This window comes from Acomys russatus, chromosome X (assembly GCF_903995435.1).
Source record: "Acomys russatus chromosome X, mAcoRus1.1, whole genome shotgun sequence".
Taxonomy (NCBI): Eukaryota; Metazoa; Chordata; class Mammalia; order Rodentia; family Muridae; genus Acomys; species Acomys russatus.
In genome coordinates, this window is record NC_067169.1 from 70085791 (window position 1) to 70157879 (window position 72089).

General features: G+C 37.2%; 2 pseudogenes; both read right to left on the bottom strand.

The window, feature by feature from the left end:
- Positions 1-17065: 17065 nt before the first annotated feature.
- On the bottom strand, positions 17066-17667 carry LOC127185687 (cytochrome b5-like; annotated as a pseudogene).
- Positions 17668-19993: 2326 nt separating this feature from the next.
- On the bottom strand, positions 19994-35670 carry LOC127185330 (protein tyrosine phosphatase type IVA 2-like; annotated as a pseudogene).
- Positions 35671-72089: the final 36419 nt, after the last annotated feature.

The window sequence follows — 72089 nt, forward strand, 5'->3', positions numbered from 1 at the left end:
ATTTATTTTCTGTGATGGAGCAAATTATTAAGTTTGGGAAAAAATTAATTCATTTTCCCTATCCCTTTCCTTTTGGAATAAGAACACTTATCATAGTATTTTGAAAGTATCCAACTTTGGGTTTTGATTTCTCAGAGGTGTTCACAGTAGGTTAATTTTAATGATTTATTTTTATTTTTAAAAATGTGTTCACTTTACATCACGATTGTAGCCCCCTCCCTCATCACCTTCCAGAGTCACCCTCCTTTCACTCCCTCAGCCTCCTCCACCTCCTCTAGTCCTCAGAGAGGGGAACCCTTCTCCTCAAACATCTGACCTCAGCCTATCAAGTCTCATCTAGATTGTCTCCTTTCTTTTCTGTGGCATGCCACAAGGGGAAGTGATCCAAGAATGGGTCCCATAGTCCATGATAGAAGTAGCTCCTACTCCCCATATTATGGGACCCACAAGAAAACTGTGCTGCCTATCTGCTACATTTGAGTAGAGGGTCTACATCCTCATCATGCATGGTCCTTGGTTGGTGCATCAGTCTCTGAAGCATACCCTTCCTCTGCCCAGAGTATTTGGCTCCATTAGTCTCCTTGTGGAGCTCCTGTCCCCTCCAAGTCCTTCTATTACCTAACTGTGCTCAACCCAGAAGTTTGGATATGAATCTCAGAATCTACTTCAAGACCTCTCTTGGTAGAGTCTGTGGTAGGCATCTTTCCTGTTCTTTCTCTTCATCAACTATTGGTGTTTATATTCTATTGGCCCTTCTGAATGAAAATTAAGCATTCTCCCTAGGATCCTCCTTGTTATTTACCTTCATCAGGTTTGTGTATTATAGTGAAGCTATCCTGTATTATATGGCTAATATCTACTCTAAATGAGTATACAGCAGGTGTATCTTTTTGGGTCTGAGTTACCTCTCTCGGGATGATCTGTTCTAGTTCCATCCATTTTCTTGCAAATTTCAAATTTTTCTTGTTTTTAATAGCTGATTAATATTCCATTGTGCAAATGTACCAGTTTTCTTATCCATTCTTCAGTTGAGGGACATCTACATTGTTTCCGGATTCTGGCTAATACTAATAAAGCTACTATGAACATAGTTGAGCAAATGTCTTTGTTGTATGGTAAAATATCTTTCAGGTATATGCTCAGGAGTGGTATGGCTATGTCTTGAGGTACAGCTCTTCCCAATATTCTGAGAAACCTCCAGATTGATTTCCACAGTGGTTTTATGTGTTTGCACTCCTGATAGTAATGGAAGAGTGTTCTCTTTTCCCCACACCCTCACCAGCATGTGCTGTCACTTGAGTTTTTTTTTAACTTAGCGATTCTGATAGGTGTAAAATGGAATCTCATAGTCATTTTGATTTTCAATTCCCTGAAGACAGGGATGTTGAGCATTTTTAAGTGTTTTCCAGCCATTTGATATTCTTCTGTTGAGAATTCTGTTTAGCTCTGTACCCCATTTTTAAATTGGGTTATTAGGTTTGGTGGTGTTTAATTTCTTGAGTTTTTTTTTTATATAATTTGGATATTAACCTTCTGTCAAATGTAAGGTTGGGGAAGATCTTTTTCCCAGTCTGTAGGTTGCCATTTTGTTCTCTTGACAATGACCTTCACCTTACAGAAGCTTTTCAGTTTCATGTTTCATGAGATCCCATTTATTAATGTTTGATCTTAGAGCCTGAGATGTTGGTGTCTTGTTCAGGAAGTTGTCTCCTATGCCAATGAGCTCATCAAGACTTTTCTACAATTTTTCTTCTAACAGATTTCATGTATCTTGTTTTATGTTGAAATCCTTAATCCATTTGGACTTTAGTTTTGTACAGAGTGATAAATAAGGGTGTGTTTACATTTTTCTACATGGAGACATGCAGTTAGACCAGCACCACTTTTGAAGACGCTATCTTTTCTTCCATTGAATGATCATTGGTTCTTTGTCATAATCACGTGACCATAGGTGTGTGGGTTTATTTCTGGGTCTTTGACTCAATTCCATTGATCAACCTGTCTGTTTCTATGCTACTACCATGCAGTTTTATTATTGTTGCTTTACAGTACAACTTGAGGTCAGGGAAGGAGACATTTACAGAAGATCTTTTATTGTATCGAATTTTCTTAGAAATTTGGGGGTTTTGTTTTTCATTTGAAGTTGAGGATTGTTCTTACAAGGTCTATAAAAAATTGTGTTGGCATTTTCATGGCAACTTCATTGAATTCGTAGATTGCTTTTGGTAGGATGTCTGTTTTTATTGTGTTAATCTTACTAATCCATGAGTATGGGAGATTTTTCCATCTTCTGATATCTTCTCAAATTTCTTTCTTCAGATACTTGATTTTTTTTTTTTTTCATATAAGTCTTTTACTTGTTTGGTAAGAGTTACACCAAGATGCTTTATGGTTTTTGTAGCTATTGTGAAGAATTTTTCCCCTGATTCGTTTCTCAGCCTGATTATATTTTGTATAAAGAAAGGATATTGTTTTTTTTTAATTAGTTGATTTTGTATCCAGCCACTTTGCTGAAGTTGTTTATCAGCCGTTCCTTGGTAGAATTTTTGGTGTCACTCATGTACTTTATCATATCATCTGCAAATAGTGATACTTTGACTTCTTCCTTTCCAATGTATAGCCTTTTGAACTGCTTTTGTTTTCTTTTTTCTTTTTCCTTTAGTTTTCTTATTGCTCTAGCTAGGACTTCATGTACTATACTGAAGAAATATAGACAGAGTGGACAGTTTTGTCATGTTCCTTATTTCAGTGTAATTGATTTAAGTTTCTGTCGATTTATTTTGATGTTGGCTATGGGCTTGCTTTATATTCCTTTACTATGTTCAAGTACATGCTTTGTATCCCTGATATCCCCAATAGTTTTAGTATGAATACGTGTTATATTTTGTCAAATGCTTTTTTGTTGCCTAAGAAGATGAGCATATGTATATTTTTCCTTAGAGTTTATTTATATAGTGGATTACATGCATAGATTTTTGTATATTGAACCATCCCTTCATGCCTGGTGTGAAGCTTACTTGGTCATGGTGAATGATATTTGATATGTTCTTGGAATTCTGTTTGCTAATATATTATTGGGTATTTTTGCATCAATGGTCATCAAGAAAATTAGTCAGGAATTCTGTTTCTTTGCTGGGTCTTTGTGTGGTTTAGGTATCAAGGTGGCCCCATAGAATGAGTTTGGTAATGTTCCTTCTATTTTTATCTTGTGGAATAGTTTAGTTTTAATATATTCTCTGACTTATATATCAAGAACTTCAACCCTATCTTCTACACTTGAGAATCCCTCTTCTTTCTCTTGAACTTTGTTGGTATTGCCTGTGTCTGCAGTTTCTGTTCTTGTACCTAGGTTTTCAAACTCCAAGATTGCTTAAGATTGTGTTTTCTTTGTTACTTATAATTCCCTTTGTAGGTCTTGAATAATTTTATTCATTTCTTTCTCCTGTTTGATAGTATTTTCCTGTAATTATTTATATAATTATTCAATTCCTTCATCTGTTTGAATGTATTTTTCTGTATTTCTCTGAGAGAATTTTTTTCCTCCTTCGAGGTCTCTATCATTTCCCGAACTTCAGATTTAAAATCATTTTCTTGCAAATCCTGGGTGTTAGTTTCTCCAGAGCTTGCTTTTTTTTTTTTTTTAGGTTTTTTAGGTTTCCAGTGGTTTTCTATGGTTCTGGGTTTGTTGTTTGTGTTCTTATGCTGGCCTCTAGTCATCTGATTGTCTCTGGTGTTGTCTGGCTTGGGGTTTCCTTCTATGGGTTTGCTGTCTGTGTTGTATGTGAGCCACGTAGGTCAGGATCAGGCAAAGAGAACTCCAAGCTGAAGGTTGTTTGCTAGGGCTCCCCAGATGCCTCCTCAGAATGGATGTTGGCGCCTGAGTTCAAATCATCTCTTCTGGGTTCCCTGTCTGTGTCCCAGTTTGTCAGGCAGAAAAGAGCATGCTATGAGAGTTCCAAGCCAAAGCTGCTTGGGTGTCCCTCAAGTCTCCTTGATATGGTGAACCATGTGGTTTGTAGCCAACATCAAACTTACCTCTGCTGGATTGTTCTCATGTTGCAGAAAGGCTAGACTATTAAGCAGGGAACAGAGAGATATCCAAGCCCAAAGCTGCTCTGGTGTCCCACAGGCCTTTTGGTATGGTGGCTAATGTGGTTTATTGCCTGCATTAACTCAGCTCTGCTGATTCACTCTTTGTGACCCAGATGGGCCAGGCGAAGAAGGAGCAGGGAGAGAGATCCAAGCCCAAAGCTGTTCAAGTGTCCCACAGTCCTCCTTGGAATGACTGTTAATGTGGGCTGTGGCCCACACCCAACTTATCTTTGCTTGTTTTCTCTCTGTGTCCCAGATGAGCTAGGCTGGTAAGTAGTCACAGTAGGTTTTGCGTTGAGTATTGAGAATGACTTTAGACTTGGGTTATTGAGCAATGTTGGAACATTTAAGACATTTTAATGACTGATGGAGATGAACCAAATTGACTTTTTCACTGTGAGATACACGTGAGATCTTAAGAGTCAGGAGGAGAATCACTCATTTTAATATTTTTTCTAACATAATTTTTCTTATTGGTTGTTTGGTATTTATTTATTTATTTATTTATTTATGTATACAGTGCTCTACTTCCATGTACACCAGCAGGCAAGAGGAGGGCATCAGATCACTTTATAGATGGCTATGAGCCACCATGTAGTTGCTGGGAATTGAACTAAGGGCCTTTGGAAAAGCAGTCCATGCTATTAACCTCTAAGCCATCTCTCCAGCCCCTGTTATTTGGAAATTTCACACAATTCACCCCTATCATGCTCACTTCTCATTCCTCTTACATCTGCCCTCCCAAGGTTGTACCCTCTCGTCCCACCCAAAATAAGGAAAAAAGTACATCAAGTATAATTTCTGTTGCCTGTATACTCATTGAAAGCATGGTCCAACTCTCAGTGGCCAGCTCCTTAAAAGTAACTGAGTCCTTGTCATTCCTCAACGTCCTCCCTCAATATAAGCAATCCAGTGTGAAGAGCTACACATCATCATATTTATAACAACTTGGAAGGACACTTTTCAGTGGCTTCCTGTCTTGATTGTTTCTTTTGTGTATGTGCATGGTTGAGGAAGATATTGATGCCTTTCCTACCCAACTATGAGTCTGGAGTCATTGAAATCACTGAAATCGAAGCTTCCCTTCCTATAACAACTAGTGATAGCACTGATCATAGAATTCCACCTGTCCTGTAATATATGCCAGATTGTATTGATATCTCTGGTCCATGCTGTTGCCAGAGGCCATCAAAAAGTCTGTGTTTCATGGTGCTGCTAGAGACAATGTGGATAACTCATTTTGCTGTTTACCTTTTCCCAAAATTCCATGTGCTTAAGGCTTGTTCCTCAGATTGGTTCTAGGAGGAATTAACAGAAACTTTGAGCTAAGGTCTAGTGAGACAGCAATTGGAGACACATCCTTGAAGGATACTTTGTGGCTCTGGTTTCCTTGTTTTTTCTATCATTTTTACATGTTGGTCTTAAGGACAATGATTTTGGCATGCACAACCACAATTAGAGGTTGATTCAACATAGCTCCAAAAGAAATAGGACTAAAACATAAAAATAAGAGCCAAAAGAAACTTTCCTCCTTATAAATTGGTTATCTCAAATAATAGAGGAGCAAAGAGGTGACAAATATGGGGCATATACAGAGAAGAACATGTTACTACATGATATTATGAATGTGACATGAATAAGATTTCAGCTAATGTTGTAATGTTATGAAAGTTGAATATACCATAACCAATGAGATAAAAAATGGGCTAGTATGCATGAAGGCCCATTGTCTAGGAAAAGGATTAAGTTGGCTTAAAGGACAATTAGTGAATATATAAAGACAAACAGTACATAGATAGCTAACGGTTAGAACATATAAGGAGTTATTTATTCTAAGTAAGTGTAATAAAAAGCCATTTATAATCAGATTAATATTTCAAATAATCACATTGTCAAAATAGTCAATAAATGCTTAATTTTAGGGGTAGTAGTTTTCTACCTGAAATAGCATCAGTGAAATAGCTACAAAATTTTTAGGAAGTGAGTTATCTGAGAACTACTTATTAGGTTAAACACATCAGGTTTTCACAACAAATTTGATATGGGAGGGAGGAATGAGAGGTTGAAAAAAATGTCTCTTCCTGTTTTGATTTATTTTATAGCATGGTACTACTATTCAACGAGATGAAACAAGTTCTGGATATTTTGGGTATAGATTCAGATTTTATTGGACAGTTCCTACTTGGAAACAAAAGACTAAATTAATAAGACCATATTTCATATCTTTCTCTTATGTCCACTCTGAACCTTATTGCTTATTTATTAACATCTCAATTAGAACAGTCTAATCTAAACTCTTTTTTTCCTCCAACCTTTTTTTTCTTTTGAGACACAGTTTCTCTGTGTAGCCTTGGCTGTCGTGGACTCACTTTGTAGACCAGGCTGGTCTCGAACTTAGAGAAATCTGTCTGCCTCAGCCTCCCTGAGTGGTGGGATTGCAGGAGTGTGCCATTTCACCTGGCTAATTCTGTTTTTGTTTCTAAATTTTATTTAATTTTTTAAGTGTGATAGACAAAAAGAGATGGTAGAGTGTGTGGGCACCATGTGTATGCTAAGACCAGAGCATTTGGTTGAGAGACTTACTATTCTCCCTCCGTCTTGATTTAGAGGAGGCTATATCTCATTTTTTTTTCTGCATATTCCAGAATAACTGGCCCAACACCTTACACCTTTTTCACCTGTTTCTGCTTCCTATCTTGTTATAAGACTGTTGAGATTACACACAGGAGCCACTACATCTGACTTTTCATATGGATTCTATGAATAAAACTGAGTTACCCGTATGGTATATCAAGTACCTTCACCTGCTCAGAAATCTTGCTGGCCCACCTTTACTATATAGGAAAAATATTATTTTAGGTAACTTTGTCTTATCATTTGAGGTTGTGTATCAAAATACAACACAGTATTTATAAATGATACCAAGTTTTAACTAAAATTTCTATAACATAAGCATCGTTATACCAAAGCAGAGGATGCAGCATCCAGTGGGGGCCTATTCTTAGGTTCAAAGAAATTTTGTCACTTTATATTGGCGAATGGAGCAGAATTCTACCACCTCTAATTAAAAACACTAATTTGACCTGGCTCTGTGGTGCTGAGGATAGCACATTGGACTTCTATACAAAACACTACTTTGATTCCTGAATTATCTTCCTTTATGGGACCAATCATCCCCTAAAAATGCAAATGTTCTAGTTCCCTTTTACTAGTACCGTCAACTTGGTAATAGAGTTGTAGAAATCTAACATCTTAAGGTACAAATATTTAGGTCATATTAAGTTTCATTCCTTTCTCTTTTCTCCTTACACAATTCAGACAATATTCTTGGATATTGTATACATATCAATACAGATTTATGCAGTTCTCTTTTAAATTAGATAAAAGATTACAATAAGAGATATTTAAGTTATCTTTTATATTTATGTGTGGAGTTCTTTTTACTGGTGCTTTCATTCAAGCATTTGACTTATTTTGTAGTTTCCTTTCATTTCAATCTAACAGAAATGCTTCAGTTGTTATTGTTGTATAGGCTTAATAGAGGATTTCCTAGTGCTTTTGTTGTTTGTTAATTTTTGGTTTTTTGAGCATAGTTCATTGGTTAGGTTATTATTTATTATTATTTATTATTTCCCAGACGTTTGAATACTATGTAGTTGTGTGATGTGTTTTTTTCTTTTGCTTTATCAGAATAGATAATGTCAGTTGACCTAGTTTCAAATTACTTCATTATATATTCTTCCTGTTCAAATATGTTATTTTGCCCTGCTTGGGAATTTTCATGTCTATTATTGTAGTAATAAACTCCAGAACTTCTACTTGGTTCCTTTGGTATATAATTTGTACTTCCACTGTTATTCTCTTTGATGAAAGACAGTTTTCAGACTTTAAGATTTTATAGACTCTATTTCCATTCCTTGAACATTTAGAATAAGTGAGTTAAGTCCTTTTGGCTTGATCCAAACTATGAATTTTCTTTCTCAGGATACTTTATTGATTTTACTTTCCCCATGTATATTCCATGCTATATTGCTTATGCACTTGTCTCTTATTTTTCATTGGAAACTAAACTTTTTTTTTAGCTTTTCAAGACAGGGTTTCTCTATGTAACACTGGCTGTCTAGAAGTTCACTTTCTACATCAGACTGGCCTCGAACTCAGAGAAATATGTGCTTCTGCCTCTTGAGTGCCAGAATTAAAGGCATCACCACTACCCAGCTGTAAATTGGAAATGTGACTATTACAGAAGAGTAGCACTTTCTTTAGGACTTTTATTATTCTGTTTTTTGACAGTGTCATACATGCATATATTCCTATCATAAGCCACCATATCTTATCTGCCTTATACCCTTGTCAACTTCATCTTACCCTTAAAGTTCTTTTCCCACAGGAATTTTATTGTTATATCTCAATATTTTTCTTGTTTTTTTTTTTTTAGTGGCTTTTAAAAATCTATTTTATGAACTGTATTCTTTAAAATTTAAATGATAACACACAATATAGATACTTTGAATTCGGTACAGGTTATATTTTATTGTTAACTTGACACATTTGGAGTTATCTGACAAGGAGGAATGTCCAAGAATTACCCCCACTTGTTTGGCATGTAGTTCTCTCTGTGAGAGAGTATCTTGACTTATTGATGTGGGAGGTAGGAACCAGCCCAATGTGGGCAGCACCATTTCTTCCTAGATGGGTCTGGGCTGTATAAGAATACTAGCTTAGAGAAGAGGCCAGTATGTAATATGCCATCATGTTCCTTGCCTCCAGGTTGACTGGAGTTTCTTCCCTGAGTTCCCCTCAGTAAGGGACTATAAATTGTAAGTATGAGGTGAACCAAATCATTTCCACTAAGTAAATTCTTGTCACAATATTTTATCACACAACAGAAAAATAACTAAAACATTCCTTGAAGTAATATATAATTTTTACTTAGGCTCACTAAAATAGTTTTGATTATTTTCCTTCATATTGTCTATAATACTCAAAATGATATACACTTTTATCCTAGTGGATGTAAGAATGTTTTTGTTTTGATTCCAAGTATGGGATATAAAACAGACTTGTGTGAGAGCATGGAATGTTTGTCCTCTGGAAAGAGCCTTGTGAGAGGACATGTGAAATTAGTCTGCTAGAAAGGGAATTACATGTTGTGGGGGCATGATCTTTGCCACTTTAAAAGCATCTTTGTACAGACTCTGAGAGAAGATAAATGGGAATATAAAAATTAGAGGTTTGACTTTTGGCTTTTGCATCACTTGATTCCATATCAAGATGCTCCAAGAGAGAAAGCTCCTAGGTTCTGGCTGATGTGGTTGCTGAATCTTTGGCTGATTTGTTATATAATTGGTCTGCTGCAATCCTGATGATGAAGAATGTAATCGCTCCAAAGAAATGCATCTAAAATGTCTTCTTCTAATGTGCCCCAATACCCTCTTTTCTCTCCTATCTAGGGTAGGTGGGCTGGAAAGGTGGTAGAGAAATTAAAGAACCCCAAATAGTAGGGTTTTAAAAGATCAAAGCCTACAATTTATAATCATTTTAAGTATACTGAATTGTACATTTTAACAGTGTGATACTCTCACTGAATGTGATAGTGTAGGGTTGCAGTTTCAACTATTTGAGAGGCTGAGGCAAGAGGATATTAAGCTTATAATACTGAAAAAATTGGTGATATTTAAGTTATGTGCTTTCTTTTATGTATACTTTGCCTTATTAATTCATAATTCAGGCCCTTAAAATTATTATTCTGCTTGTGCATATTTTCTTGTAGATTTAACGTAAAATTTTCTATATTATTACATTGCAGAAGCTCTATATAATCTGAGTATATTGCTTGAGTGTTGTGTTTAACCAGAGGATTTATTCCTTTACAGTTATTTTAGATCCATATATAAATAAGATTTTTAACTTTGTCTATTTATGTTTTACTCACTTCTGTTAACATGTTTGCTTGACCTATAAATATTAAATGTATGGGTATAATACATATAACAGTGCATTAATGAATATACATTGTGTTATCATATCACTTTCAACACAAAATTTCTTTGTGATAAGAGACTCAAAATACCAGCTACTTTGAAGCATATAAACTACTGTTCCTAACTACAGAATTAAATCCTCTCAACTTTTCATAAATTTACATCACAATGCAAGCTTCTACCCATCTCCTTTTCCTACCTACCTTCCCCAGCTTAATTTTACCATTATTACACATTCTACCTACCAGAGATGTGTAAGATTTAAGATTCACATATATACATGTTGCATTTGATTTTCTGAATTTGATTTATTTCATATAACAATATCCTCCAGATTCATTCAGGTTTTCACCAATAATCAGAGTTCAATATACTTTGGAGAGAGAACATCTAAAGAACACACTATTGTATAAGGATGGCAATTTTTGAATTTATTCATTAATTTATGAACACTCATGTCATTAATATTATAGAAATATTTGTAATAAAATAGGCCATATTTCATGTTTTAATATTATGATTTTTCTCAGGGGGTCTTGAGAATTTATCACATAGCATCATGCATATTAAAGAAATGCTTTAACAGTCCATTTTATCTTTTGCTCCATATACTATTCTTTTTAACTATATCAAAACAATAAAAGATATAATTTTAATTCAGACTTTTATTTTCAAATTCATTTCACTGTTTTATTTGTATTATTGCATTTTGGATAATTTCTCTTAAATCATAGCTACATTCATTTCAATTCTCTAAAAAGTTTGTTTTGAAATACTTTAGTTTTTTCCAGCAAGCATCTGTTCCCCTTTTGCTGAACTGTTGAAAAACCTTCTGTAACCTATGTTTGGTTTTGAAGCTTGAGCTGTAATCTTACTTAAGATACTCAGATTCTTTCTTACTGCATTTAAGACAAACTTCAATGTTGTGATTTTCTGCTGTTTTAATTTGTTATCTAATACATTATTTAAATTTATATTTTAATTTTTTAATATGTATAAGAGGATATTAACAGCTCATTTAATCTTCAAGATGTACACATCATCTATTTTAAATTTATATAAATGTATAATTAATATTACTTATTTATTTATTCTTTCTTTTTCTTTTTCTTTTCTTTCTTTCTTTTTTTTTTTTTTTTTTTTTTTTTTTTACAAAATCCACAATGGGTGACCTACATCACAAATTTTCGATTATCAATATACTTGCTTATTTACTGACTTAACTTTATATCTAAGTAGATTTTTAGTTTCAGAAAAAAAATACTTCTTTATATTCTTCCTTTGCCAAATACTGCCATTATTTTCATTTTGTTGCAGTGTACTTTGTGTTGCTATGGTAATAAGTAGCCATGTCCTTTGTAAGAAGACTATATTACCCTTAGCTCACATTATTAATGGTACAAAAGCATGGTATCAACATCTATACAGTAGTGGTGAGGCCTACATGACAAGCTAGCAGCATAGTTGTAAGAGCAAATGTAGAACAGACACTTTGGGAAGGATCTAGGGTCTCTTATTACAGTTGATTCTCATAACTTTTATAGTTGATACTTTCAAAATACAATGAGCATCTCCAGTATTTTTCTCAACTTTTTCAAATTGGAGACCAACAATCTAGTACATTAGCCTCTGTGGATCCAGTGAAAATCAAACTAGATTATTTCATTCCTCAGTCCCACAGTTCATGTTCTTCTCATAAGCCAAAATATAAATATTATATTCATATTTTATCAAGACTTTTTTGACTTGAACATTGTTCAATGACCAAATCTATAACCCCATCTGAGACAACCTCATTCGGGATATGATATAAAATTAAAAATTGGTTGTATACTTCTAATATATAATTGAGAAACAGCTATAGGATAGGCATATATTTTTAGTGAAAAATAAATAGAACAAAATAAGTGTTTCAAAGTAAGAATGAATGGTAGCAGTTCACACATTAAATCTTATACATCTAAATCTCGGTACCCATGCAAAGTGGTGCTAGGGATGATGGAAAATTCTTGATCAGCCCTTCCCCCATAGCTTTGTGAGTTTATCTACATTTCCTAGGTTCTAATTGTGGCTCCAAACTTCCATGACTTCATGAAACATCCTAGTAGTGAATCTTAACTACGACTTTGTGTATTTTTCAGGTCTTGTTCAAGCATGCCAACTTTCCATTTTAATCTCATAGAAGGCACTATAACTGTTATTTACACCTAAAGTACATGTAGAATCATTACCACACAGATGTCATTGGGGTCTATTTCTTATCATCTTTACAGTGCCATGATAAACAATGTCTGTGACCAAGGTTATCTAAGCAGTAGCCATTAGTAAAGAGAGGAGTATTTGTCTGGAGCTACTTCCATATTGTATAATGAGCTGTAAGGACTGCAGCTTTCATCAGTCACATTTGTGCTTTCCAGCAATACAGCTTCCCTTTAGTCACTTATTCTTTTGTAAATAAAACCTAAACCATACTATTTTTGAAGACAGTATCTCTCTATGTAGTACTTACTATACTAGAACTCATTGTATAGACCAAAAATATGTAAAACTCAGATATATTCACCTGATTCTCCTTCTTGAGTGCTAAAATTAAAGGCATGTTCCACCATACACGAGCTCAACCAAACTCTTTCAAGCATGCACAGTAAATTACTTTTTAAGACAAACTAGATTTGAGCGAGCTAGCTTCTTTGGTTTCTTGCTCTATATCTTATGTAGTGTTGACTGACATTTTTATACATATTCCCAAGAAAAGCAACATAACACAATTGGCACCCAATCCTTCAAACAACTAAAGATAAGTTGGGTATTAATAATGGGATTACCTACTCAGAGGGTAAATTTGCAACTTAGGCTGACCTGATGTTTGAACATCAATAAGGGAAAGCCAGATGTTTCTACCTATACTTCGATGGTATGGTATGCTTTCTTTCTGCTTTGACAGATGCATGCTTATTCGGATGAGTGATAAAACAGGTAACTATACTCAAGACATAAAAGGGTAGATATGTAAGAGTAAGATATCAAGAAGGCTGTTTTCCTTTTTGTGGCATGAGGAGGTATGGATTTGTAATGAGTGAAGTCTTCCTTGTTTTTGCAGGGCTGCAATGTAGAGTCCATGGAAGTAGCATCTATAACATGTGACCATTAATAGACTATGTTATATGTTGTGAGTGGTCTTTGTTGTAACCATAAGACAGGCAAAGGAGGTGAAGCTACTTTTCCAGAAAGAACTTGCCCAAGGAAATGTGGAGTTACAGTAAGAAATGACCTAGGGTTTATATTCTTTGATTTATTTTCAAATTTAGCTGGAATAGTGAAAAATAGGATGTAATAGAAATATCATATTTCTTTTCTTTACATCTGGTGGGGTACAATAGAAAAAGCACAAACTGGATTGGAGAAAAACAACTTATTTCTCATGCATAAAAACTTTGAAGAGTTACATTGTGAGGAAAATAAAAGAGCAATGTTGGAGATAATAATACATATAGAGGACATTATTTCATTTACCCTTCTGTAACATACTCATGTTCAATGTGTGATCTTGCCTTATCCTGGGGTGATACTACATCAATATGGTTTCTCTACAACTTAGCACCAGACCTACTTCAGTGGCAGTCATTTGCAGGACTTAGCTGAGATTTTGCTTAGCTGAGTTCATACTCTGGAATGCTGACATATACTGGTGAGTTCCGACAGACTCACAGCTAGTATATTGAAATTTGCCTTCTTATCAGCTACTTGTGGATGATCAGAGGTCTCCAGTCTAGGCAAACTCATGAGAATACATTGAGACTACCATGGCAATCAAAATCATTTCCCTCAATCATGCCATTTAAATAGGATTATTATCTCTTTGTATCCAGAAGTTTTGGGGAGAGTAGGGGGAAAAAATCTCCAGCTTAGAAATCTTATCAGTTCCACAGAACTGAAACTAGAATTAAAATCTTCATTGTGACTGTGTTTTTTCATTTCTAAATTAAATTGGTGCCTGAAATTTCATTGATTTTAGGTCATAGATCTGACTTTAAAAAGCATAATTTATGTTACCCTGAGTAGACATGTATTGAATCTTCAACCTTCTAAGCAACATTTTCTCAAAACACTGTGTTCTGGATTGTTATTTCTAAATAGACTTGTCAGTCATTTTTACTAGTTAGATTTTTATTTAACAGAAAATTAAGTAGTGTTTAATGTGAACTATAATAAGAAAACCAATACCAATAATAATTAGAATGTATTTTATTCCTTAATAGGCATGGAATTTTAAATAATTAGTATCTTTCTTTACCTGAACAAATAAAATTGCTAATGAGATACTAGAGTATAAAAATGTGTTAATTAAGCATTTAAATGATATTAAATGATCATTTTCCAGACCATAGTAGCTTTTAAAATTAGTAGTATTATTTTAAGTATGAAATTGTCTTCCTTGTAAATTATTTGAGTCATTAAAACAATGAAGTTTTATTAGAAGTATAAAGAACTTGAAATGGAAAACTATCTTCTCCAAAAGCTTAAAATAAACTGTGCTAATCTGCAAACCTAATTTCTTTTTTAGTTTCAAATTATAATGGGCAGTTCCTTTTTATCTTCCTAGCATTACTTTTCTTTTTCTTCTGGTCTCATACCTCATTCTTTTCTAGAGCTGTGATTATTCTTATGTAATAGAATGCATTTGATTGGTCTTAAGAGTGACTTATCTTTTACATCTAGTTCCAATACTTTATAATACCCTTATTTTTTGGCATAATTCTTTTAAGTAAGCATCCAGATAACCAAAATTCTTTAAGCATAAAGTGAAGAGTAACTTTAATTCAGCAATATGGTTACTCTGGTAAGTAATCAAATCCAAAGACACGTGTGTGTATGTGTGTGTGTGTGTGTGTGTGTGTGTGTGTGTGTGTGTGTGTGTTACCCAGCTGGAATACAGACATATCCTCAGTATATTTATTTAATTCCTCTGGCTTAAATATATGCTTTTAATCCCTCCACCTGGAATACAAACAAACCTTTAATACACACCTTTAATCCCAAACAACGATGTATAATTGAGAGGAAGACAAAGTGATGAATCAAAGAAACATTTCAGAGATAGGATATGCCTAACTCTCACAAGAACAGACAGGAAAAAGAAGCTACTTAAAACCAGAGCATAGAGAGAGCAAGAGGAGTTCATGGCAACAGCACAGTACAGTTCATAGAGTACAGTATAGGAATTTTGTGTGGAGTCAGTATGGTATAGTTTGGTGCAGTTCAGTTTAATTCAGTCAGGCAGTTTGGGACACTTCAGTTCATGGAGTTCAGAGGCATTATTTCCTAGCAGAACAATTTAAGGAAAAGCAGAGAGAAACAAGTTTGATTCAGTCAGCTTGGAAAGGGTAAATGTAGTTTAGTTTTGTTTTGTTTCCTCAGAGCAAGGGATGAGATGTGAGCCATATGCCAGCTTTATGAACATATGGCTTCTGATGAGCCAGAGCTTTTCTAACTCATTATCCCTATGCCTAGGCCTGGAAGCTTCTATCCTTCATAAATCTAATCTGCAAGCCCTGACGTTGAATGCTTCAGTTTCTAGCCTTCTCTGCTAGCCTAGGACTAGAATGATTTCAGCCTCCAAGACTTACTGTTGAATAAGCTCACCCCTACTAGGTATTTTTCAGAACTCTGGCTGGCTCAGTTATTCCAGATCAAAACTCCTCTCAAAACTGCCTTGTCCAAACTGCTTCTTTTTGCTTCTCACAGAATTGTTCTGCTTGGAAAAATTGCCTCTAACTTCACAAATTGAACTTCACAAACTCAACTGTACTATACTCCCGAACTCTACTGTACTGTCTCCATGAACTCCCCTGCTCTCTCTGTGCTGTTCTGTAAAAGCTTCTTTTTCCTTTCTGTCCTCATGAGAGTTGAGCATATTCAATCACTAATTCATCTGTCAAATCTTTCTCTGATTCATCATTTTGTCTGCTCCTCAATTAGACTTCACCTTCAAACAGGAACTCCTTTTTAAAACTAATCTTATTTTCATTGTTTGCAATTAAAGGTATGTACAAAGGGCATGACTGTGTTTCAGCCAGATCATAGTGTAATCTAGGGTGTGTCTGCATTCCAGCCAGATTATACAGTCCTAGAAGATCTTTAGATGTGATATCTTGCCAGAGCAGCCACACCACTGAATTAAAATTCCTCTACAAGCAAGAAGTTTGAGCCACAACAGCTGAGTTGAACCTGGCAGCAAGAGCTCAGAAAGAACCAGAAAGGGTAAGCTTCTTCAGCAGTAAGTCTCAGAGGCTGAAAACATACTGGGCCTAGGTTAGCAGCTGGAAACTGAAGACTTCAATATCTGGATTTACAGATTATATGTAGGGAGGTTAGAAGCTTCCAGGCATAGGCCTAGGATAGATAGAAAAGCTTTGGGTTCAGCCCAAGCCATGCATTTGTAAAATTTGTGTGCAGCTCTCATCTCATCTCCTCATCTGAGGAAATAAAAACATTTATAATCAAGAGACTATTTTGATCTTTTTGCAGGGGCAGGCAGTTCAGATTAGAATACCATACTGTAAATACCTGAAAATATTTCATTTCCTGTCCATGTGTCACTACATTGATAAAAGTTGTATTGTGTAGCAAAGCAATAGGTGAAAGAAAGGTGAACATTGTGATAGAAGCAGATATAAGAAATAAGCTAGGAATTTGACATCAGTTTTATCCTTGGGAAAAAAAGGTAGTCCTTGCTATCTTATGCTGAAAGCTGACAGGATGTGTTGTTTTTTTTGTCATACCAATATATGTCACAAAACTAGAAACTCACTAATGAGTACCCTTTGGGAACAGTTGTCTTGGTAAATTATACCAAGGACCATATTTATTTTAAACATATTGAATATATCAGTATAGTTAATTTTTATCTATCTATATATTTTTTTTACTTTAAAAGCCAGACATATTTTAAAGATCATGCTTAAAATAAGTAAATTGTGTAATGAGAAAACATCAAAAGGAAGTTGAATAAAAAGGCACATTTGAAAAGTGTAAGAGTACAAAGTGTTCCTTGTTTATTCTATTAGTGCAGGAGGAAAGGGAAACATATATTACAATTTCTTTCTGTCAGTGGAAGTGATTAACACTGGCTTCTTTCTCCCCTCTCTGGGGCAGTCTTTTTCTTCCTTGGATTCAAAGAAGCACATTAGTCTTTTGCCATGTAGAGTCGATACATTAGGCCTACAACCAAGGCTGAGATGGCTGGGATCACCCAGTTGGTCTACCAACAAGAATTATACTCAACAGTAGTGATAAGAGTGTCCAAAGGCTTGGCAATCTTTGATCTGTCATCTGAGAGGACCTCCCCAGTGATGTACGTTTTGGACAGTTCTCATGCATCAATAGAATGCCCAACATCTTCAACGTTCTCAGTAACATCGCCCCCAGCTTGCTCTCTTAGGTTTTCTTCCCCACAAGGATGCAATTCCAGAAACTGGGTCAGATCGTACACCTTGTGATGCAGGATCACCCGGGTGTTCTCGATGTCTTTGTGCTTCTGAATCTCTTACATGGTGTAGTACTTCACATCCTTATCTGCCTACATGGCCATCTTGGAACAGTGAGCCTCCCAGGCCCTGCAACACAGCCTTGCAGGGTAGTGCACTCTTCTCGTCTAAGATGCCTCCGTCTGGGACCCTATCTATTTATTTTTGACTACTACGTCATGACCATTTACTTTGTCTTTTTATTCCCATTTAGTTCCACATTATTTTTAACACAGAAGCCAGAAACTATTGTATCAGAATTGCTCAAAGCTTTGATGGACAGTCATCTCTACCAAAGTCTAAATGAATGACAGGAAATAAAACAGGGAAGTAATTAAACTTCAGAAGGTGTCACAATAAAGGTTTCTGTTGAAATTATGATTACTGGTCATATAAAAGTATTTAAATAGGCTATGCATAGATCTATGGGATTGAAATGTTTAACATGACTTAAACAACAAGAACATACTGTTTTCAAAACTGTAATTGAGTTATTGGAAACAACTTATTTATAATGATTATTATTATGTGTCTTAGGCTTTTTGCTGAGTATGCAGGTTACTTGAGATTTAACTATTCATATATCACCCTGTATTTGCAGCCTTTTTTTTTCATTACTGAGTCCTTGTAAGTTTTATGCATACCTCTACTATATATCCTTTAGCTTGTGCTTCTTTTTTGTATCATCATTTTTTACTTTAAAATTCTAAAAACAATGTCAAAAGCTTTATTTTCCATTTTTTGGGGGAAAAGGCAGGAAGGATTCTACATATTTCTGTTTCACCAAAATCAGAACAATTCCAGCAACAGTAAACACGCAACTCATAAAGGCGCCAATGTATGAAGCATCATCAGTGAGATGCCATCCTTTCTACTGGCCTAGCTGATGCTAACAGAATGGGAAGCTCATGGCTCTGCCGAACACATTTCCAGTGGGACAAGATGATTGCAGGCCTTCACTCAAGGCTTGAATAGCAGGAGGCTGTCAAGTATGGAATATTTAGAGCCAGAGTCCCAGGAGATGCCCCTCCACTTCTTTTGTCATCACAGTTTGGTCAACTGCCTTCTGCTAATAAGTAAACAGCTTTTCTATATCAACACACTGAGCAGAGAACACACAAACTGCTACTACATATTGTCATGAGCCTACAGCTCCCTTTGCTATTCACTGGGCTGCCTGCCATTACTCTTCCAACCCTGTTACAGCCCATGGACACACTTGCTACACATTGCTGGTTCTAACCTTGATTCTCCCCCCCCCCCCTTTTAATCTCAGAAGAATCTAGTAATAACAAGGTGGTTACACTGAACTGTACATATGAAGGGTAATTTGGAAACCACCACCAGAGCATTTCTCAAGACCAAAACACTGAATGTTCTGTTGCTCTGACTAGTTCTGAAATCAGTCCTAAAATTTTAAGATGCCGCTTTTCTATGACATCGTTAGATAGCAAATCCACAGCCCACCATTCTACAGCTGTAGAAGCATGCTAAGTCTCTTAGATACCTCTCTTCAATAGATTCTGTGATCCCCACTTGTTTCACTTTTGGGAAAAAAAGGATTCTCTCAGCTAAATTACAGGAGACAGACTCCCCTTTAGGATGTCACTTCCTCACCATTTACCAAACAGCTCCTGGCTACTTTTCACACCACAATCTTAGATCAGGACTGTGAGGAAGAAACTAACATGAATACCCATCATCAATAGACTGAAAGCCTAATATATATATATATAAAATATATGCACCACTGCCTTTTCTTTGTTTTCTCTTTTTTATTTTATTTATTTTTTTGTGGGGTTTATTGTTTGTTTGCTTTTTGTTTTTTTCCTAAAGGTGACCATGTGCGCTTAAGGCTGCCAGACACACGCACACCTACAGCAACAATTGTGCTTCTTTCTATTCAGTCTATGTGTGTCAGAAGGGAGGGAGGCAAGAAGAAAGAGAAGATGGGGAAACCTATTTCCACCAAATCCCACCAAAAGGAGGCCTATGTGGCAAGCATAATGGAAGTGTGTGCTCCCCAACAACTGGCTCCACACTGGTTAATATTCTGCTCGTTTTCCTCAGACATCTATTTTGAAAAAGCTTAAACAACACAGGAGACTTTAAAATAATTCATTCCTGGTAGAAATCAAAACTGCAAAACTAGGAGCAAAATCATCTTTAAACAAATTAACTCCATTTCCTTTATTTTTTTTTTCTTTTCATAAACATTTTATTCATGTTATAGAGGGATTTTCTTCCTCGTTTGCTTTCTTCTCAATCATTAGGAGTTGAGGAGTACTGAATCCATCACTACTTTGACGGCACAGGTAAGATTCAGATTCACATTTCCAGGGACCAAAGAGTTCCCTCTAATGTCATGATCCAGTCAGCCTTCCTCTACTTTTATTGAACAAAGCAGTGGCCATTGGTATCTCTGAAGTGTAATCGCATCTTAGGTCGATATTTCTCCAAGCAAAGGAGCTCTTTGGAATTAAACGCTCCCCTTCATTTTCTCTTATAAATTGAACAGTGTCTTCATACTTCATTCTGTATTCAATCAGTGCAAGTGCAACCAGCACAGGAGCCATTCCCAATCCTGCAACACAATGCACTGCAATGCAGCAATCTGGCTCTTTACGAAATTTGTTTTTTTTTTTTTTAATTTTTTTTTATTCTTTTTTCCATTCTTTAATTTTATTAATTTATTCATACTACATCTAAATTGTTAGCCCTTCCCCTGTTTCCTTCCATTCTTCCCTCCCTCCCTTTTCTCTCATTCTCCCCTCCCCTATGTCTGTGACTGAGGGAGACCTCCTCCCCCTATATATGCTCTCAGACTATCAAGTATCTTCTTGATAATTTGCTATCCTTCCTCTGAATGCCACCAGGTCTCCCCATCCAGGGGACACGGTCAGAAAAGGGGCACCAGAGTTCGTGTGAGAGTCAGACCTCACTCTCCACTCAATGGTGGAGAATATCCTGTTCATCTTGGTAGGGGTTCGAAGCTTACTGCCTATATTCTCCTTGGCAGGTGCCTTAGTTTGAGGAGGACCCCAGGATCCAGATCTGCCTGTCATAAAGTGCTTCTTGTAGGTTTCCAGGACCCTGTGGGTCCTACTATTTCCCCTTTCTTTCATGCTACTCTTGCCTAAAGTTTCAATCGGATGTCCTCTCCTCTGACCCACTTTCTTGGTAAGTAAAGATTTTCATGGTACGTATCCCTTGGACTAGTGTTTTGATATAAGTGAGTATATAGCGTTTGTCTCTTTTTGCTTCTGGGTGAACTCACTCATTATGATAATTTCTAGATCAATCCATTTGTCCACAAATTTTGGGAATTCCTCATTTTTAATAGCTGACTAGTATTCCATTGTGTAAATGTACCACAGTTTCTTAGTCCATTCTTCTACTGAGGGACACTTAGCCAGTTTCCATGTTCTGGCTATTATGAATAAAGCTGCTATGAACATGGTTGAGCATATGTCCCTGTTGTGTGGTAGGGCATTTTCTGGGTATATTCCAAGGAATGGGATAGCTGGGTCTTGAGGAAGCCCTATTCCCATTTTTTGGAGAAAGCACAAGATAGCTTTCCAAAGTGGCTGTATTAGTTTGCATTCCCACCAGCAATGAAGGAGTGTTCCTCTCTCTCCACATCCTCACCAACATGTGGAGTCATTTGAGTTTTTGATCTTAGCCATTCTGATGGGTGTAAGATGGAATCTCAGTGTCGTTTTGAATTGCATTTCTCTGATGACTAACGAGGACGAGCATTTCTTTAAGTGTTTCTCGGCCATTTGATATTCCTCTGTTGAGAATTCTCTATTAAGTTCTAAGCCCCATTTTACAATTGGGTTGTTTGGTTTGGTGGTGTTTAATTTCTTGAGTTCTTTATATATTTTGGATATTAAACCTTTGTCAGATAAAGGGTTGGTGAAGATCATTTCCCATTCTGTAAGCTGTCGCTTTGTTCTCTTGACAGTGTCTCCGGCCTTACAGAAGCTTCTCAGCCTCATGAGTTCCCAATTATTAATTGTTGACATTAAGGCCTTGGCTGTTGGTATACTGTTCAGGAAGTTGTTTCCTGTACCTATGTGTTCCAGACTCTTCCCCACTTTTTCCTCTAAGTGGATTAATGTCTCTGGTTTTATGTTGAGCTCTTTAATCCATTTGGACTTGAGTTTTGTGCATGGTGACAAATAAGGGTCTAATTGCATTTTTCTACATGTAGACATCCAGTTAGACCAGCACCATTTGTTGAAGATGCTATCCTTTTTCCATTGAATAGATTTGGCTTCTTTGTCAAAAATCAAGTGAGCAAATGTGTGTGGATTCATCTCTGGGTCTTCAGTTTGATTCCATTGATTCACCAGTCTATTGCTTTGCCAATACCATGCTGTTTTAATTACTGTTGCTCTGTAGTACAGCTTGAGATAAGGTATGGTGATTCCTCCAGAGGATCTTTTGTTGTATAGAATTGTTTTTGCTATTCTGGGTTTTTTATTTCTCCATATGAATTTGAGAATTGATCTTTCAATATCTTCAAAGTATTTTGTAGGTATTTTGATAGGGATTGCGTTGAATCTGTAAATTGCTTTCGGTAAGATGGCCATTTTTACTATGTTGATTCTCCCGATCCATGAACAAGGTAAATCCCTCCATCTTCTCATGTCATCTTCAATCTCTTTCTTCAGAGGTTTGAAGTTTTTTTCGAATAAGTCCTTCACTTGCTTGGTTAGAGTTACTCCTAGATATTTTATATTGTTTGTGGCTATCGTGAAGGGAGTAGTTTTCCTAATTCCTTTCTCTGCCTGTTTGTCATTTGTATACAGGAAAGCTACTGACTTTTTTGAGTTTATTTTGTATCCTGCCAATTTGCTGAAGGTGTTTATCAGGTGTAGGAGTTCTCTGGTGGAATTTTGCCATTCACTTATATACCCTATCATATCATCTGCAAATAAAAATGATTTGACTTCTTCCTTTCCCATTTGGATCCCCTTGATCTCCTTTTGCTGTCTTATAGCTCTGGCTAGAACTTCAAGAACTATATTGAAGAGATATGGGGAAAGTGGGCAGCCTTGTCTGGTTCCCGATTTTGGAGGGATTTCCTTAAGTATTTCTCTATTTAATTTAATGTTGGCTGTTGGTTTGCTGTATATAGTCTTTATTATGTTTAGATAAGTGCCTTGTATTCCCGATTTCCCCAGAACTTTGAACATAAATGGGTGTTGGATTTTGTCAAATGCTTTTTCTGTATCTAAAGAGATGATCACGTGGTTTTTCTCTTTCAGTTTGTTTATATGGTGGATTACATTGATGGATTTCTGTATGTTAAACCATCCCTGCATGCCTGGAATGAAGCCTACCTGGTCATGGTGAATGATGTCATTGATATGCTGTTGTATTCGTTTTGTGAGAATTTTGTTGAGTATTTTTGCATCAATGTTCATAAGAGAAATTGGTCTGAAATTCTCTTTTTTTGTTCAGTCTTTGTGGGGTTTAGGTATCAATGTGACTGTGGTCTCTTAGAAGGAATTTGGTAATATTCCGTCCATTTCTATCTTTCGGAATAGCTTGAATAGTATCGGTATTAGCTCCTCTTTGAAGGTCTGGTAGAAAACTGCCCTGAAACCATCTGGCCCTGGGCTTTTTTTGGTTGGGAGACTATCAATGGTTGTTTTTATTTCTATAGGCAAAATAGGGCTATTTAATTTGTTTATCTGGACTTGGTTCAATTTTGGCAAATGGAATCAGTCGAGAAATTTGTCCATTTCCCTTAAATTTTCGAATTTTGTGGCATAAACGCCTTTAAAGTAGGTTCTTACGATTCTTTGTATTTCTTCGGTGTCTGTTGTTATGTCTCCCTTTTCATTTCTGATTTTGTTAATTTGGATAGTGTTTCTCTGTCTTTTAGTTAGATTGGCTAATGGTTTGTCTATCTTGTTAATTTTCTCAAAGAACCAGCTCTTGGTGTTGTTGATTCTTTGGATTGTTCTCTTTGTTTCTAATTTATTGATTTCAGCCCTGAGGTTGATTATTTCTAGGTGTCTACTCTTCTTGGGTGTTTCTGCTTCTTTTTTTTCTAGAGCTTCCAGATGTGTTGTTAGGTTGTTTATGTGGGATGTTTCCTTTTTTGTTTTGAAGGCGCTTAGTGCTATGAATTTTTCTCTTAGCTCTGCTTTCAACGTGTTCCACAAATTTGGGTATGTTGTTCCATCATTTTCATTGAATTTCAGGAAGTCCTTTATTTCTTTCTTTATTTATTCTTTGACCGATGTGTCATTAAGTAGAAAGTTGTTTAGTTTCCACGGGTTAGAATGCTTTTTGTTATTTCTGTTGCTGTTGAAGTCCAGCCTTAGACCATGGTGATCTGATAAGATACAAGGTATTATTTCAATCTTCTTGTATCTGTTGAGGTTTGCTTCATGACCAACTATGTGATCAATTTTAGAGAATGTTCCATGGGGTGCTGAGAAAAAGGTATACTCGTTAGCGTTTGGGTGGAAAGTTCTGTAGATATCTGATAGATTCATTTGATTCATGACATTGGTTAATGAGGTTATTTCCCAGCTTAGTTTTTGAATCAAAGACCTATCCTTGAGTGAAAGTGGGGTATTGAAATCTCCCACTATTAATGTGTGGGTATTGATGAGTGTGGCAAACTTTGTTAATAGGTCTTTTACAAATGTGGGAGCCCTTGTATTCGGAGCATATATGTTCAAAATCGTGATGTCTTCTTGGTTGACTTTACCTTTGATGAGTACGAAGTGTCCATCCTCATCTCTTTTCATTAATTTTGGTTGAAAGTCTATTTTATTATGTATTAGAATGGCTACCCCAGCTTGTTTCTTGTGACCATATGCTTGGAATATTTTTCCGCAACCTTTTACCCTGAGGCAATACCTGTCCTTGTGGTTGAGGTGTGTTTCTTGAATGCAGAAGAATGTTGGGTCATGTTTATGCATCCACTCCATTAGTCTGTGTCTTTTTATTGGAGAATTGAGACCATTGACATTGAGAGATATTAATGACCAGCGATTGGTAAGTCCCTTCATTTTTGGTATTTGTAACAGTCAAGATATTGTGAGTTTGTGATTTTGCAATGGTATAGTTACCTATTTCCTATGTAGTTATGGTTGTAGTTTGACCAGTTGGCATGGAGTTTTCCTTCTAGTAACTTCTGTAAACCTGGATTTGTGGCTAGGTACTGTTTGAATTTGTTTTTGTAATGTAATATCTTGTCTTCTCCGTCAATGGTTATTGATAATTTTGCTGTATATAGTAGTCTTGCCTGGTATCTGTGTTCTCTTAGGGTTTGCAGCACCTCTGTCCAGGCCCTTCTGGCTTTCATGGTCTCTGCTCAGAAGTCAGGGGTAATTCTGATAGGTTTGCCTTCATATGGTACTCGGCCTTTTTCTCTTGCTGCTTTCAATATTTTTTCCTTGTTCTGTATATTTTGTGTTCTTATTATTATGTGCTGGGAAGATTTTCTTTTCATGTCTATTTTATTTTGTGTTCTGTAGGCCTCTTGTATGTTCGTATGCATCTCTTTCTTCAAATTGGGAAAAATTTCCTCCATTATTTGATTAAAGATGTGTTCTGGGCTGTGGACTTGGCTATTTGCTCTTTTCTGTATCCCTATTATTTTCAAGTTTTGTCTGTTCATGTTGTCTTTTAGTTCTTGAATGATCTGTGTTAGGAACATTTCAGATTTAGCATTTCCCTGAATGGTTGTTTCCAGTTCTGCGATTGTATCTTCAAGTCCCGATATTCGTTCTTCCATTTCTTGCAATCTGTTAGATAAGGCCACATCTGAGATGCTTGCTTTCTTCTTTGCAGCCTCTTGATCATGTTTTTCTTCTGTGTGTTCCTGCATCACAGCTTCCATTTTTATCTTCATGTCTTGGACTGTTTTAATGATTTCCATCATCGGTTATTTATGTTTTTCTGAAATTCTTCAAGTGCCTCTTTATATGACTCTTTTAACTCTTCAGCACTCTTGTTTGCCTCCTCCTGCATTTGTTTACAGAATTTATTTGTTTCTTCCATTATCATCTTCTTTACTAAGGACTTGAGGTCATTTTCTTGCCTATCCATTGCTGTTAAGTTCTCTAGGTTGTTTTTATTGTTAATGTTGGAATCCGGAGATGTCAAACTGTTTTGGTTTTAGATAGCATTCTTTCACTGTCCTCTTGTCATTTTGATGGCTCTGATGTTGGAGGGTATTTTGTAGTGACCTTCACTGGTTGAGAGTGGTTAATTGATGACTGATTGTAGGTCACGTGCTCTTGCCTGTAGGGATTCAGGCGTATTTTTGTGGAACAGGTAGGTTATCCAGTTTCACTCCTGGTGATTTTCCTCTGCCCCCTGGGCTCCAGGCTGAGCCAGCCAAAGTAGATATCTGTTTGGACTTTACTGCCGTAATTCAGATCAGCAGTCTTGGGACCTGGAATAAGGTCCACAGAGAAACGTTCTGGCTGAGTAGGTTGATCCTAGCTGCCTGTCCTTCCTGTGGCTTTGTAGGTAAGACCCCTGGTAGATCAGATCTTCTGGGGCTGTAGCTGTCTTTTAGCTCTGCCTCTATATCCTGTAGCAGTGCCCAACCTCTCTCAGTACTATATGACTGGAGGGACCAAGGTCACTCTTGGTCAGCAACTAGGCACTGCAAGCAAGACCCTCTTTTTGTCTCCCGATAAAGTGAGAGTGCCTGTCTTGCTCAGGCCAGGATCTCCAGCTGGGCTCTCTCCTTCGGGGAGCAGGGAGTGCAGGGCCAGGGCCTTGCGGCTGGGTGGGGAGTAAGACTAGCTTTGCAGAGCTCTGGCGGCCATCTTCCCGCCGGGCTGTGATGGTCCCTTCACACTCTAGGACAGCAATTAGACAGTGCAAATATGGCCTCTCCACGTCTCATCTCCCAATAATGTGAGAGTGCCTGCCTTGCTTGGGCCAGGATCTCCAGCTGGGCTCTCTCATTCGGGGAGCGGGGAGCACAGGGCCACCTCAGCTGGGCTCTCTCTTTCGGAGAGCAGGGAGTGCAGGGCCAGGGCCTTGCGGCTGGGCAGTTAGTAAGACTAGCTTTGCAGAGCTCTTGTGGCCGCCCGCGGGACCAGATCTTCCTGCCGAGCTATGATGGTCCCTTCACACTCTTGGACAGCAATTAGACATTGCAAACACAGCCCCTCTACGTCTCGTTTCCCGATAGCCTGCCTTGCTCGGGCCAGGATCTCCAGCTGGGATCTCTTGTTCGGGGAGCAGGGAGCGCAGGGCCCCCTTAGCTGGGCTCTCTCGTTCAGGGAGCAAGGAGCGCAGGGCCAGGGCCTTGCGGTTGGGCAGTTAGTAAGACTAGCTTTACAGAGCTCTGGTGGCCGCCCGTGGGACCAGATCTTCCCGCCGGGCTATGATGGTCCCTTCACACTCTTGGACAGCAATTAGACACTGCAAACATGGCCCCTCCAAGTCTCATCTCCCAATAGTGTGAGAGTGCCTGCCTTTCTTGGGCCAGGATCTCCAGCTGGGCTCTTTCGTTCGGGGAGCAGGGAGCACAGGGCCACCTCAGCTGGGCTCTCTCATTCAGGGAGCAGGGAGCGCAGGACCAGGGCCTTGCGGCTGGTCGGGTAGTAAGACTAGCTTTGCAGAGCTCTGGCGGCCACCCGCGGGACCAGATCTTCCCGCCGGGCTGTGATGGTCCCTTCACACTCTAGGACAGCAATTAGACACTGCAAACATGGCCCCTCCAAGTCTTGTCTCCCGATAATGTGAGAGTGCCTGCCTTGCTCAGGCCAGGATCTCCAGCTGGGCTCTCTTGTTCGGGGAGCAGGGAGCGCAGGGCCAGGGCCTTGCGGCTGGTCGGGTAGTAAGATAAGCTTTGCAGAGCTCTGGCGGCCACCCGCGGGACCAGATCTTCCCGCAGGGCTGTGATGGTCCCTTCACACTCTAGGACAGCAATTAGACACTGCAAACACGACCCTTCCACGTCTCGTCTCCCGATAATGTGAGAGTGCCTGCCTTGTTTGGGCCAGGATCTCTAGCTGGGCTCTCTTGTTTGGGGAGCGGGGAGTGGGGAGTGTAGGACCAGTGCCTCGCAGCTGGGTAGGAACAATAGGGTTGCAGAGCTCTGGTGGAAGCCCGCAGAACCAGGTCTTCCCGCAGGGCTAATAAGTTCAGCTATAGCTCTAGACAAGACCCACATCTCCCGATGGATCTGTGGAAGCAGTTCAAGCTGATTTCTCACTGCCACTGTTTGCAGGCTCAGTTAACCGCGATTGGTGTTAGGTTTGGCCCCGGATGGCCAGCGAGCTGCAGTCCCACTTTAGCTGTCTCTGCTGGGTCCCGCTGCCTTTGTTTCCACTCGGCCTAGGCGGGAGACCTCTGCAGTTTGGGGTGGTGTGGAAGGAGGAATCCTAGGGCAGATTCACCCTCTTCCCTGAAACTCCTTCTGCTGGGGACTCTGGAAAATCCCCTACCCAAATCGTGAGTCTGTGCTTTATATACAGGCTGCAGTTTGCATGTGGATTCCGTTCCAGAGTTTGGGGAGTGCGTTTAGCACCTCCGGGATGTTGCTTGTCCAAGGGCGGTAGGCCCCCTGTTTGGTCTGCGGCCTTTGGGGCCCCACTCATCTACAATTCTGAAAGTTCAGCAATCTGTTGCTCCACTTATGTCTCTGGTCTCCTCGGGGTAGATCAGGTACATGGCTTAATGGTCGGCGCCATCTTGGAATTTCCCGAAATTTGTTTTTTAAAAGAGATTTAGCCAATCATCTATTATCTGATTAGGGAGAAGAGCTCCATCATCAAATGGCAAATCTAGAACGTGGATTCCTTCTCTTTCAACCAGTGCTTTAAAATTCAAACCCAGAGGATCCAAGATGGCGGCGAGCAGTGTGGACCGTGTTTGGAGGCTCCAGTGAACAATTCAGGGATTTGCACAGATTTCTGAGCCAGGAACACCGAGGTCCGAACATCACGGCAGCGGGAGTGCTCCACGGTTCGGAGGGAACAGGGTGCGGAGGATCTGCATGCCCCTGCACAGGGGAGGAGCATGGATTTTCTCTAATCAGAGTGGCAGTGGCAGAGGCAGCAGCACCAGCGGCACCAGCAGCGGTGGCTGAGGTTTGCAGCTCATAGCCTTCCGGTGGAGGCGATTGGTGTGGTGGCTGGTGAGAGTTGCTGTGGGAGAGGGGACTCGGGGCAGGATTTGGGTCACGTGGAGCCTTCGGACCCAGACTAGACTCGGCGGACAGTTCGGCCCCAGAGTCCCAGGTACTGGCCCAGCCCAGCAAGCAATTCTGCCCGAGGCATTAACTCAGTTTCGGCCACAGCTGCCCTGCTGTGGCGCAGGCTTAGTGGAGCGCGCAGCTCCACACTAGGCAGCACCTCAGCTCAGCGGCAGCTCCCCTGCAGTGACACAGTCTGGGCGGAGCACTTGGTTCCAACACAGGCTCTAACTCAGATCAGCCGCAGTTCTCCTGCTGTGGCGGAGGCTTGGCTGAGCACTCAGTTCCATCCTAGGCACCACCTCAGCTCAGCGGCAGCTCCCCTGCAGTGACACAGTCTGGGTGGAGCACTTGGTTCCACCATTGGCGCTAATTCAGAGCAGTTGCAGTTCTCCTGCTGTGGTGCAGGCTTGGTGGCGTGCTCAGTTCCATCCTAGGCACCACCTCAGCTCAGCGGCAGCTCCCCTGCGGTGACACAGTCTTGGCAGAGCACTTGGTTCCAACACTGGCGCTAACTCAGAGCAGCCGCAGCTTTCCTGCTGTTGCGTAGGCTGGACAGAGCACTCGGTTCCACCAGCTCTCAGACTCTGGTTGGACACAGTGTGCAGTTTGAATCCAGAATTCCTGGCTGAGATTGGTGGTCACTTCGGGCCCTGAGTCAATAACTGACCACAGCATGCACTTTGGGCCAAAAGGCCCTATTGGAGCTTGTTGCGTAGTCCCAGCCCAAAAATTCTGGCTGGACCCAGAATCCCTAGCTGAGCTTGGGCCCAGAATCCCTAGCTGAGCTTGGCAGACAGTTCAGGCCCTGAGAATCTAGCTGAGTTCAGCCCGTGGTTCGGGCCCAGTGTTCCTGGCTGGACTTGGCAGGGAACACAGAAGGCTGTGGATACCTTGGCCTGACCCAGCGCTCATTCAGAGACCCAGAACAATTGCAGGATCCACAGCAGAGGGGGACTGAGGATCACTGGCTGTGAGAGACCAGAACAACAGGGCTAACCTCCTAACATCCACACCAGTGAAGCTTTGAGCTCCCACCTTAGGGAAATCGTGAGAAAACAAGTGAATCTATCGTCAGACACCCTCCATCCAACTCTGGAAGCTACCCAACAAAAACAAAGACGGCAAGATGTCTAAAGGACAATGAAAAAGCATACGCAAAAAACTCCAAAACAACATGACGTCTCCAGTTTCCAGCTATCCCAAAGAAAACAACCCAGAGAACTCAAATACAACGGAAATACAAGAAAATGACCTCAAATCCTTAGTAATGAGGATGATAATGGAGGAAACAAATAAAATTCGTAATCAAATTCAGGAAGACGCAGACAAACAGGTGAGAGACATAAAAAAAGCACATAGAGTGGAACTGGAAAAATTGCAGGAAAATGCAAACAACCAGATGAAAGAAATAAATAAAACGGTTCAAGCTCTGAAGACCTATAAAGAGGCAATGGAAGAAACTCAGGAATATACAAAAAATCAGATGAAAGAAATCAAAAAATCAGTTCAAGATCTGAAAATGAAAATGGATTCAATGATAAACACACAGACAGAAGAAAAACGAGAACGTGAGACCTCAGAGAAGAAGGCGAGCAACACAGAGGTGAGCTTTTCTAAAAGAATCCAAGAGATGGAAGAACGAATCTCAGGGCTAGAAGATACAATCACAGATATTGAATCAACCATTAAAGAAAATGCAAAATCTGGAAAACTCCTGACACAAAACATCCAAGAAATTAAGGACACCATGAAAAGAAGAAATCTGAGAATAATAGGCATTGAAGAAAGAGAAGACATCAGACTCCAGGGCCCAGAAACTATTCTCAACAAAATCATAGAAGAAAATTTCCCCAATCTAAAGAAAGAAATGCCTATAAACATACAAGAGGCCTACAGAACACCAAAATGAATTGACCAGAAAAGAAAAACTGCCCGCCACATAATAATCAAAACACAAAATATGCAGAACAAAGAAAAAATATTAAAAGCTGCAAGGGAAAAGGGCCAAATACCATTTAATGGTAAACCTATCAGAATTACACCCGACTTCTCAGCAGAGACCATAAAAGCCAGAAAGGACTGGACAGAGATCCTGAAAACCCTAAGAGACCACAGATGCAAGGCCAGACTACTTTACCCAGCAAAATTATCAATAACCATTGATGGAGAAAACAAAATATTCCATGACAAAAACAAATTCAAACAGTACCTATCCACAAATCCAGCATAACAGAAGGTACTAGAAGGAAAACTCCATCCCAAAGGGTCAAGCTACAACCAAAACTACCCAGGAAATAGATAACTATCGCATGGCAAAAACACAACTACACAAACGCTCGACTGGAAACAACATCAAAATTAAGACTCTTAACAGTCACTGGTCATTAATATCTCTCAAGATTAATGGCCTCAATTCTCCAATAAAAGGACACAGACTAACTGACTGGGAATATAAACAAGATCCAACATTCTTCTGCATTAAAGAAACACTTCTCACCCATAATGAAAGGCATTACCTCAGGGTAAAAGGTTGGAAAAAAATATTCCAAGCAAATGGTCACAAGAAGCAAGCAGGCGTAGCCATTTTAATATCGAACAAAATAGACTTTCAACCAAAATTAATCCAAAGGGATGAGGAAGGACACTTCATACTCATCAAAGGCAAAATCAACCAAGATGACATCGCAATTCTGAACATCTATGCTCCGAATACAAGGCCACCCACATTTGTAAAAGATCTCCTAAAAAAGCTTAAACCACACATCGATCCCCACACAATAATAGTGGGAGACTTCAACACACCAATCTCACTGAAGGATAAGTCATTGAAACAAAAACTAAGCCGAGAAATAACATCATTAACCAATGCCATGGGTCAAATGGATCTAACAGATATCTATAGAACCTTTCACCCAAACAAGAAAGAATATACCTTCTTCTCTGCACCCCATGGAACCTTCTCCAAAATTGATCACATCGTAGGTCACAAAGCAAGCCTCAATAGATACAAGAGGATTGAAATAATACCTTGTATCCTATCAGATCACCATGCTCTTAGGCTGCAATTCAACAACAACAGAAATAACAAAAAGCTTACACGTACGTGGAAACTAAACAACTCTCTGCTAAATGACACCTGGGTCAGGGAAGAAATAAAGAAAGAAATCAAGGAATTTCTGAAATTCAATGAAAATGAAGAAACAACATACCCAAATTTGTGGGATACATTGAAAGCAGTGCTAAGAGGAAAATTCATAGCACTAAGTGCCTTTAAAAAGAAATTGGAAACATCGCACATAAGCATCTTAACAACACAACTGGAAGCCCTAGAAAAAAAAGAAGCAGAAACACCCAAGAGGAGTAGACGCCTGGAAGTAATCAAACTCAGGGCTGAAATTAACAAATTAGAAACTAAGAAAACAGTCCAAAGAATCAACAAAACCAAAAGCTGGTTCTTTGAGAAAATCAACAAGATAGACAGACCGTTAGCCAAACTAACTAAAAGGCAGAGAGACAGTATTGAAATCAACAAAATCAGAAATGAAAAGGGAGACATAACAACAGACACTGAAGAAATTCAAAGAATCATAAAATCCTACTTTGAAGGCATATAGGCCACAAAATTTGAAAATCTAAGGGAAATGGACCATTTTCTTGATCAATTTCACTTGCCAAAGTTGAATGAAGACCAGATAAACAAGCTAAATAGTCCCATTTCCCCTACAGAAATAGAAGCAATCATCGATGGTCTCCCAACCAAAAAAAGCCCAGGACCAGATGGTTTCAGTGCAGAATTCTACCAGTCCTTCAAGGGCGAGCTAATACCGATACTCTTCAAGCTACTCCAAAAGATAGAAATGGATGGAAAATTACCAAATTCATTCTATGAGGCCATAGTCTCATTGATACCTAAACCTCACAAAGACTCAACAAAGAAAGAATTTCAGACCAATTTCTCTTATGAACATAGATGCAAAAATACTAAATAAAATACTTGCAAAACGAATACAGGAACACATCAAAGATATCATTCATAATGACCAAGTAGGCTTCCTTCCAGGCATGCAGGGATGGTTTAATATACGGAAATCCATCAATGTAATCCACCATAGAAACAAACTGAAAATAAAAAACCACATGATCATCTCCTTGGATGCAGAGAAAGCATTTGATAAAATTCAACACCCGTTCATGTTTAAAGTTTTAGCGAGATAGGGGATACAAGGCACTTTCCTCAACATAATAAAGGCTATATACAGCAAGCCAATAGCCAAAATCAAAGTAAATGGTGAGATACTCAAGGAAATTCCTCTAAAATCGGGAACAAGGCAAGGCTGCCCACTCTCTCCATATCTCTTCAATATAGTACTCGAAGTACTAGCCAGAGCAATAAGACAACAAAAGGAGATCAAGGCTATCCAAATGGGAAAGGAGGAAGTCAAATTATCCCTATTTGCAGATGATATGATAGTGTACATAAGTGACCCTCAAAATTTCACCAGAGAACTGCTAAAGCTGATAAACACCTTCAGCAAATTGGCTGGATACAAAATTAACTCAAAACAGTCTGTAGCCTTCCTATACACAAATGACAAGCTTGCAGAGGAAGAAATTAGGAAAACCACACCCTTCACATTAGCCACAAGCAATATAAAATATCTAGGAGTTACCCTAACTAAGCAAGTGAAGGACTTGTATGAAAAAAATTTCAAAACTCTGAAGAAAGAGATTGAAGATGACCTGAGAAGATGGCATGATCTTCCTTGCTCATGGATCAGGAGAATTAACATAGTAAAAATGGCCATCCTACCAAAAGCAATCTACGGATTCAATGCAATCCCTATCAAAATACCTACACAATTTTTTAAAGACATTGAAAGTTCAATTCTGAACTTCATATGGAAAAACAAAAAACCCAGAATAGCTAAAACAATCTTGTACAATAAAAGGTGCTCCGGAGGAATCTCCATACCTGATCTCAAACTGTACTATAAAGCAATAGTACTTAAAACAGCATGGTACTGGCACAGCAACAGGCTGGTTGATCAGTGGAATCGAATCGAAGACCCAGAGATGAATCCACACACATATGGTCACTTGATTTTTGACAAAGAAGCCAAGTCCATTCAATGGAAAAAGGATAGCATCTTCAACAAATGGTGCTGGTCTAACTGGAGGTCTATGTGTAAAAAAATGCAACTGGACCCATATTTGTCACCTTGCACAAAACTCAAATCCAAGTGGATTAAAGACCTCAACATAAAACCAGAGACACTAAGCCACTTAGAGGAAAAAGTGGGAAAGAGCCTGGCACATATTGGCACAGGAGACAACTTCCTGAACAGAACACCAACGGCCCAGGCCTTAATGTCAACCATTGATAAATGGGACCTCATGAGGCTGAGAAGCTTCTGTAAGGCAGGAGACACTGTCAAGAGAACAAAGCGACAGCCTACAGACTGGGAAAAAATCTTCACCAACCCTACATCTGACAAAGGTCTATTATCCAAAATATATAAAGAACTCAAGAAATTAAACACCACCAAACCGAATAACCCAATTGAAAAATGGGGCTTGGAACTAAACAGAGAATTCTCAACAGAGGAATATCAAATGGCTGAGAAACACTTAAAGAAATGCTCAACCTCCTTAGTCATCAGGGAAATGCAAATCAAAACTACTCTGAGATTCCATCTTACACCCATCAGAATGGCTAAGATCAAAAACTCAACCGACACCACATGCTGGCAAGGATGTGGGGAGAGAGGAACACTCCTTCATTGCTTGTGGGACTGCAAACTAGTACAGCCACTTTGGAAATCTATCTGGTGCTATCTCAGAAAAATGGGAATAGGGCTTCCTCAAGACCCAGCTATTCCACTCCTTGGAATATACCCAGAAGATGCTCCAGCACACAACAAGAAAATTTGCTCAACATGGTTGTTGAATAGCAGTCTTATTCATAATAGCCAGAACATGGAAACAGCCTAAGTGTCCCTCAGTAGAAGAGTGGATAACGAAACTGTGGTACATATACACTATGGAATACTACTCAGCTATTAAAAACAAGGAATTCCCGAAATTTGTGGATAAATGGATTGAGCTAGAAATGATCATAATGAGTGAGTTAACCTAGAAGCAGAAAGAATCAAATGGTATATACTCACTTATATCTGCATACTAGCCCAAGGGGCATGTCCCACGAAAGCCTTCACTTACCAGGAAACTGGGACAGAGGGGAGGGCATCCTATTGGGACTCTAAATGAGAGAGGCATGGGAGAATAGCAAAATAAAAGGATACAGACGGTCCTAGAAATCTACAAGTAGAACAATATCATAGGCAGATTTGGGCCCAGGGGTCCCGCTCAAACTAAGGCACCAGCCAAGGACAATACAGGAGGTAAACTTTAAACCCCTTCCCAGATCTAGCCTATGGTCAGAATATTCTCCACAGTTGAGTGGAGAGTGTGATATGACTTTCTCACATACTATGGTGCCTCACATTTGACCATGTCCCCTGGAGGAGGAGACCTGGTGGCACTCAGAGGAAGGACAGCAGGTAGCCAAGAAGAGACTTGATACCCAATGAGAATATATAGGGGGAGGTAATCCCCCTCAGGAACAGTCATAGGGGAGGGGAATAATGGGAAAATCGGGGGGGGGGAGGAATGGGAGGATACAAGGGATGGGATAAACATTGAGATGTAACAAGAATAATTAATTAAAAAAAAAAAAAAACTCGAACCCAAGAGTTGTCACTCCGTACTTCTTAAGCTCCTCTGTGACCTTGAGAGTGGCATTGGTGGGGTTGTGAGTTATCAGAAAACGCATGTTCTCATAAGAGGTGTCCACAGAGGCTGGACGGTTCATTATGGCAAATAGAAAGTGTGAGCGTGCCTATGTGTATGTGGTGGGGAAATGGGGGAAGATGGAAATCAATAAATCTTGCAATGTTTCGCAGGAGAAAACAACTACTAAAATGCCTATTATTGATCACTATTTTCTCTATCCAACTTGTTTGTTCCTGATGAAGCTTCTCTCTCCAACACAGGCAGAGTATTAAGAATCCACTTGAATCCAAATTCAACTTGGGCTTCAATGTCTGCAGATGGATACCTTCAGCTTCCAAAAAATTCCATCTACATACAAACTTAAGCAACCTTTTAAGTACATTTAGGCACTAGTGAGACAAGTTAAAAGTGTTGGTTATTTTTCCACTTTTGTTTACTTGATGCTTAATTTTCCCGGAGTCATTAAAAGAAATATGCTTGCAATTAAAAAAAAAAAAAAAGCCTTCTTCTTCTCAGGCCAGTTTTGGTGTCCAGAGTCTTCAAGGCAGTGTTAATTATGGCACATAGAACCTATAAGCTCACTTGTCAGCGAAAACGCTGTGCTGAGCCTGGTAGAAGTCTGCCCTCACGCTCAGAATCGCCATAAATGTGCATTGTATATTCCAACGAAAAACGCTGGCAAGCTGAGGACTGGGCATTGAAGGCCGGCGGAGGCGGGAGTGAGGGGGCGCCTCTCTCCTCAGGAGCGGCGGCGGTTATGACTCACTCCCCCCCCCCCTCCCCAGGCAGCCTCCGCGCGAAGCACCCCACCGCCGCATGTCCTGGAGTCTGTCTTGGCTGCTGCTGCTGCTGCCGGCGCTGCAGCTGCCACTGAGTCTCCGCTGCCTGCTGGCGTCCCCTCTCGCCAGGACGGGCCTCTGCTGCCGCTACAGCCACTCCCGGACTGACAATGGTTACAGCCTGCCTGATGGCGCAGCAGCCTTGGCTTATGCTTCTTAATTCATTCCTGTAAATTAATAACATGTACAGTTGAGTTTTATCACAACTCTAATGAAATCTTATGTGTTCAAGTGTAGATTAATTCAAAGTGAGGATTGGAATTTTTTTTTCATGGCTTTGTACAGGAACCTAAAGACATTTTGAGAAGTTACAGTGTCTTACAGTCAAGTATAAGCACTTATTTACTTAAATCTTCTTTGTTTTGGTCAAATTATGTTCCATTTATATCACTAATACGTAGTGAAAACGTTATTTATTATCAATCGTATGAAGATAATTCAAGACATTTGCAATCTTTCATAAATTAGAAGTAACTAGTCCACTTGTACCTTCATTATTCATATACTTTTTAAAACAAATCTACCTTTAAAATATTTCTTTTATTTTTAATTGTGTGCATGTGTGCTTGTCTGTGTGTGGTATGAACACATGTAACTGCCTTTCTGAGTGTTGGAACCGGAAGTATGATCCTCTAGGGCTGAAGTTGCAGCTGGTTGTGAGCCATCAACTGTCACTTCTGGGAAATTTACTCGGGTCTCTTGGAAGAACACTGTACTAACTGCAGACACAGCTCTCCAGCCCCTAAATCTTACATTCTGCTTTATTTACATCTGGGCAGGATGATTTTTGGCAGCAAAAGCATTTTATGCATTTTAGAATGTAAATAGATCATACAAAATTGACCAAACAATTCTCCAATAAGTATATTTCAACTATGAAACTCACACCCATTTGTAATTTTTGGCAAAATTAGTCCATAGTATGTAAATTACATACATAATTTTATGTTTTCATATAAATTATGATGAAGCTTCACTTTAAGTTATACGTTTATAGAGTCTTTGATTCATTCCAATCATCTCTAAAGAAACTATATTTTCAGGTATCATCAAAGACAAATTGGTCAATTTTATATAAATATAGATTGGTCTCAGAATTTTCAAAAATATCATACCTTTGTATTATACACCAAGATTGCTGAAAGTTATTTATCATGAAAATTGAATTCATTTTACTCTCATTTAATTTCTGGAGCATTGCAAATGCACCAAAGTTTTACTGTTGTTGGTTGGTTTTTGTTGTTGTTGTTTTGTTTTGTTTTGTTTTTTGTTTTGTTATGTTTTGTTTTGTTTTTTCTAAATTGAGATTGTCTAGGTGTTTTGAACATTGAAGTTAAAATATGCAAACTTGGTGTAGTATCTCAGCTGAAATTCTGGAGGTAATAAGACTTCAGAAATTACCATTTTGAAATTGCAGAAAGTCATTTGGATTCTTTTTCGAAGGATATCCTTCATTCCTGTCAAGAAACTCAGTTTTACTTTCAGACACTATGCACATTAAGGTTCATTGATGTGGTGGTTTCAGTGAGAAATGTCCTCAATAGGGCCTGGTATTTGAACACTTGACACTTAGTTGGTGTTGCTCTTTGGGAGAAATTATAGCAGCTGCAGACTTGCTGGAACAAATGCATCATTAAGGCAGAGATTTGGCTCACCTCCTTTTCAAATCATTCTCTGATTTATATTTATGGTTGAAGGTATAATTTCTCACCTTCTTGCTTTGGCCAACTGCCATATCTCAAAGTAACATCTCTAGTAGTTACTAGTTACATGACATATCCATTTACTCCATTATTCCTTCTGGGATGTATATTTTTTTATCTAAAATAATGAATAGTCAAAACTAATGAAAGTTAATGAGAAAAGACAAGGTCTAGTATAATCTTCATGATGTCTTCACCAACAGAGACTTACCTTCTGACTCTCAGAAGTTTGTGGTTAGCGAGCCTCAATGTTTCTGAAGCAATTGCTGCAGGGTTTGAAAACACTCCAATGATCACAAGCTTCCCAAAGATTTAGGAGACTGGCAACTGCCCTAAAGACTTTTAATTGGTTCCTGTGTTGCCAAATTTTATGAGAGGCAAAGGGTTATTGCCAAGATCTATATGGGCTGTCAGGGTCCAGAAAAAAAGGCTAAAAGTATATTCAGCCAATATTGGGGAGATGCCCTGAGCAAAATGCTTCAGTAGAGTTAAGAAAATGATATGTTGAGAATTTATATGAGGAAAAGTAGTTAGGAAATATTTAGAAATTCTGTTGGATTTGGAATTTCTCAGTAGTAGATTCTCTTCTAAAATCCAATTTCTTTAGCTATGTAAAGTTGGCTAGATTTCTCTTTCCAAGAATGAATCACCATCTGTTGAGAGAGCCTTAATCCTATTTGACAGCAGTAAATTACACCCAAGATAAAATTGCCACTACTTCACCATCATGGCTATCTTGTCTGTCCATTCACTGCGGTGACTCATAGACTTTAAAGCCAGTGTTGCTACTTATTGGCAATTTGTGTAACACTTTAGAGAGTTAGTACACAAAAAGGAGGATCCCAAGTCATTTCTAATTTGATTTCCACTAAGTCTTGTGTCTAAAATGGGTTGTGACTTCTACAATAGAGCCTTACATTCAACTTCTGGGAGTTTAACTACTTTCTTTTCTAAAATTTAAATAATTTATTCAGATTACATCTTGATTATTATCCCTTCACTTGTGTCTTCCTGTTCCTCCCCCTCCCTTGTTCTTTCACCCTATTCCCCTTGCCTAGGCCCCTGATCTGACAGTATCTATATTTATAAATTGAATCACCTTTACCATTTTTTAGAGAAATAGTTAATATTATGATTTCTTAATGGATTTTTATACAGTTGTATCCTATTTTTCTTGCCCCACATTCTTCTGTGTTTACCTCCTAACACCTTCCACAAAGAACCCCACCTTTTCCTATTTCTCTATTTAAATCACTTGTACCCTGCTATTCCCCTCTCCACTGCTTCTGAACTTACCTTTCTTGATCACATTTTACTTTTCTGGTTTCTGAAGTTAGTATAAGACTACTCAGAAGATTTGCAGATAGGAGCCTCCAATAAAAGAGCACATGTAATGTTTATCTTTCTGAGTCTGGATTACCTCACCCAATGTTTTCTTTCTTAGTTAAAGCCATTTATTTGCAAAAATAATGTTTTCAGTTTGTTTTCTTTACAGCAGAATAGTATTCTATTTTGTATATGTACCACATTTTCATTATCCATTCAGTGAATACAGGACATTTTGCCTTCCATTTCCTAGATATTGTGAATAGAGTATCTGTGAACATTGCTGAGCAAGTATCTGAGGAAGAAATGGTGAGTCCTTTGGGCCTAAACAAAGGACTATTATAGCAAGGCCATATGATAAATTTATTTTTAGCTTTTTTGATAATTTTTCCACACAGTTTTCCATGTTGTATGCACCAGTTTACACACTTACCAATAATGGATAAAGATTCCTCCCCACTGTTTTTATCCCCTCCAGTAGATACAAAAATTTGTTTTGTTTTTCTTTGTTACTCTGATCTGTTCAAAAGAAAATCTCAAATTGTTTTGAATTGCATTCCTAATTGGTAAAGACATTGAAAAATATTGAGATATTTAATGTCCATTTTTCTCGTTTTGTGAAGTCTGTTCAGATCCTAGGCCTATGTTTTAAGTAGCACATTTTTTGACTTTTTTTTAGTTATTTATATATCATAGATTACCAACCCCCTCTTAGGTATATAGTTGGTAAAGATTCACTTCCATTCTTTAGAAATCCTCTTGACATGATTTATTGTTTCTTGAGGGTGTGTCAAAAGCCTTTTAGTTTCATGAAGTCCCACTCGTCAGCTGTTGACCTTAATTCTTGGGAAAAAGGAGTCCATTTGGGAATTTTTTTCTACATCTATATCACGTAAGATATTGCCTATTTTTTTTAATAGAAGTTTTATTGTTCAGGTTTCACACTTAGGTCTTTGATTCATTTGGATTCATTACTTAAAAATATTATTTTTAATTTTTTGATAATTTCATACAATGTTTATCTTCTGGGTCCTGGATTACCCCCATCACAATGATTATTTAAAGTGTCATCCATTTATCTGAAAATTTTATAATTTTACTTTTCTTCCCAGCTGAATAATATTCTATGATGTAAATACACCAAGTTTTCAATCACACCTAGGCTGCTTCCATTTTCAGGCTATCAGGAGTTTAAAAAAAATTAAAAAAGGATAAATCAGCATGTGCTGTTTAATTCTCTAGTTGGTTGTGTGACCATGGGAGAGCAGAGCTTAAAAAGTCATATTCAATAGCTCACTTTATTCAGAACATCAGGAAGTTTATATTCTGGAGCCTAAGAAAAGTCACCAAAGTAAAGTATAAAATCATAAGGACTAGCCACATGTGGCAAAAATCATGCTGTTCCATAGTGACAAATGAATGACAACAGCTGAAGTAAACTCATTTTTATCCACTACATCTGAGAGGAACACAAAAACAAATTCCAAGAACAATTCTTTGTTTTGAGGAAACCAAGGTCATAAGACTTGTTTTCTTGAGTTTTATCATGAGCACTCAGCATTCTCTTCATATGGCTTGGACTGTGTTCCCATACCTCCTTAGTAAGATATTGAGTACTTTAGTTATGTGCCCAAGGATTGTATAGTTGGATCATGTGACAGACTTATTTTTATCTTTTTTTTTATTAACTATTTACTTTATATCTGGGTAGGAAATATCCATCCTTCCCCTCTTTCTAGTCCCTCTCTCTTCCCTTCCCTCTCCTTATCCAACCCCCTTTTCTTCTCAAAGAAGGGGAGACATTTAATGAGTATCACCATGCATTGGCATATTGAGTAAAACTGGGCCCATCTTCTTCTTTTAAGGCTAGACAAGGCAATGCAGGTAGAGAAAATAGATCCAAAGACAGGAAACAGAGTCAGAGGCATCCCTTGCTTCTGCTATAATATGTCCTATATGAAGAACAAGTTGTGCATCAGTTATACATATGTGAGAGGCCTAGAACTGTCCCATGGATGCCCTTTGGCTAGTTGCTCAATCTCTGTGAGCCCCCATGTGTCCAGGATAATTAATTTTGTAGGGTTTCCTGTTGTGTCTTTGACCTCTCTTGCTCCTTCAGTCCTTCCACTCCCTCTTCCACAAGATTTCCCAAGGTCCACCTACTCTTTGGCCATGAGTTTCTCCATTTGTTTTCGTCAGCTGCTGTTTGAAGCTGCTCAGATTACAGTTGTGAATATTATGTCTGCAATAATAGCAGATTACTATTAGTAGTGTCAGTGGTAGGCTATCTCGCTCTCTCTCATGGCATGTGACTCTAGTTGGGTCAGTCCTGGATTTGCTGGCTCAAAGCTTTTGTGTGTGGGTTGGTGTCCCCCTCCCTCTACTGGAAGTCCCTTCAGTTTAAAGGACGTGTCCACTTCAGATTCCATATCCCCCAATACTAGTAATCTCATCTCGTGTCAACACCACAGAATCCTGTGCCCCACAGATGACTCCCACAGATTTTAGTTCTCTCTCCCAGCCCTCCCCTTTTCGCCACACCTGATCCCCAATTCCTCTTGCCACCTTTTCTCTTACCCAGTTCCCTCCATCTAGCTACCTCAAATGCGTGGTTTATTTTCCTTTCTGAGTGAGATTTAAGTATCTTCCTTTGGGCCCTCCTTTTTACTCATTTTTTGGGGGTTGGTGGATTATAGGATGGCTATTCTATATTTTATGGCTAATGTCTACTTATGTCATTATGTCCTTTTTTAAAAGATCTGGGCAGTATTCCATTGTGTAAATGCACCACATTTCATTTATCCATTCTTGAGTTGAAGAACATCTAGATTGTTTCAAGTTTCTGGATATTCTGAATAAAGCTGCTATAGATAAAGTTGAGCAACTATTCATTTCGAATGGTGGAGCATCTTTAGGGTTTATGTCAAGAAGAGATATAACTGGGTATTGAGGTAAATTTACTTGTAATTCTCTGAAAAACCTCTATATTGACTCCCACAGTGGCTCCCCAAGTTTACACCCCTACCAGCAATGGAGTAGTGCTTCCTTTGCCCTTCATCTTTCCCAGCCTGAGCTGTTACTTTAACTTTTGATCTTAGCCACACTAATGTGTGTAAGATGTAATCTTAGGATCATTTTGATTTGCATTTCTATGATAACTAATAATGTTGGACATTTTTATAAGTGCTTCTTGGCCATTAGAGAATCCTCTGTTGAAAATTATCTATTTAGTTCAGTATCTCATTGTTTTATTATTTTAAAATTTAATGTTTTTATTTATTCTAATTTATTAACATTACTTCCTGGTTGTTATCCTCTCACTAGTATTTCCTGTTCTCCCTCTCCCTCTCTCTTCTATCCTATTCCCCTCCTCTAGGCCTATGGTGATGGCGGGGATCTTCTCCCCACTGTCTGAACACAGTCTATCAGGTTTCATCAGGATAGCCTGAGTCCCCTTCCTGTATGCCTACAAGTCCACCCCATCAAGGGGAAATGATCAAATTACAGGCACCAGAGTTCAGGTCAGAGGCATTATCCACCCCCAGATCCTCCAGCCTTGATTATCTCCTGGTAGAGTCCTTGACATATCTGGGTCCTTCCATCCCTCCAAGTCTTCCATACAACTCTCAGCACTGTACCCTGAGTATTCATAGCAGCATTATTCATAATAGCCAGAATCTGGAAACAACCTAGATGTCCCTGAATCAATGAATGTACAGAGAAACTGTGTTGCATTTACACAATGGAATACTACTTAGCTATTAAAAACAAGAAAAATTTAAATGTACAGGCAAATGGATGGTACTAGAAAAGATCATCTTGAGCTAAGTAACCCCGTCCTGGAAAGACACGCTTATAAGTGGTTATTAGCACAACATAGGTGTCCTCTGAGAGACTACATTCAGTATAGTACAGCTTAAAATCAGGGTTCATCATATCACTATAAGTTCCTCTATTGTACATGATTGTTTTAGCTATCTTGAGTATTTTTTATTTTTCTATGTGTAGTTGAAAATTGCCCATTGAAGGTCTGCAAAGAATTTTATACGAATTTTGATGAGGAGTGCAATGAATCTATAGATTGATTTTGGTAAAAAGGCCATTTTTACTATGTTAATCCTATTAAAGTGATATCTTCAATTTCTTTTTTCAGAAACTTGTAGTTCTTGTCACACAGATCTTTTACTTGCTTGGTTAGAGTTAAAATTATTTTATTTTCGTATTTTATACTTTTATACTATTTTGTTTTATTTTTGACTATTGTGAGGTTGTCATTTTCCTAATTTTTTTTCAGCCCATTTCATTTGTATAAAGCAGGGTTACTGATTCTTTTTAGTTTATCCTTACACTTTGTTGAAGGTGTTTATCAGCTATAGGGTGTCTCTTGTTTCTGAAGTTGTTGAAATCTAGCTTTAATCTGTGGTTATCTGAAAATATAGAGGGAGTTATTTCAATTATGTTGTATCCATTTAGAGTAGCTTTTTTATGTGCTTTTTATGATTATATGGTCAATTTTGAAGAAGGCTCAATGAGGTGCCGAGAAGAAGGTAAATTCTTTTATGTTTGTGTGAAATATTCTGTATATATCTGTTATACCCATTTGTTTCATAATATCAGTTGATTTCATTATTTCTCTGTTTAGCTTTTGCCTGGATGATGTCCATTGGTGAGAGTGGGTTACTGAAATCTCCTATAATTAATGTGTGTGAATCAATGTATGGTTTAAGTTTTAGTTTGTTTTTTTTTTTTTTTTTTTTTTTTAACAAATATTGGTGTCCTTTCATTTGGGGCATATGTATTCAGAATTGATACATCCTCTTGGTGAATTTTTCCTTTGATAATATGAAGTATCCTTCCCCATCTCTTTTGATTAATTTTTGAAGAAATTCTATTTTATTAGATATTAGAATGGCTAATCTAGCTTCCTTCTTGTATCGATTTACCTGTAATTTTTTCTAACCTATTATTCTGAAGTAATGTTTCTCTTCTTTGCTGAGTGTGTTTCTTGTATGCAGCAGAATGATGAATCCTATTTTCATATCCATTCTGTTAGCCTGTGTCTTTTTATTGGGAAATTGAGTTCATTGACATTAAGAGATATTTATGACCAATTATTATTAATTCCTATTATTTTGTCATTGAGTATGGAGTTGTTCAGTTTCCATAGCTTGTAAGCTTTCTGGTTTATTTTCTGCTGTTGTTGAGTTTCAGCATTAATTTATGGCAGTCTCTTAAGATACAAGGAGTTACTTCAATCTTCTTGGATCTGTTGAAATTGCTTCTTGACAGAATATACAGTCAATTTTGGAGAAGGTTTCGTGAGGTGCTGAGAAGAAGATTGTTGTTGTTGTGATTATTATTATTATTATTATTATTATTATTATTATTATTATTATTATTATTATTATTTTGGTGAGGTGTTGTGTAGATATCCTTTAAGTCCATTTGATTTATTAAGTATGTTAGTTTCATTAGTTCTCTGTTTTCTTTCTGTCTTGATGATCTTTACATTGGTAAGAGTGGGGTGTTGAAGCCTTTCACTATTAATGTATACTTTACACTCTCAAAATGTTTCTTTTACAAATTTGGGTGCTCTTGTGTTGGAAGATAGATGACCAGAATTGAGATGTCATCTTGGAGCATTTTTCTTTGATGAATAAGAAGTGACTTTCCCCATTTCTTTTGATTAATGTTGGTTGAAAGTCTATTATATTAGATACCAGAATGGCTACTCTAGCTTGCTTCTTGTTCACTTGGAAAATACTTTTCCATAGCTTTACTATGAGGTCACTTCTACCTTTTTTGATAAAGTGTGTTTCTTTTTTTTCTTTTTTTATATTAATCTATTCATATTACATCTCGATTGTTAGCCCTTCCCCTGTTTCCTCCCATTCTTCCTTCCCTCCCATTTCTCCCCTTCTCCCCTCCCCTATGTCTAGTGTAAGTAAGATCTCTGCCCAGTCCATAATGATTTTTATAGTTTCCAATGAGAAGTCCTATGTAATTCTGATAGTTTTGCCTTCATATGTCACTTGGCTTTTTTCACTTGCAGCTTTAAATATTCCTTGTTTGTTCTGTACATTTAGTGTTGTGATTATTATGTGTCAATAGAATTTTCTTTTCTGGTTCAGTCTATTTGGTGTTCTGTAAGCTTCTTGTATGTTTATAGTCATCTCTTCCTTTACATTGGGGAAGGCTTTTTTTTCTATACCTTTTAAAAAATATTTTCTGAGCCTCGGTAATGGGAGTCTTCTTCTATTCTTATTATTCTTGAGTTTGGATTTTTCATAGTGTCCCATATTCATTGGATGTTTTTTGTCAGGAACTATTTAGATTTAACATTTTCTTTGACTGGTGTATCAATTTCTTCAACCATTTCTACAGCTGATATTCTCTATTCCGTCTCTTGTATTCTATCTATGTTGCTTGTGTTTGTAGTTCCTGTTCTCTTCTTTAGGTTTTCTATTTCTGGCATTGCCTCAGGTTTTGTTTTCTTTATAACTTCTATTTCAATTTTTAGGTCCTATATACTTTTATTCATTTTCTGTTCCTGTTAAATTACATTTTTCTATATTTTGTTGAGATATTTATTTTACGCTTTTATGGCCTCTATCATTTTCTTAACCTATGATTTAAGATTATTTTCTTGTGTTTCATGTGTGATAGTATCTTTAGGGCTTGTTGTGGTAGGATATCTTGTTTCTGGTGGTCTCATATTGCCCTGGGTTTTGTTGCTTGTCTTCTTACACTGACCATTAGGTATCTGGTTGTCTCTATTAATAGCAGGTCACTGGCCTTGTCTCAGGTAGGTCAGGCAGATAAGGAGTCTGCAGCTGAGAGGGCTCTAAGTTGAATGTTGCTCAGACCAGGTGCAAGCCTCCATGGATTGGAGGACAATGGGTGTTCGGTCCCCTGTACAGTCACCTCTGAGGGCTCTGCTATCTCTCTGATGGATGTGATTGAGGTGAGTCAGGAAGATGAGTCAGCAGTGAAGAGGGCTGTAAGCTTATTATTGCTTGCACCCAACATAGGCTTTCTTAGGATGAAGGATGCAGAGACACCTTTCATCTTTTGATAATCAGTTTGTTTTGTGATAGACCAGCTGAATTATGTTTGAATTTCATTATTGGAAGGCCACTCTTGGGTTCAAGGTGGGGCTCAAATGATCCTAAGTCAGCTTGTGCATGGGGTGGCTGACAGGTGGGTAGTTAGTTGGAGAAAACTGTCTCTAGATGCCAATAACTATGCTTCTATTCTGATTTCATAAATTCTTACAGCTCAATTGAGCATTGGATTAGCTGATAATCAGGCATGCAACTAGAATGTTAAAATAATAAATTTCTGGGAAGTAAAATGAGGCAAATTATCCATTCACATTTATTATTAATATACTTTTTAAATAGTAATTTAAAAAAATAATAAGCAAATATCAGTTTATAATATAGTTTATTTTAAAATGTAATATTCATTAACAAACTTTGAAGAATGTATTTGAAACCAATCATTGAGAAGAAAGACTAAATATAAATTGCAGAAAACTTATATAAATACTATTAGTTATAAAAAAAGATACAATACCAAAAGCACCAATTGTCCAGAAGCTAAGTAGTACAATGAGCTATATAAACTGACAAACAATTCTGTTAGTGGGAAATGAGTATATGATAATATCTAGTAATAATGTCAAGTTTGAAGTTGCCAAATTACCAAAACAGCATTAGAAAAGCACGTCCCCAAAAATTATCCTGAAAATCTGAACCTTAGTCTTAAAAAATATATTTTATAAATCAATATCAACTACCAGCTGAAAAAAATCCTTCACAATCTTCTTTACTAAATACTGCAATTAGATGAAGTCCCTTCATTTTAATGATATGGCAGACAACAGACAAAATTACTAAGATTTTCTTAACTTTTATCAGAGAGGCTGTCTTTTCTAGTGTCCAGTGGCTAATATAAGCACACATTAATGATCAAAATATTGATAATATGTGATTGTTAAGTAATCATCTCTCAAGAGTACACCTATACAATTTTTCATTATAAGTTTTAGAAAATATCAACCAAGAGGGGGAAGAAATAATTTAAGAGCCTACAAAATGTAAAGAACTGTAAAATAGTCTTTTATATATGACATTACTAACATAGTGAAGAAGTCACAGTTGCTCTCATTAACTGTAAAAGCTCTATACAAGGAATAAATTCTGCCAAATTTGCAGCATAGATTGGATAAAGGATCTCTAGTTCCAACCACCTATTGAGGACTATTTTCAGTGAATAGTTGATATGTCTGAAAAATAGATTTTTGAGGGAGTAGCCATTTTTCAGCTTCACATGATCCACACATGGCTCCAAACCCATGTACATATGAAAACCAGTAATGGAATTTAGTGGACTAAGAAGAAATCATGAAATTGGAAGGAGAATATGAGGGAAAATTAGGATAAATTGAGAGAGAAAACTGTTTGTTAAACGTGACCATGTTTCACTATATACACGTATAAAATTCTTAAGAAAAATATCCTTAATCCCTAACTGAAATGTCTCCAATCCTTAAACATATGCAATGAAAACTTCGTTTTTATCAATGGAATATAACTTGGAAGACAAAAAATATCCTAAATGATGGGCCTCATGCTAAACAGTAGATAGCCAACACAAAATGAACATAATGTCATCTTTGGAGTTTCTTTGTCTCATAATTTAATTCAGTTTTTTTCTTCACAGATCATTTGCATATATATTATGACTTCTACTTTTACGTTTTTATGATCTTTCTCTTTGAGTAAACATGTGTTTCTCTGCATCTCTATGCATTTCTTATGCATTTTCTGTGGTTCTTTTTCTCATTTGATTATTTTGTCCTAACTAATTTGTTTATTGTATCATTATTACTTAGATGAGGTTTTTGTATGCAAACACTGTGACTATTTTTATTAAGTTTATCCAGTTTACATCAGTGAACATTGTGTATACACAAATCCTTCCCCTCTAGTCACAATGGATACAAGCAACACAGGTTTTACCTACCTGATTTTGTTTTAAAAATACTTAAAGCCAGCCAGGCGTGGTGGTGCTGGCCTTTAATCTCAGCACTTGGGAGGCAGAGGTAAGCGGATCATTGTGAGTACAAGGCCAGCTTGGTCTACAAAATGAGTCCAGAACAGCCAAGGTTACACAGAGAAACTCTGTCTCAAAAAACCCAAAATCAAAAATAAAAAAAAAAATACCTAAAGCCAATCTGTAAAGCCATGAACTTCTACCTAAATACAACAACTTTGAACTATAGTTGGGCAAAAGTCTATTTTCACACACTTTCTGTTCTTTTTTTTTTTTTTAACATTTTTTTACATATACATTTATATTATTACACATATATATGATAAACTTCCTATATCAAGAAGAATTATTAGCTGATCAGATCATGGTCATGTCAATTGATGGTCTACTTTTATCACAAGAATATACATCTTAGGTGCAGCAGACAGATATGATTCTATAGAAAGATAAGGTAGGATAGTTAGATAAGGTCTTCAAAAACCTCAGAGACATGCAGAATATGGCATTTACAATGTGTTTATTATTTTAAAAATTCACTGACAATTAGATGACTTTTTAAAAATGAGAGACTGACAGGGTTTGGAGACAGAGGAACAGGGAAGGGTGATGAACTGGGAAGTATAGGAGGAGGTGAAATAATGATCAGAATGTATTGTATGAAAAAAAACATTTTCAGTAAAAGAAAAAAGAGAATTTAAAAAATTGTCTTCCACTATATACCTTGCATTTAAGAATGCATTATGTAGTGGGTTGAATAAGAATGGCCCCCATAGGCTCATATATTTTCATGCTTATTTATCACAAAGTTCCACTACATGAGAAGAACTAGCCTTGTTGAAGTAGGTGTTGCTTTGTTGGAAGAAGTGTTTCAGGGGATTAGAATTTCAGGGTTTAAAAGCCTAATCTAGACCAAGTTCTTCTCCTTTTTTGCTGCCTTCAGATCCAGATATGGAAGTCTCAGCTACTTCTCCAGGACTGTATTTGCCTGCATGCTGCCATGTTTCTGGTTATGATAATAGACTAAGTCTTTGGTACTTAGGAAGCCTCAATTAAATGCTTTGCTTTGTAAAAGTTGCTATGGTCAAACTGTTTCTTCACAGCAATACCATAGTAAGATATTTTTATTTTGAGTGATTCTATTTTGGTACAACTGTTTTGAATGTTGGATGTTATAGCTAGCACTATTAATGCATGTTATGAAGAACTCAGATATGATGCGATAGTATGTGTCTAGTTTTATTCTAGCTTATTATGATATGTTTGGGTGATGTCCCTTGGAGGCATGCTCTTTTCTGAGATAAGGCAGAGAGGTAGATCTGGGGGAGAGTGAAAGTAGGGAGGAGGGATTGGAGGATAGTGAGGAAAAGGAAACTATGATTTTGATATAATATGTGAGAGAGCCAAATGACTTTCAATTCTTTATTAATTGAGTGATATGATGATGGTAGTTGATTCATGTAATTAATTGGTCTTTTAGTACTCATATTTGCTCATTAAGTACAAAATGAGATTTTTCTAGCTGTATTTCTCCCTCCCTTCTTGTCCAATAGAATGTATGTACATCAAACATTGACTAATTTCCTTGTCAAACAGATTACAACTGCTAAAGATGTTATAAAATGTAAATGTAACTCTTCCATGAGTGAATCCATTCAGAGAATAAAGCAATTCGATTGGCATTAATTGAAGCCATAAAGTACAGTAAGAGAATTTAAATACTTATAAAACTCAACACCAGAATATTCACAATGGATTAAATACGTCTATTTTTGGACCTTGTGTATTTTTATACCTAATAGATTATATGAAAACATGTTAGGTTTTACCTCATATTTTAACATTTCATATACTCTTTTCATGAGAATCAATCAAAACCTGTTTTATCCTTTAAATAACTAAATTTTTCTCTCAAAGGGGCAAATAAAGCATAGGAGTTTATTTCTCACTACACATGATTGAAAAAGCGGTAAATACCAATGGACAGGACATTCTCCACAGTTATGTGGGGATTGGGGACTAACTGTTACATGAACTCTGGTGCCCCATATTTGACCACCTCCTCTTGGTGGGGAGGCCTGATGGCACTCAAAGAAAGCAGGCTACCAAGATGAGACTTGATAGCCTATCACCATATAGTGGGGGAGGAGGTCCCCCTTGGTCATAGATAGACCTAGGGGAGGGGAATAGGGTGAAAGCTTGAAAGCAGAAGGGAGGAACTGTAGGATACAAGTGATGGGATAACAATTGAGTTGTAATCTGAGTAAATTAATTAAATAAAAAAAGAAAGAAAATGGGATAAATAACATGAATTTTGCAGAACTAAAATTTAAAGAGTTTAAAACCTCCTTTACATGTTACAGAAAAAAATTCCCTGCACTAAAACTCTCTGAAGGGGCACTAGTTAGGTATCATGTACACCTTCGTGTATTTTATACTGAACTATACTCTGGTTTATTATTTTAGGATTCCAAGATAACACATGTAATAACATGTAAGAGGTTCAAAGGTAAAGAGAAATCCTCTAATATTGTACAATTAGCAAATAATAAAGGATTATAAGAACTCAGGGGAACACAGAGGTTATAATTTGAGGCAGTGAGGGTGAGAGGAAGAAGGAGAATCAATAAAACATATAGTAGATTCAGTGTATCAGAGGCAGAAGAGTTGAGTGATTAACTGCAATTGTGATTATGGAGTACATATTAGAATGACAATGATCTGAGAGAAAGATTTATTAACAAAAATATATAAGCACTAGTAGATGACCTAACTCTAACTTGTTTTCCTGTCAAATGTATTGAACATCAGAGGCATAGTTTGAAAACATGGCTATATTCTCTTACTTAAAACTATAATTTATCCATAAAGATATGGTGTATGTCAAGTCAAATTCACTTTTCACATATTTTGAAAAATTGCGGGGAATATAAACCGTAAAGTAACAGTAACTATTTTATGAACATGCTGTTCATATGAAATTAACACATTTTTGCTTCAGCCCATATCAGTCTATATAAAATTGTTTTAATCTTTTGAATTGTAAATACGAGCTACCCTCATTCCTTACTAAAACATTTTCTATTTAAAATTATGCATAAGTCAGAGTTCGCCTTGAAGGGCGTAATAATCTATTCTCCCATTTATTTTGCATTATTTGCTATTCCATCTCTAAGCAAAGATACTTATGATGACTTTACATTACCATTTTCATGAACTCTGACTTATGCATAATTTTAAATATAAAAACTATTAATAAGACATGATAGCTGGGTGTGGTGGCGCAGGCTTTTAATCCCAGCATTCAGGAGGCAGAGGCAGGTATATCGCTGTGAGTTTGAGGCCAGCCTGGTCTACAAAGTGAGTCCAAGACAGCCAAGGCTACACAGAGAAGCCCTGTCTCAAAAAAACAAAAACAAAAACAAAAAAACAAAACAAACAAAACCCCACAAAAACAAAAATATACATGGTACCACTTTTGAGTTAAATAGAAAATTACTTACAAACGTATGTTCCAATGAAAAATTATGACATGAAATTGCTTTATTTTCAGTTATAGCTTTTAAAAATTAAATATATAGTTTAATACAACTCTATATGCATAAGCATGATGTAATGATTAGAACAATAAAACGAGTACACTTATCACCATAATTAAAATATAGGTATGAAAGAGATGAAGAAACAAATGTTTAATTCTAAAAAAATTTTAATAATCTAGTAATAACAGTAGGGACCATGATAAACATTAAATCTATATTGACTCTTTAAAATCAGACACCTCTGAGTGCCACCAGGTCTCCCCCTCCAGGGGACATGGTCAAATGTGAGGCACCAGAGTACGTGAGAAAGTCATATCACACTCTCCACTCAACTGTGGAGAATATTCTGACCATTGGCTAGATCTGGGAAGGGGTTTAAAGTTTTCCTCCTGTATTGTCCTTGGCTGGTGCCTTAGTTTGAGCGGGACCCCTGGGCCCAAATCTGCCTATCATATTGTTCTACTTGTAGATTTCTAGGACCCTCTGTATCCTTTTATTTTGCTATTCTCCCATGCCTCTCTCATTTAGAGTCCCAATAGGATGCCAGCAGGTAGCCAAGAAGAGACTTGATACCCTATGAGAATATACAGAAGGAGGTAATCCCCCTCAGGAACAGTCATAGGGGAGGGGAATAATGGGAAAATGGGGGGGGGGAGGAATGGGAGGATACAAGGGATGGGATAAACATTGAGATGTAACAAGAATAAATTAATAAAAAAAAGGAAAAAAAATAAAATCAGACACCTTATATATTTGACCAAACTACATACTAGATCCTAACTGCCAAATTTTGACTCTCTGTTTCTATGTTACATTGTTTGACCATACATGTAACAGTCACCATAAAGTATTTCTCTCTGGCTGCCTTTTCTGTTAGAATAAGGTCTTCTGGGTTAGACTAGTCTATAATAAATCAGAGGACAAGTTTTATCGTGTAATGATCTATTCTACATATGTTTTCTTCTAGTCTTTTTTCTTTTGGTGTAATTTAAAAGGCTGATCAAAAGGAGCAAACTTAACATGGGAAGGAAAGGGTTCATTTTGGCTCATTGGTTATAATCCATAATCAAGGGGAGAGGGGGAAGGGGCTCAAATCCAGAACACTGAGGTAGAAACTGAAACAGAGACTGAGGGGATGTAACTTAATGGCTTGCTTCCAAACTCAAATTTCGCTGACTTTATCACACAACACAGGGTAAACCTACCCAGCAATGGTAACACTCATAGTAGGCTGAGCCATCCCACATCAATTAGTAATCAAAAAAATGCCCCAGAGAAATGCACATAGGCCAATCTATGAAGGCAATATCTCACATGAAGTTCCCTTCTCCCAGATGTGTCAAGTTGTCAAGTAAGCAAATTACAGAATGTTCTTTATATTAGGATTATTTAGTAAATAAGTACTTAAATTATTCCCATATCTTGGTCATTGAGACTATTGATGCAATGAAAATAAGAATGAAGATACTTCAAGTTATTTATTTCAAAAAATTTATAATGTATAAATGAATAGAGAAAAATTTTATTCAAAAGAATAAAAAATGTGTATCACTTCTATAACTTCTCAAAAGAAATTGACATTGATTTTGTTTGTTTATAGCTATGTGTCACATCTGGTAGAAACCTGAAGATACCACTTTACATACGGACATGAAAGCTTAATACTGAGTCTATTGTACCAATATTAGATTAAACACACACACATACACACCACACTCAGAAATATGATCACTGAATATTACAGTAATTCTGTTCTGTCTTAATAAGAGATTTTATATCTCAAGCTGAGGAAATCTTGGGAGAAATATGGGAATCCAAGATTTATAATGGGATAGATTAAAAAAAGGAGAGGCCGCTTGCGATCATTGGCCTGACTGGATGCCTCCGTTTACCGCGCCTCCAGCTCCTTCCATAGAGCAACAGGATTTTAATAAAGAACTTCAGAGACAGGTTCAAGCCCTGGAAGAGAAGGCCATCTTTCTAATTTTTTAAAGGCCAATAATTTTTTTTTTATATTTTAAAGGCCATTGTTCTATAATTTGAAAGAGGGCCAAGCTTTTATTTGCTGGCCATCTTTATATTTTACAAGGCTCAACTCTCCAAACAGGGATGGACACAAAAACATGCCCGGTTAAAAACGTACAGGCTGTAGAGTTTACTGCTTAATGTTTTAAAATTTTAGTTTTAAATTTTACTTGTAAAAGATACAAGATGTTTAACATTTTCTTATTTAATTTTTGCTTGTAGAGGCTAACAATTTTCTATTTTGACCTAAAATATAGAGTTTATCCCAAATTCCTTAACTATATTTTTCTTGTCTCTTTTGCTTAGTTGTTAAACAAAATGCTAGTAATGATAAATTTTTTAAAAACATAATCTTTTTAAACTTACAAAACAGTTTGGTTTCTACAAGCAAGAGACAGATTGTAACAGTGACACATTTTTTTCTCTGTTGTTGGGGCGGACTGAGACTTTACAAACTGGCCACAGCCGCAGGAGGCCGGCTTATGATGGCCTGCGCTCACAAATAACACACAAAAAAACAACCTGCTTAATTTTTAAAGTAAAAAAGGGGAGAGCCGTATATTTCCCCACCCTTTTAAGTCATGTTCCTTTTAATTAAAAAAAAATGCGGCATAAGTGCGGCCTTCCGGTCGTTTTTGGCTTTAAAATGGCGGCGGGATGTGAAGCCCCACTCAGCGCACAGGTAAACACACATGCGTAGCATCACGTTCCCATGACAACAAAGATGACGTGTTCTGCAAGGGCCTAGAGAAACGTCATGGCAGCCGCTATGCAGAACCGGCTCTGCCGATTCAAGTACAGTGCCGATTCAAGTACAGCAAGGTCGGCTGGGACCGATTCAAACCTCACCTGCCGAACATGCAGGGCGCCAAGATAAATGGAGGATGCTTCGGCATGCGCGCATGCATAGACTGGATAAGCGCCTGCACTACAGGCAGTGGCTTGCAGACAGACCAAAACAAAATATAGATGTTAAAGACAAAAATAATTAAACCCCTATCATATTGTTCAACTTGTAGATTTCTAGGACCCTCTGTATCCTTACAGGAGGTAAACTTTAAACCCCTTCCCAGATCTAGCCAATGGTCAGAATATTCTCCACAGTTGAGTGGAGAGTGTGATATGACTTTCTCATGTACTCTGGTGCCTCACATTTGACCATGTCCCCTGGAGGGGGAGACCTGGTGGCACTCAGAGGAAGGACAGCTGGTAGCCAAGAAGAGACTTGATACCCTATGAGAATATACAGGGGGAGGTAATCCCCCTCAGGAACAGTCATAGGGGAGGGGAATAACGGGAAAATGGGGGGGGGGAGGAATGGGAGGATACAAGGGATGGGATAAACATTGAGATGTAACAAGAATAAATTAAAAAAAAAAAAAAAGAAAAAAAATTAAACCCCATGAAGACATCATTTTGAAATATTACATTTTAACTACAAGGAGAATAAACTACCTACTGCTGAGATAAGACAAAGGAACTTGGGCAGAGAGTCTCTTCAGGCTCTGCTCTCTTTCCAGGCCGCCCCCCTTCCCCCCAGGACTTGTAGCAAGTTTATGTAACAGGAGAACTTAGCTTCCAATACAGCCTGCCCTGAGAGCAAAGTGGGATGGAGTATGCAGGCCGGTGTCTGATGTCTATATAAACCTTGCATTGTGCTTTACTAAATGGACCCCTCAGTCAGAGGGAGATCCTCGACCTGGCCTTCCTGTCCCCTGTTCTCTTTCTTCCCCCATCTGCACCCGTTCTTTCAGGTGAACCCTGGTTTGAAGTTGTCCTGTGGGATGGGACAAACCTCTTAGGGCAGCTTGTTTGAGCTGGAGAAAATCATTAAAGATCAAGGAATTTCTTGACAATATCTCTTAGATCATTATTGAAATGACAGAGGTACCCCTAATCAACTAAGCTTAATTGTAAAACTAAAATATCTGGTCTTCAACCCCATCAGAGACTTGAGAAGGAATAGAATTAATTACCTGAGTATACAGAGAATGTATGTAGGTTGGTAGCTACCTCTAGTAGGTTCCCAAATGAGAAGATGACGCTTAGAGACCTAATGGTTTAATTACAGAAAATTAAGGTTGTCATTTTTACTCATTCTTATCCATCAGCATATATGTATGAAAATAATTCATCTTTCTGTTGTGTTAGAATGTTTGACATTAAGACCCACTGTTTGAGTTGCAGACTTAAATTCAATAAAAACAATCACTAAATGAACTTTGATTTAAGATTATCATTATCTTAATTTTTAATGATATCTGAAGTGGCTCCAAACCTTATTTTGCCATCTTGTACTACATATTTGTTTGAAATAGAATTCTCAGTGTTGATAATGAAATAAAAATATCAATTACTCTGAAAATGTTGAATATGATCTATGTCCTGAATTATCAAATATTCAGCCAATACTTAAATATTTGTGTAAAAATAAATAATTTCCTTTATGTCATTAGTATGTATAAATGATTTTGTTTCATAATATAGAAAAGATTATTGTCAATATTTAATATCATCAAATTATATATTTAAATATGAGAACAAAGCAATAACCAGACATAATAATTAGAATTAATTCTGAAACCTACAGAATACTTCAGTACTTTGAGCATTCTTTGATTTAAAAGTTTTCAGCTTACACGAAAGTTTTTGTAATGTATAATTTTCACATTTCTTCTTGAAGAAAACTTTTCTTTCATTGAAAAAATAGATAGCATGTTTCAAAGGGCTTTAATATATGCCAGATACATAGAATAAGAATTAATGAATGGCTCACAAGAGAATGAAAAGGAACTTTTCTGAATATTTTTGACAAAGGTATGTTAGTTTTTGATGGATGTAAATGTTCACTAAAATGGTTATCTATTTTTTTTTAAGTAACTCAAGTTAATTATGTCTACATGAAGTGAAAGAACTGCTTCTGTCTTGGATATTTTCTAACTCTTCACAGACTTAGACACATCAAAAGAATGAAGAATTGTCTCATATTTTATAAAATTGATAACATACTCTGAAAGGCAAAATACAAGTATAGTTGGCTTATTGTAACAATCTCAAATTTTAATGTAGAGGGGTTTTTTTGCACAAAACAGGAAAATGTTGAATATATTGCACTAAGTCATATGTTGGGACCTAGACTAATTTGAATAGAAACTTGTTGTTCTTTATACAAATGTATTGTTTATAAAAACAGTAAACACACATGCAAAATAATCATTACAAAGTATTCAGTTTGAATAATAAAAAAGCAGGGACAGAGAAACAGACACAAGGACTAATAGACATGAACAGACAGATGGACCCATAGACAGACAAAAGACTGATACTTCCGTAGTCAGATCTCTTTACAAAACAGAGAGCCTTCACATAGGCAGGCCTCCCTCCCTAGAAAGACAGATCCTTTGTACATAAGACCCCTCACAAATAGATGGGCACCAAACACAGGCAGTCCTCTCTCCATACAGACATATCCTCTTACATATAGACAGTGCACACACACACACATACACACACACACAGATAGATGGACTCACACACACATAGAGCCACACAGTCAGAGACACATACACACAGATGTACACACACACAGATACACAAGCAGATACACACACAGATGGACACACAGACACAGATAGACATACATAAAATGGTCCCATGCACATATGGATGGAACCACATACAGACATATGGACATACAGACATACATGCATAGACAGATGGGCATAAACACACACATAAGTAGATAGATAGATAGCTGGACATGCAGATAGACAGATGAACACACACATACAGACTGGCAAAAAACACACACACAGACAGACAAACACACACAGACACACAGATGCATACATAGATGGATAGATGGATGGACACACAGATGGACAGAAACACTGAGAGATGGACATACACATAGATAGGTAGACAGAGAAACAGATGGGCCCACATACAGATGAACATGTCCACAGATAGATGGACACATAGACACACATACACTCAGACAGACAAATACTCATTCAGATACACAGACACTCAAGACGTTCTCATGCAATCTCAGACACCCAGACACAGAGACATACAGACAATCAGACACAAACATGCACACGATTATGCACACAAATGGACAGACACACAGAAGGAAAGACACACAGATGGAAAAACACAGACAGAAAAACACACAGATAGGTAGAGAGGAAGAAACACAGAGGGACAGACAGGAAGACACAGTGAGGGACATACGAACAGATGGACAGTAAGACACACAGATAGACATATACAGAGATGGACAGATACGTTAACAGATGGTTGCACAGACATACAGATGAACATACAGAAATACAAACAGAGAGACATACAGACTGTTGGATACACAAATGGATAGACACACAGATGGACATACACACATATATACAAATGGACATGCTCAAATGATGGGATGAGATGAAAACAGTACCAAGCTTTATAAATACATAGCTTGGGTTGAGCCCAGAGCATTTCCATCTAACTACCTATAGGCCTAGGCCTGGAAGCTTTTACCCTCCATACAATCTAATATTCTGCTAATTTGGACCTTGAAGACTTAAGCTTCTAGGCCCTCATCTGCTGTCCTAGGCCTGGAAAGTTCTCAGCCTCTGAGACTTATTGCTGAATAAACTCAAAATTCCAGGTCTTTCTGAAGAACTGGCTTGTTGGTTAAACCCTGTCGTTCTGGTGCAAAACTTTTCTCCAAGCTGACTGACTCAAATTGACTTCTCTTAGCTTCTCAGTGAATTCCTATCTTTAGAAAAACTACCTCTGAACTATATGAACTGAGCTGCACAAATTCAACTATACTCAAATGTACTGCCCTGAACTTCACCAAACTGTATTGTACTTAAAATCTGTATTGTTCTGTCTTCACAAACTCTATTCCTATACTGTAATCTCTTTTACTCGCTGTACTGTCTGGCTCTACCTCTGCACTGCTCTTAAGTAGTCTCATTCTCATGAGAGTTGGGCACATCCTATCTGACTTATTCTGTGAAGTCTTTCTCTGATTCATCACTTTGTCTGTTGCTCAATTAGATGTTGTTTGGAATTAAAGTTGTGTACTAAATCCCAGCTAGAGGTGTCTATTCAAACCAGAGGGGTTAAAGGTGTATAGCAATGGTGAGTCTGCACTCCAGTGGGATCACACAGGCCAAGGTCTTTGGACTTGCCAGAACAGCATGTTGCTAGATCAAAATTTCTCTACAGAGATACACACATACACATATAGACACTTAGGCACAGATATTCCCACAGACAGACATGCACACAGATAGTCAGAAAGACATGTACACAGATAGACATATGGAAGGACAGAAAGACACACAGAGACTGGCACACACAGACAGACAGACAGACAGAAAGACACAGATGAACAGACAGGCACACAGATGAACAGACAGACACACAGATGGATAGACAGACATGCAGATGAACACACAGAAAGAAAGAATGACACAGGATAGACATGCAGACAGATGGACACAAAGGCAAATGGGCAGACTGATATACACATGGACAGACAAACAGAAGGACAAACACATAAACACAGGAAGACACACAGATGGACAGATGGAGAGACAGACACACAGACAGAAAGACTCACAAACATACAGAAAGACTTACAGACACACAGGCAAAAATATTCACAAACACACAGATTTAAAATTTCATAGACACACAGAAAGAGTCAGACAAAGAAAGTCTCATAGAAACACAGAAAGACTCACAGATGGATTGACAGACACATAGACAAACACACAGAGAGATACACACACAAAGACACAAGCAGACACATGGATGGATGGATACACAAACTGACAGACAGAGACAGACATACAGACACACAGATAGACACACACAGACAGACAGATAGAAAGACAAATAGACAGAAAGATAGGAACACAGACAGAAAAAAACACACCTAGACACACAGAAAGACAAACAGATGGACACACACAGATAAACACACACACACACACACACACAGGAGAACACAAATATGGATAATGGATACACAAATGAGGGACATGCACACAGACATTTAGAAGGACTAACGGACACTCACACACTGAAGAACAAACATCCACATGGATAGATGGACATCTAGATGATAGGATACTTAGAAGGACAGGTAGACATCCAGAAGGACACACAGACACACAGAATGACAAATGGACACCCAGATGGAAAGATAGATGCACAAACACATAGAAAGAGGGAAAGATACACAGAAAGAAAGACATAAGGACAGTCAGAAAGACACACAGAAGGACAGACAGACACACAGAAAGACATACAAACACATAAAGATGGACAGATATATTTACAGGCAGAAAGACAGATTCACAGAGGAAAAGATGCATGGATTCAGAGAAGGAAAGTTGGACAGACTCACAGAAGGAAAGACAGATGCAGAGACAGAAGAATACACAGAGGAATGTATATATACACAGAGAACAGACATATATACACAGGGAGATGGACATACACAAAGGGATGGACATACAGAGGCATGAACATACCCACAGAGGTATGGACAGAAAGACACACAGAGGCCTAGAAATATACACAGAGGAAGGACATACATATAGAAGTATGTAAATATACACAGAGGGATGACATGCACACAGAGTAACAGCATGCACACAGGCAAAGAATCAGGTACCCAGACAGAGGGACAAACACAGGGATGCAGAGGCAGATACATAGAAAGGCAGAAACAGACACACAGATGGACAAACATGGATGGAGACAGACAAGCAGACACAGACACATACACAGACAGACAGAACCACTGATAAATAAGGCATACACAGATAGACACACAGACAGACATATGATACACAGACATACAGGTACACTCAGATACACACAGACAGACAGACAAGACAGACAGAAGAGAAACAGACACAGAAACACAAACACACAAACACAGAGACATGCAAAAACACAGAAACAAATACACAGCCACAGATGCACACAGACATACATAAACAGACACAGATACATGTACTCTCACACAGATTCATGCACACAACAGATACACATATATGCACACACAGAGACACAAACACACCAACAAGAACAGAACTAAATACGATCTTATTATCACTATGTAACATTTTTTACTTTAACATATATTTAGAAGATTTAATTTCTAAATTTGTATAAAATGAATGTTACTTCCTTTCATAATACTGAAGTACTTCAAAGAAAACTAATATTTATAGAAAGACTCATTATCAGTCTTTTCTACTAGAAAATTTTAACAAGGAAATAGTTGTGCCATACTTATTAGCACTAAATATAATTGACATAAAATTGGCAACTGGCTATCTGACTACAACATTAAAATGGAGGAACTGGAAAATTAGAGAAGTAAGCAGATGAAAATCAATTAACTTACAGAATTGGGCACAAACTCTGAAGAAATATGATACATATACTTAACATGGAGTAGACACTGAAATATAAAATTGTTGGCAATTTGCTATTCACTAGGTTTTATGTTCGATTACCCTAGAACAAAGAAATTGAGAATATGAACAGAGCAAGCACGGATGCAATAATGACAGATTTGAATAGGTCCAGCAACATCTACTTGCAATTTCAGAGATGATTTAGCTACTGCTGCTTTTGCATGCAACCACTCACTTAGCAACAGTGACCAAATATGACTTCTTATATTTGAGAAACAATTTGGTCAAGAGTTAAGTATATTGACCCTCTTCTATCCTGGAAGAGATAAGTGAAAATAATTTTAAAAGACATATTTTCTATGTATACTATACATTACAGTTGAAGAAGTATAGAAGTGGATCTACAAACATGAGGTCCACTGAACACTTGTATGGATTATAATGTATTAGTGATTATCAGTTGCCAGTAATGAATTGGTATTACATTAATTAAATAACAGCTCCTCCTCTTGGAGTTGTTTAATCAAGAATGAGTCCAGATTTGAATTTTCTCGTTCATGTTCCTTGTTTCTTCCATCCTCTATCTATTGCCTGAGTCTGAATCTGTAACTGAAGACAGTCTTGGGGATCTGTTTGCCCATGTTTCTATGTGACCCCATTTCTATGTGTGTCTGTCTATTATATGAGCTGTGTATGTATAAGTGGTGTTTTTATATGTGAGTAGTATGACAATCTTTTCCTAACAAAAGGCTTTCCTCTGTATTTATTGAACATCATACAAAGTACTTGATGGGGAAGGAAAAGGATATTTTAGTGAAAAGATTAACAGTTTTAAAAGGCATTAATTCACAGGCTTCAACTGATCCCATCAGAACTAGATAACATCATTCTTTATCAAACAATATTCATAAATGTTTGCTTTCAACCTTATGGGAGATTTTAGGAAGCTGCTTTCAACATCCATATTTCCTGCATTCATCAAATTATGTGTATATATTACTCTGGGTTAGGGGACATTGCAAGATGCACAATTTAAGATTTCAGCTATGCATTAGCTTAGGCTCAAAAGTATATTTCACGGGAATTCTAAGTTTAATTGTTACATTCTGCTTGTGAAGGCAGATTAAACAGTTAATGTACACAGTAAGCTAGCAGTTTAAATGGTAAGAGAACTCAAAATATATTAACTTTCTTTGTAAGATACAGAAAAAATTTCAGTCTCTTAGAATGTAAGAGATATTTTCAAACATTACATTGCTACAAACACTATCACACATTAGACTTCTACAGAGAGCCTACCTGGCAAACTTTTTCTGACAGACATTTATTTCAGAGAATTCTTGAAATAACAAATACCACTAATTCTTAAATACGCTGTACTCTTTCTTATGCATATGTACACATGTTACAGAATAAATTTTAAACTAGGAAAGTTAAGATATTAATAACAGAAACAAGAATAATAATATAGATTAATTAAAACCATATAATAAACACTATCTCATACACTCAGACATTTTTCCTATTCCTTCCATCTTTAAAATTTTTAGTATTCTTCTGTACTCTTCTTTTAATTTATGATGCAGAATATCTATTTTTATCATATATTGAAGTAAAGTGTTTTTTATTTTTAGTGAAAAGTAATTTTGCATATGTAAAGATTAATGTGTAATATAATATAGGAATATATACTAAAACAACCAAATTAAGCTAACAATCACACCACAAAACCTACCAATTTGTAAATATTTTAATACTTTTATAACAGAACATGATTTTGTCAGATATTTTGATATGTGAAACACATTTTAACTGTAATAACATTACAACAAAAATTAAACCGTATTTATCTAGTATAAATAAAACTTTGTTTTGATCAATATTTACTTTTTCCAGAATCATGCTGAAGCAGGTGATACTGTAGAAAATATAGCTTATTTAGTTCATGTTCTTCGGTGTGTGCTAACGAAGCAAAGTGAGGGTGACTGTCAGTGAAATTGGATACACTATTTACAAAGGAAACACTGTGGATAAAATATTTGTTTTGAAACATGTTTCGTTAAAATATGTACCATTTGATGAAAATGCATGTTTGTGGAAGGGGAAGATGAGAGAGAATAGAAAACCTTTGAGAATGGATTGGCTCTCTTTGAGCATAAATAAATCGGTCCTTCCATTCATTTGAAGCAACGATGACAGTGAGAGAGACCTTGTTTGAGCCTAACAAATTACTAGACATGATCAGACATATAAACTCACCAACAGTAGAATATCTATGGAAATTTTAAGAATATATGCATTAATTTATTGGATTTTCTTTCCAAGTGAACAGCAACAGAAAACTGTTTAATTTCTTCTTCAAAATTAGCAAAGAGGTAAATAGACTATCCATTAGGTTTCGTATTACATTCCACCAGTTTCTTGTGACATCTCCAACCTTATCCTCATAGTACTGGTTAAAGTACGGCAGTAGTAAATGTCATGTCTCTCAGCCAGAGCCAATGCATGTTAGATTTATTCTGAGTAAATGTCAGTGCCATTGAGATGCCTAGGAAAGGAATATTTTCTTTTCCTACTGACAAGTACAGACAAGTATTGTCTGGCTAACACAATAGCAGCAAGCTAATGACTAAGTTCACTTTTTTATAAAGCTATAAAGATTATTCTCTTATTTATTCAGTAAGCATTATAGACACTTTCTCTGCACACATATTTAATGCTTAAAAATGGATTATCTCCTGCATTTAGAGCTTTCTTTGCACAATTATTAAAACTAGTGTCCTATTTGTAATATGCTAAAAACTTCATTTAATATTAGTATTTTTACTAACTTTGAAACAGGATTCCAATTATATTCTCTTATTTTGTATATGTGTTTTTTCAGACAATGTTTTTTTTTTGTGTGTGTGTGTGTAGCTCTAGTTGTCCTGGACTCACATTGTAGACAAGGGCAGCCTCTACCTCCCTGAACGCTGTGATTAAAAATCTGTGCTGCCAGGTCTTGCTCCATTATGTTCTTCTTTTCCCAGACACATTTGTTTTATTTTTAATTTGTTCATTTACATCTTAATTGTAGCCCACTCCCTCATCAGCTCCCTGTCCCATTCCCTTCCCTCCTTTCCTAGTCTTCAGAATGGGGAGCCCTCCTCCCTTAACATCAGACCATCCCATTCTTGTGAGCCTTTTGTTTCTTTTTTTTTCAATTGTTTTTTTTTTTGTTGTTATTTTATTCATATTACATCTCAGTTGTTAGCCCTTGTATCCTCCCATTCCTCCCTCCCTCTCGCTTCCCCGCCTTTCCCCTTCCCTATGTCTGTGACTGAGGGGGACCTCCACCCCCTGTATATACTCATAGGGTATCGAGTCTCTTCCTGGTGACCTATTCTCCATCCTCTGAGTGCCACCAGGCACCCCCATCCAAGGGACATGGTCAAATATGGGGCACCAGAATTTGTGTGAAAGTCAGATCTCCTTCTCCACTTAACAGTGGAGAATGTCCTGTCTATCGGCTAGTCTGGGTAGGGGTTCAACCTTTACTGCCTATATTTTCCTTGGCTGGTGCCATAGTTTGAGGAGGACCCCAGGGCCCAGACCTGCCTGTAGTTTTCCAGGACCCTCTGCATCCTTCTATTTCCTCATTCTCCCAGGTTTCTCACACCTAAAGTCTCAATAGGATGCCCTCCTCTCTGACCCATTTTGCTGGTAGGTAAAGTTTTTCATGGGGACCTACCCCTTGGACTAGTGTCTCGATATAAGTGAGTATATACCATTTGTCTCTTTTTGCTTCTGGGTGAACTCACTCATTATGATAATTTCTAGTTCAACCCATTTGTCCACAAATTTTGGAAATTCCTTGTTTTTAATAGCTGAGTAGTATTCCGTAGTGTAAATGTACCACAGTTTCTTTATCCATTCTTCTACTGAGGGACACGTAGGCTATTTCCATATTCTGGCTATTATGAATAAGGCAACTATGAACATGGTTGAGCATATGTCCCTGTTGTGTGGTAGTGCATCTTCTGGGTATATTCCAAGGAGTTGAATAGCTGGGTCTTGAGGAAGCCCTATTCTCATTTTTCTGAGAAAGCGAAACAAAAAGCCCAGAATAGCAAAAACAATGCTATACAACAAAAGATTCTCTGGAGGAATCTCCATACCTGATCTCAAGCTGTACTACAGAGCAACAGTAATTAAAACAGCATGGTACTGGCACAACGATAGGCTGGTGGATCAATGGAATCGAACTGAAGACCCAGAGATGAATCCACCTACATTTGGTCACTTGATTTTTGAAAAAGAAGCCAAATCCATTCAATGGATAAATGACAGCATCTTCAACAAATGGTGCTGGTCTAACTGGATGTCTACATGTAGAAAAATGCAATTAGACCCCTATTTGTCACCATGCACAAAACTCAAGTCCAAGTGGATTAGAGACCTCAACCTAAAACCAGATACATTAATCCAGTTAGAGGAAAAAGTGGGGAAGAGTCTGGAACACATAAGTACAGGAAACAACTTCCTGAACAGAACACCAACAGCCCAGGCCTTAACATCAACAATTAATAAATAGGACCTCATGAGACTGAGAAGCTTCTGTAAAGCAGGAGACACTGTCAAGAGAACAAAGCAACAGCCTACACAGACTGGGAAAAAATCTTCACCAACCCTTCATCTGACAAAGGTTTAATATTCAAAATATATAACGAACTCAAGAAATTAAACACCACCAAACCAAATAACCCAATAGAGAAATGGGGCTCAGAACTAAACAGAGAATTCTCAACAGAGGAGTATCTAATGGCTGAGAAACACTTAAAGGAATGCTCGACCTCCTTATTCATCAGAGAAATGCAAATCAAACGATACTGAGATTCCATCTTACACCCATCAGAATGGCTAAGATCAATAACTCAACTGACACCACATGCTGGCAAGGATGTGGAGAGAGAGGAACACTCCTTCATTGCTGGTGGGAATGGAAACTAGTACAACCACTTTGGAAATCTATCTGGCGCTTTCTCAGATCCTTTTGTTTCTATAAAGATTTTAACCTATGGTATATTTTCTCAGGATTTTTCCTTCTTTGTTTTTATTTTATTATAATTGATCCACATCACATCCTGATTGTAATCCCCCTCCATCTTATCTTCCTGTTACCACCCTCCCTTCCTCTTTCTTATGTAGATTTTTAAGGAAGTTACTTGACAACTCAATATTTGACATTGAATCATATAAAAATATAGGCTAAAATAGAAACTTCATATTCCTGTTTATTGAATAAATACATTAAATTTTTCTTCACTTATAATTAGAGTAATTGACTCTCATATCAAAAAGTTACTTAGTGTGAGCCAAATAAAGTGGTGCAATACTGCATTCTCAGTACTCAGGGAGGCAGAGGCAGGAGGATTTCTGTGAGTACAAACCCAGCTTGCACTACAAAGTGACTACAGGACAGCCAAGGCTATACAGAGAAACTATGTCTCAAATAGCCAATAATAATTAAACAAATAAATAAAAGTAATGGTATACTGATAATAAATTTATTTTATAATATAAATGACCTAATATGTTAGTTCTAGTACACTATTAGAAGTTTACAACTCTTTCAACCTTTGAATGCAAATAACTATTTTAATATCTAACAGCTTATTAACTACTAGAATTCAAATTTTCAACTCGCTAGAATTGATGGGGATTGAACACCACACAGTCTACAGCTCTATCAAGAACTGGTAGCCACTCCACATTCGTCAGTAATGTCCTATCATGTCAAATGGATCAGATGGTTATTATCTGTAAAGTAAAAGCTGTAGAGAAAGTGTATGTTTACTCAGAACATTTTACATCCTTTATGTCATTGTAGAGATTGAAAATATTGAAATGTGTTTCTGTAAGATGCGTTTTTGCTGAAAGAAGTAACATTTAAGTTTAATCATTTTTCTATAAATAAATAATACTCCTGAACCAGTGAAATTAATGCTGCTTTCAATGGACTCTATTGCATTATTTAAAATAAATCTGAGACATACACTATATGAACTGGAGAACTGGTGTAATCTCTTTATGTGGCTCAAATTTGCCTTAAAATTCAAGTATGTGTCATTGTGTCTATTGGTGATAAATATACTATAATGTCAACTAGTAGTAAAAGACATCAAAATGAGTGCATACAATATTTATTGGTATATTTTTGTTTCCAATGCATGTGCCAATTAAATATTTATATCCAACATTGTATTGCCAGTTGTTGGGACTAGAACTAAATTCTGAGAATTAATCTGATAGCAGTAGTTGAATTTCTAGTTCTAACACATTTGTTTTTGTTCTCTGTGTGAAATGTATGTACGTTAATAAGGTTACTGATACTCCTTGTATTGTGTAGAAGATCAGAACACAACTTGACACATTAATCCTTTTCTTCCATATTCTTTGAGCCAGGGCCTCATATTCACTACCGCATGTGTCAGCGAAGGTCATCCAAGAGCTTCAAAGCATTCTCCTGCCATGACTCCTCATCTTGTCATTAGAGAATGTGATTCTAGAACATTGGTTTGGGAGCAGGCCTGTCTCCTGAGGCTGAAACAGTGCTGCTGGGAGCCTGGGAGTTTTTTCTTGTTTGGCCAAGTGACCTGAGATTTGACCTGTGACTTTCTAACACCCTGGGCTCTATTCTCACCTGGGAAACATAGGAGTCCTGGTTTGGGGGATATGGCTAATTAGTCACTCTGCTCTCAATGCTGTGCTGCAGATCAGTTACTGTGTCCACTCAGTGCTGACATCTTTGATCACCACATAGCTGTACCTCATATGTGTGTGTGTGTGTGTGTGTGTGTGTATAGTATAATATAATGATATGTAATATATTAATATATATTTCAGGTCTACTATTCTTATTTATGTATTTTGTGTATTAACTCTGTCTGATTTAGAATTGATGTTTTATTCTATTAGTGGTATCAGCCTTACAGCCTTACAGAACCTGTTCAGTTTCAGGAGGTGCCATTTATTGATGTTCTTAATACCTGAACTATTGGTGCTCTATTCATGAAGGTTTGTGCTGTGATATGTGTTCATGGCTATTCTCTATTTTCTCTTCTATTAAGTTCAAACACTAGTCAGATCCAGAAGAACCTGTCAGAAGCTAGATTACCATGATAATATTTTAAAGGTGATATTATGCAGCTGGAAAGACGGCTCATTATGTAAGAAAGTAAAGGGATTGTGAGATGGTACAGTGGTTAGGCACACTTCTTTCTCTTGTAGAGGAGCAGGTTTGGGTTGCAAGGTCAAATTTCTGTTGGTGGTTGACAGCCACTTATGTCTCCAGTTCTAGAGAAGCTGATGCCCACTTTCGGCTGCCACAGGCAACAGGCCTTCAAGAGATGCACATCCATTCATGCAGGCAAACCTCATGACATTAAAAATGTAAATAAAATTTTAAAAATAAACATTTAAAGAGATATTTTAAAAATAACAAGATGTGAAAGACTGGATTTAGCAAATATATACCAATAAATGTGTAGAAAATTTTTGATATATATTCATACAAATTCATGTTTTGGATTACTCTTGTATTTGAGGGTTATTTTTATTTTAATTTGATGACTTATTTTATTTTCATAATTATATGTCTATAATTTGATAGATACTATGGAATACTTATAATGCTGACTGTATTACAAGCAATGCTCTATCATTGTCCTATGCTCACAGACAAACTACATTTGATAATGCTTATATTATATAATTTATAAAATGTTTATGAATTGTTTACATAAATAAGTTAAAGATGTAAGTCAGATTCTTTAAAAAGATTCATGAAATGCAAGTGAAGAGATCCTCTTATCCATGGAGGACTTATATGATAAAGCATTAAGAGTCATCTCTGACTATCAGCTTTTAAACAGAGAAATATATTACTGCCTTTGTAAGTTTTATTATTGTAATTTACTATGAGACAATGAAATTGCAAACCATTAATATCAATTTCTAGGAAGACATGCTATTTTAGCTAAAATGAATATGTATTTTTCAATGATTTGAATTTTATGACAGTTTATAAAGTATGGTTTCCAGGAAATTGGACAATGCTTTTTAATGTTTCTGTTAATCTTAACAAGGCAGTGGGTGAGTTTGAGCATGTGATAACATTAGCAGGGAAATGATGACAAATGATATGTATGACAGAAGAGATTATTTTAACTTTGTATGAAACTTGCATTTAATATTAAAATGTTTTCATATTTGGAAATGATACAACTTTATTAATTATTATTTATACTTAAAATAGGCAAACAAAATAATAATTTTAATGGAATTTTTTCTGAAAATCAATAAACACAAGCATTAATTTCTGAATGCCAAATTGAGTACTCATATTTTGCAACGTTTAGAGATTTCACACTTATGCAGGAGTGGTATGGAAATGTAACAATGGCTACAGTATGACATAGTGACAATACTGTTTTTGACTATTGCAATAGAATGAAATAATGGTTGTTGATATGTAATGTTTTATTAAAGATGAGATAACTTTCAATGAAGATAAATGTAAATATATAGTATGCATATTTAAAAATACTATCAATTGACAAGTAAAATTTTATATATTAACCTTGTTTTTCTTTTAAAAATTGTTGGGCGGTGATGGCACCTACATTTAAATTCAGCACTTGAGAGGCAGAGGCAGGTGGATCCCTGTGAGTTTGAGGCCAGCCTGGTCTACAATGTGATTCCAGGACATCCAAGGCTACACAGAGAGACCCTGTCTCAAAAAACAAACCAAAAAATTGTCAATAATATAAACCAACATGAGTTTCTCTCAACTTATTTCTTGCTGACAGAAATTACTATTTGACCTCTCAGTCACTTTCTAAAATACAATTATATATTTCTATTAGGTATACTAAGCATGTTGTACAATAGAACTCTTAAAATTAATATTATTTTAATTTTAAATAAGGTATTCTTTATGGAGAATTATAATTCATATGGAATTATGAAATTTGTCATATTAAACATTCTATAATTCACTTGCTCAACTGTATTTCTTCACATAAACATCTTTCCATGAAAGATGAATATTAACAGTGAATGAATGTACTGATCCCATTTCTACTTTCTATTAATGTTTGCTCATAAATATCTATTTTGGTATAAGGTATCATTATCATTATGAAGTGTTCCAACTCTTTGAAATACCTTATGATAAAAATGATTCTCACTTTCTAAGAGACTGAAAATTTTGTTGAACTATACAGTCAGAGTTAATAATGTATCCCAAGGTTACTGTGTACTCTGTTTGTTTAGCCTGTCTTTAAAAGAAAAATCCAATCCAACAAAAATGTTAAATGACCTAAGTTTCACATGTAGCTTGGCTTTCAAAAACAACAATGACTGTGGGTTTTAGCATCTACCAGGCATCACAGTCATGAACATATGTGAATCTATCTCAGGTCATCCAGACAAGCCACAGAAAGCTCAGAGAGGGTTCCAAGCAGCCAACAGACACCCACAATAGCACCACACACTTGGATAGCTGGCAGCTCTCGAACTCCGTGGGGCACAGAGCAGGCCAGGATCTGCAAAAACACCAGTGCCTATGGGTTCTAGCACTGAGCAGACACGACAGTCAGAAACACTAGTGGATCTGACGTCAGGTCACCCAGCAAATCCACAGAAAGTCTTGAGGTCCAAGCAGATAGTAGATACAAGGTCCAACCAGAGACATTACAATGGGAAGAGGTCAGCATAAGAACACAAACAATAATACCCAGGACCATTTGATACTACCAGAAACCAGCAGTTCCACCACCACCACAAGCCCTGGAGATACTATCACAGATGGCACACAAGAGAATGATCTCAAATCTGAGGTTAAGAAAATGATAGTGGCCTTAAAAGAGGAGCATAAATCCCTCAAACTAGAATAGGAATACACAAAGAAAGAGATTTCAAGACCTGAAAATGGAGATAGACCCTATGAAGATAATACAATCAGATATAATCCTAGAAACAGAACCCCTAAAAAAGAGGACAAGATCTACAGACAAAAGCATTACTAACAGAATTCAAGAGCTGGAAGAAAGATTATCAGGGATTGAAGATATGACTGACAAAATGGATACAGCAATCAAGGAAGAGGTTAAATCTAAAATGTTCCAGACACAGAATATCCAAGGAATCTGGCACACTATGAAAAGACCAACCCTAAGACTCATAGGGATAGAAGAAAAAGAAGACTCCCAGCTGCAAGGCCCAGAAAATATTTTCAACAAAATCATGGAAGAAATCTTGCCTAACCTAAAGAAAGAAATGTTCATAAATATACAAGAAGCCTATAGAACTGCAAATAGAATGGACCAGAAAAGAAAATCTTCCCACCACATAATAATCAAAACACTAACCTTACAGAACAAAGAAAGAATATTAAAAGCTGAAGGAGAAAAAGGCCAATTCACTAAAAGGCAAACCTATCATAATTACACCTGACTTCTCAGTGGAGAATATGAAAGTCAAAAGGGCTGTGGACAGATGTCAAGCAGACTCTAAGACA